The 72,089-nt window shown below is 39.0% G+C and overlaps 2 protein-coding genes across 7 annotated transcripts in view; both read left to right on the forward strand.

Moving 5' to 3' along the window:
* The window catches only part of LOC145037879 (Cyclophilin-like peptidyl-prolyl cis-trans isomerase family protein), a 2,667-nt gene extending 2,300 nt beyond the window's left edge, over positions 1-367 (forward strand). The window contains exon 5 of the mRNA XM_078986625.1: positions 134-367. Coding sequence (XP_078842751.1) covers positions 134-217 — 84 coding nt within the window. The 3' untranslated portion in view covers positions 218-367. The remainder of the gene's footprint in view (positions 1-133) is intronic.
* Positions 368-31,146: 30,779 nt separating this feature from the next.
* On the forward strand, positions 31,147-36,713 carry LOC145037880 (SMAD/FHA domain-containing protein). Of its 6 annotated transcripts, none has more exons than XM_078986626.1 (15): positions 31,147-31,583; positions 31,662-31,703; positions 32,048-32,232; positions 32,330-32,433; positions 32,507-32,590; positions 33,055-33,158; positions 33,254-33,340; positions 33,439-33,641; positions 33,927-34,128; positions 34,349-34,399; positions 34,488-34,586; positions 34,677-34,736; positions 34,919-35,043; positions 35,287-36,344; positions 36,424-36,713. In XM_078986626.1, the coding sequence occupies exons 1-14, from the start codon at positions 31,335-31,337 to the stop codon at positions 36,317-36,319; spliced, it is 2,628 nt and encodes an 875-aa protein (XP_078842752.1). In that variant the 5' UTR covers positions 31,147-31,334; the 3' UTR covers positions 36,320-36,344; positions 36,424-36,713. The 6 variants fall into 6 exon arrangements, with proteins under 6 accessions (XP_078842752.1, XP_078842754.1, XP_078842753.1 ...); XM_078986628.1 differs by having other exon boundaries at positions 34,922-35,043; XM_078986627.1 differs by having other exon boundaries at positions 32,510-32,590.
* Positions 36,714-72,089: the final 35,376 nt, after the last annotated feature.

Genomic DNA, 72,089 nt, shown 5'->3' on the forward strand with positions numbered 1-72,089 from the left:
GCAAAAGAATAGTGAAGTTGCTAAATTGATTTAGTAGTAAAAAGTATGTTGTGTTTTTCTGTATTATTATTATATCTAAAATCTAAATACACATAGATACATATACACAAATTTGATTTTTTATTTTGTGTAGACTCCAACAGGAGCTGGGGATAGACCTTTGGCAGAGATTAGGATCAACCGTATCACAATCCATGCTAACCCTCTTGCTGGTTAGCCTTCATATATATACATTATTCGAATTGGAATATTTTGTCTATTTCAAGTTTTCAACCACATTCTCATTTATCATCTAGAAATAGACATGTCTGTAACCTTACACACCCATAACACTCTTTTTCTTTTCCATCAAGTGTTGTTTGATAAATGATGTATGCAAAATATCCAAGTAAAAAGCTTTACATTAACAGAAAAAAAAAAAAAAACACATTTCCTCAAGTTTATCTGTTGATTTCTTTTATATGTAGTTAATGATAAAAGCTCATGTATTTGTATGTAAAAGAACAAACTTCTCAATTTTAGGAGTTGAAGTCTATTGCAACTGTGTAGCATATATGATTCAAAGTGGATCATAAGTTGTTAGTTTTGTTTGGTTTTAAGGCGATGGGGTTTATTTGGGTTTAACAGAAATCAAACTGATTGGTTTGGCTTGGCTTGGTTTGGTTTAGTCTTGAATATGTCTTTGATCCACCACATCATTATAATTGTAGTAAACTTGACAACTTTTTATTGCAAAAGAAAATAACTTTTTGAATGCTATGTTGCTCCAAGGGTTTTTAACTCTAGACTCATTTGTTATCCTTTGAAGTTAATTATATCCGGAAACATGAGAAAAAAATATGCCTAACGACTTTTTTTCTTAAAAAATAGAGAAAAGTATTTCCTCATAATGCTTGTGTTGTAAGTGGCTAGTCATGGTATTTATTTATAAACCTTTTTGAGTTGAGTTGGCTGATTTTGTAAGCTATGCTTGCATATAATATGATACATCCTGAACTAAATTATGTTGATGAACTGACTGGCAACTGTTATATCATCCACTTGATAGATGTTGTATGAGCTTCATTACCAAATAAGGTAATATTCTTTATTGTTTATGGTGTTGTTAAAGTTAGATATAATGTCCTTGTAAAGTGATCAGTTGTTGGAAATCAGTTAGTTGTCGGAAACAATCAACTAGATAATTTCTTCTATAGTTTAGTACCTCAAATGATGTGTATCGAACAACGGGTGCTTATATTTATGTTTCTATCGTAAGCTCACAAGTAGGTTGTGTTATGGTTATTCTTAGTCATGTGTATAAGACATTAGCAATAAGTAGTTATGATTATGTTCATACCGAAAGCAATCAAGTAGGTAATTTCTTGTTATAGTTACTTTAAATGATGTGTATAAACCACCAGGTGGTTGTGAATAAACGGAATGCTATTTATGTTGGTGATAATTAGGCCCAAATACCAGTCTATCAATCATTTAATCATGACATGCTTCCTTTTTAATTTTGTTGAAAAGGGTTATGAGATAAAAGCCTTAAGATGTTGGGAATATGAATTTAAGGTGGTATGTTGTTTTAAGAACTATAAATGGCGGATTGGAGTAGGGATAAGCAAGGGTCCAAACTCTCTGAACCAGGAATTGGGAATCGTTTGAAGGGTAAAAGTAAAACAGAGAACCGCCTGTAAAGTAAAAAATTCTACCTGGTCTGATGTTGGTTCCAGTTCGGTTCAATCCAAATGTTTATTTTTGTACTTAGTCATGAGTACGGTTCCAAAACCGTTTCGAACCGAGAGTCGGTTGAATGAAACCACAAGGACTAATTATGTAAGAAATCAAACCAATAAAGATCAAGTGGGTAGATGTTTTGATAGCTGTCACTACCGCATGATTTTTTAGTTCAATGTAACAACCGTTCATTGCAACTTATTTATTTCTCTTTTAGCAATGTTACTCGGCTCTTTTAAGTAAATAAATGTACCATGATATATATATAGAAAATAGGGTAAATTACAAAGATTGTCCATGTGGCTTAAGGTAATCTATGTGTTTGGTCCTTAACAATTTTTTTTTAATTCAAACCATCTCTATAGTGTCCTTTGTTAACTTGTCCTTTGTTAACTTGAAATGACAATATTACTTGTCCTTTGTTAACTTGAAATGACAATATTACTCTTTTTGATATCTTTAATTATTTTTAATGACTTATTATTATTATTATATTAAATTTAAAAAAAAAACATTAATGAAAAGAAGATGGTCTCATCAACCCAATAAAACCAAACTTTATCCCTATATATCATCACCGACCACCTACAACACCACAACCATTGCTGGTCTCCACCACCCAACCTATAGCAACCCTCACCAAAAAAATTGAAACCATAAATTTATGTTTTTCTTTCATCTCATCCAGAGCAACATGAAAATCCATATTATTTTGACCACCATAAATTTACTCATCGGTCCTTACTCTTATTTTGCGAGAACACCTCTCTCCCCCACCTCTTTCGTCTCACTTGGAACACATCGATCTTCATCTTATTAAAAGTTCGTGAATAGAAAACCAGAAAAAATAAGGAAACCAAAAATCAATGAACAATTTCTGAGAATTATGATAATCACAACTCAATCTTTACTTAAACATAGAAAAAACAAAAACTGAAAATTTGATGAAATTGAAATCGATTTTTACATAATATGAGATAGTTCCTATAAATCATAACCCCATGGATGATTTAAACCATAAAAACCCTAACCTAGCCGATTCTTAATTTTGTACACAATCTAATGAAACAAAAATGGATTTCGAATTGCACAAAAATCATAAAAACACCAACCTCCTTCTCCTTTTCCTTCAGGAGTAGATTCCAATAGGGACGGGGTTTCAGGGATCATCGGAGGATAGAGAGACGGAGTATATTCACAGGTCTTCGACGTGCTGGGAGTTTAGGGCTCATCGGAGGTCCATGGTAAGTCTTTTAGGCGTCGCTTTGTTTCAAACGAGATAGAGAGAGGCGGAATAGAAAGATAGATTACTCCTACGAGTGAAGAGGGGAAAGTGATGGAGGGTTTTCTCACCAGCCTTGTGTGACGTTGCTGCATTCGTTGGAGGCCATGTGTAGTTTTACTGGAACAGAGGCGATAGGAGTATGGTGGGGTATGAGCGGACATTGATGAGATTGTAGTTGAGGAAGGGGGACGAGAATGGCCTAGGCTGCGATGGTTCGATTTCCTTGTTCGGGTAGGGTGGCCGACAACGATACAGGTAACCGGTGATGCAAGTGACCGGTAATGCTGGTGGAATGGTGAGGGTGGAAGACGAGAGGTGAAGAAGAAGGGGTTGGGGGAGGATGCCTACGTGGTTTTAGGGATTCTTTTTTTCATTTATTTAATATATTATTAATATAAAAAGGAAAAATAATAAATAATAAATAAATGAATAAATTATTCAGGGTAAATCAGTTTTTTAGAACGGATGGATACCAAGTGTACAACAAAAATATAAATTAGAGACGGTTTGAGTTTTAAAAAAAAAAAAAAAGTTAGAGACCAAGCACGCAGATTACCCTAAACCACAGGGATCATACGTCTAATTTACCCTAGAAAAATGAATATTTCTCTTTTGCTCTCTCTCATAAACTAGAAATTATAACTAAATCATTAAGAATGAAGACATGCTCCGAGCCTGTGTGATTGACTTCGGCAAGTCATGGGATACCCACTTGCCCTTGGTTGGATTCTCATACAAGAACAGTTACCACACGAGCAAAAATGTTACTCCTTTCGAGGCTCTTTATGGTCGTAAATGCAAATCAGAGCTCGACTTCAAGCATCGCGGGACCGAAGGAAGATAATCCAAATCAGAGCTCGACTTCAAGCATCGCGGGACCGAAAGAAGAGTTATGCTGACAAACGGCGAAAGCCTTTAGAATTCCAAGTCGGGGATCGAGTGTTATTAAAGGTCTCTCCTTGGAAATGGATGATCCGTTTTGGGAAACAGGGGAAATTGAATCCACGATACATTGGACCATTCAAAGTTCTTGCTCGGATTGTCCCAGTGGCTTATAAGCTACAACTACTTACGGAGCTCAGCGGCGTACACCCCGTATTCCACGTTTCGAACATAAGAAAGTGCTTATTCGATGAAACTCTTTTCATTTCTTTAGAAGAGATCGAAATCAACGAGAATCTCATGTTCATCGAAGAACCAGTCGAAATTATGGACAGGGAAGTGAAGCGTACGAAGCAAAGTCGCATTCCGATTGTAAAGGCTCAATGGAACGCTACACGTGGCCCGGAATTCACATGGGAACGCGAAGACCAGATGAAGTAGAAGTACCCTCACCTATTCTCCCATTCATAATCCTACCTTTCAGAAGAATTTCGGGACGAAATTCCCTCTAACGGGGGGATGATGTCACAACTGGCATTTTGCTAAGAAATTTTATACTCATGTAGATATCATCTATTATGATACTTGTAGCCCTAATTGGGCTCTAATTGGACCCGCACTCATGAAATTTTTGCATGTTGGGCCAATTGGGCCTAGAACAATGCATCTTATCTCTAATGGTCCATGATGGGCCGTAAATGGTTTTAGTTTCCCTAATGGGCCGTGAACTCTTTCATTTAGGCTTCATTAGGTCGTGAACCTTCATAAGGGCCCAATGGGCCGAAAAATATTACTAGGCTTTATAAATTCGAGCAAGCCAAGAAAAATGGGCCCAAAACCATTTCCTTTCCATTCTTTTAGCCCAAAATTTTCGACCCAACCCAATTATTAAACAAAAAAAAAAGGAAAAATGAGAAATTTGTGCTTGTGACACCTCATGTTTGCATGGCGGGTATCCATGCAAACATCACCTCAATCTCTCTCTCTCTCTCTCTCTCTCTCTCTCTCTCTCTCTCTCTCTCTCTCTCTCTCTCTCTCTCCCCCCCCCCCTCTTCTTCTACCTCTCGGTCGAAACCCTCCCCTCACCTCTCTCATTCTCTGTAACGCCTGTGTTTCTGGGTTTGTCATTAATGTTGATATAATAGTCTAGGTTAACATTTGTAACCCGTTTTGAAATAATAAAGATGTATTATTTGAGTATTATGTGTTTTGTGCTTAATTACTTAATTATGTGATTTGATTTAATTAAGAATAAAATAAGCGTCAAAATTTAAGTGTAAAATAAACCCGATATTTTTACATAATGTTGTAGTAGTTGAAATGAGGTTTCCGAATATATAAAGAATGTCGAAATCTGAGTTATAACGAAGAAGTTATGATCTGTCGAAGTTTCGCGACAGAACCGGCAACGTTGAATGACGTAAGAAGTGAATTTACGTTAGAATGATATTTTGCCCTAGTGATCTAAACAAATGTTGTAGAGTTCGTTAAACCAATAGCGTGCATAAAAAGAACGCTCAAATCAGACTTCGTATGAGGAAGTTATGATTTTTCGAAGTTTCGACTTAGTAGTATGCAGCCCGAATACGCGATTCGAGATCAAGTTATTGTTGGTTGAAACAATCGAAACGAGAATCAAAGATCTCGTTGATAGTAGTGCATTGGTGAAAAGACAGACGAAAACGGACGTCAGATGAAGAAGTTATGAATTTATAACGGAGTTTTCCTGTCCCGGCCTACTAAAATAAATAATAAAAATCAAAATCAAAACTAGCCGACGGAGTGTTAACGAAAGTTGTAGAGCGTAGTCTCACCTACGCGTGGATATAAAGAACGTCGAAAACAGAGTTGGTATGAAGAAGATATGAATTTTCAAAGTTTATTAAATAATTAAAATATAAATTTAATTATTAAATCCGACATTATCCGAAGGGGAGTCACCGAACTTATCCGGGTTACACCCAGCGTAGGGTTGTACGCCCAACATACCCCGGTGCATGCACCGCCTCAGACTCAAGAGCTCCGATGACGTAAGCGATGACGATTTCTAAGGCGTACGCCCCACGTAGAGCATTACGCCCAGCGTAATGCGAGGCTGGCATGCGAGGGTAGTCGGCTTCTTTTGCCAAATTCTCTTTTCTCTCTCCCGTTTTGCATCGTTTTGCGTGTCAGAAATATCCCAAAGCCCCAGTATCAATCTCGAGCCCCGAAGCAAGTTCCAAAGCCCCGAAGATCACGAGAAGTGCAATTCCCGAGCCGAAGCTCTGTCTGCGAGGAGCCCAGTTTTTTTGTGAAGATCTTCCAAATCTACCGAAGAATTCTACTTCTACAAGTCGTAGTGTGATCATCTTCCGATCAAGTGAGTGTGTAGTTACCTTCTTCTAACGCATAATTTTGAAGTAATTTATATAAAATACGTGTTGTGTGTATATTTTGTTGTTATATGTGTGAATGTATATTCACTTTCTTCTATCTCATAGATCTGATTTATTCTCTATAAAATAAGTGTTATGTGTGTGTGCCTCATCTGTTATGTGGGATATGTATTGATTGAACATGTTATACATGTTTTAAACTATGTATAAATATATATATATATATATATATATATATATATATATATATATATATATATATATATATATATCTACTAATATGTTGGGTAGAACATTGGTAAATAGTTGATGTGTGATAAACAGATAAGAGACCTCGATGTTGTTGATGTTGACCTAGTCATCTAGTGGAGTATGGATAACGATCACGGACTCTTTGTAGACAGTCCAGTGGAACACTAGCAGGTTCATAACTTGTAGGTGTTGTGAACGATGTGTTCACCGGTGTACTCTATCCCCCTCATGGTTGCCTTTAGGATATCTATTATTGAGGAAACCCCTTAGCAGTTATGTCCGTCCCGATGAAAATCCTAGATTAGGTCCCTTGAGATAGATGTTGTTTTAGGGACATAAAGTGAGGTAACGAAGATGGGTAATCAGGTTATTGTTGGTTGGTGAAATTAGATATACTTATTTATTGTGGGTTGAAAACCCTATATGCTCAGCAGGCTCCAAGCCTGACCCACTCAGTTTATTTGTATTACAGAAAGTGGCGCAAGGGCATAAGATGGATGAATCATCAAGTTGTTTTGTTTACAAGTTTGTATATGTATATATTTGTTGAATTACTTGTAATGTTATCGTTTATGCTTTATGGTCTGTATCGAAACATGACATCCCGAGTTTTGATTATATAATGAAAATGCATGTCTTGATGAAATGATTTGATAAATATTATTTTATCATATTTTGTTTTTGGGAAAAAATTCTACAACTCTTTTAAATCAAAAGAATTTACTCTGAAATTATTTTAAAAAGCATAAATGAAATCGGTATTTTCTAGCCGAGATTTTGGGGATGTCACAGTTGGTATCAGAGCATTAGTTTAAGCGAAATAGGAATTTGTAGGATTTCTAGACTTAAACTTAGAATGCTAAGTGAAGGTTGTTAGATGTGTGCCTGTTATATTTCAGACACGAGCACTAGTTTGTTTTAGGAAAGTTGTCTAAAATGCTTTTATGTGCTAAATGTTATATATTGCCATATATGATATTATTTGTTCGGATCTATGGTCTGTTGTCGATCAGATCTGGAAACCTTATGTGTTTAGGATTCTAAGTGTACGTCTACGGTATTAGAACTAACATGTAAACGTTTCGGGGTGATAAGGATGATTAAATTATCTATCATGGATGAGGATCTAATTTCACCTTATTTGGTGTATAGATCAAAAATGGTGAGAACAAGTAGTGGCATTGGAAACGTGGATGAAAACAGGAATCAACCGCCAGTGATTGAGCACATACATGTTGTAGCAGCAGCACCAGAACCAATAACAATGGTTGGAGTGCAAGCCATGATTCGGGATATGTTAGCCGAACAAAGGGAGGAAATGCGACAGATGTTGCATGGAAATAGGGACGAACCTATCATACCTATTGAGGAACCCGAACTGATTCCCGAGCAATCGGAGGAAGGAAACAATAGTCGCATTATGAGTCAAGTTGGGACTCAAGGAGAACGAAGGAACGACCCGGAAAGGAGAAGCAACAAGGATGGGAGAATGTACAAAAATTTCTTGGGCGCCAAGCCGCCAAGTCTTTCTGAAAGCTCAAAGCCTGTTGAGATTATGGATTGGATCTCCGAAATGGAGATGGTATTTGAAAGTTGCGACTATAGCAACAAACAGAAGACTATCTTTGCAGTTAGACAACTGAAGACTGGAGTCTTGAGTTGGTGGAAGTTGTTGGCAGATACTATGCCACGAGGAGAAGCCCTGAAAATGTCATGGGAGGAGTTCTTGGAACAGTTAAGGGTGCAATATTATTCAGTGATAGATCTGATTGATCTGAACAATGAGTTCCAAAACTTGAAGAAGGTGAGGATGAGCATAGATGACTATGCTACAGTATTCACTGAGAAGATGAAGTTATTTCCGTACCTAGTGCCAACGGAACTCTCCAAGATTGAGAGGTTCGCTAATGGAGGCCCAGCAGAAGGAAAAAGGTATGGAGAGGTCAGAGGTTGGTGAAGAGAGGAAATTCGATGGACCTTCAGGGTCCAACAAGAAAAACAAGTTCTCAAAGTTTGGTTCGAGGGGAGGTGGAGGCGAAGCCAAGTGGTGCAAAAAATGTAAGAAGAAGCATCATGGAAAATGTGAGGTGGTGGTCACATGTTTTAAATGTGGAAAGCCAAGGCACTATGCCAATGAATGCACCCTCACTAAGAAAGTTTGCTATGGTTGTGGTGAGGAGGGTCACATCTTAAGGGATTGCCCGAAAAAGAAGGAGGCAACAAGACCCAATATTCAACCAAAGCCGAAGGCAAGAGCATTCCAGATGACACTGGAAGCTGCTAAAGATGAAGTTGATGTTGCTTCAGGTACCTTTCTCGTAAACAAATTGTCTGCCCAAATTTTATTTGATTCTGGATCCATCTACTCCTTTATTTCGCATTAATTTGGTAGAAAACTAGCTTTTCCTGTTTATAGACTAGATAATGCCTTATTAGTCGAAGTTGCTATTGGCAAGTTTGTACCTGTTAGCCATCGTATGAAAAACATCTTAATTGACTTGAACGGGAATAAATTCCATGAGGAATTATTTCCTATTGAACTAAACGGTTTCGACATCGTGCTTGGAATGGATTGGCTTAGCGCCAATGACGCCGAAATATTGTGCAAGAAGAAGATAGTCAAAGTAAACCTACTTGGGAAAGAGTCGTTTATGGCATATGGAGATAAACGCAGAGTAAATTCTGGAATCATTTCATTGATGAAAGCCAAAAAGTGTTTGGTCAAAGGATGTACATCGTATCTAGCATTCGTGATCGATGCTAAGAAGGAGAAAAAGGCGATGCAGAGCATTCCTGTCGTATGTGATTATCTGGAAGTATTTCCTGAAGATCTTCCTGGATTACCGCCTGATAGACAAGTGGAGTTTAGAATAGACTTGTTACCAGGGACGACGCCGATAGCAAAAGCACCTTACCGATTAGCACCGACAGAAATGAAGCTGATGATGCAACTTCAGGAGTTATTGGACAAAGGTTTCATTAGACCTAGTACATCACCCTGGGGAGCTCCGGTGTTATTCGTGAAGAAGAAAGATGGAAGTATGAGAATGTGCATCGATTACAGAGAGCTGAACAAGGCAACAATAAAGAATAGATATTCGTTGCCGAGGATTGATGACTTGTTCGATAAACTACAAGGTTCAAGTTATTTTTCGAAGATCGATCTAAGGTCAGGGTATCGTCATCTGAAGATAAGAGAACAGGATATCGAGAATACTGCATTCAGAACTAGATATGGACACTACGAGTTCTTGGTTATGTCGTTTGGACTAACCAATGCTCCAGCGGCATTCATGGATTTAATGAATAGGGTTTGTAATCCGTTCCTTAATAAATCTGTGATAGTGTTCATAGATGACATTCTGATTTACTCGAAAAGCCAAGAAGAGGATGGCAGACACTTGCGAGAAGTGTTAGAAGTATTGAAGAAGGAGAAGTTATATGCAAAGTTCTCCAAATGTGATTTTTGGATTCGAGAAGTCCAATTCTTGGGTCACATGGTCAACCAAGAAGGGATAATGGTTGATCCAGCAAAGATCGAAGTTGTGATGAAGTGGGAACAACCAAAAAGTCCCATGGAGATCCGAAGCTTTTTAGGATTAGTCGGATATTACCGAATATTTATCCAAGGCTTTTCTTCGATCGCTACTCCATTAACAGCTTTGACCCACAAACAAGCTACTTATGCTTGGAATGATAAGCATAAAGAAGCATTCGAGAAGCTAAAGAAGAAGCTATGCGTGGCACCAATACTTTCTCTACCTGATGGAGTTGAAGACTTCGATGTTTATAGCGATGTGTCTGGGGTTGGATTGGGTTGTGTTTTGACCCAAAGAGAAAGGTGATAGCATATGCGTCTCAACAATTGAAAGAGCATGAAAAGAACTATCTGACTCATGATTTGGAGTTGGCAGCGGTAGTTTTCGCTCTGAAAATATGGAGGCATTACCTCTATGGCACGAAGTGCAAACTTTTCACTGATCATAAGAGTCTCCAATATCTCTTTAGTCAGAAGGAATTGAATATGAGGAAACGACGCTGGCTAGAATTACTTAAAGATTATGACTGTGAGATACTTTATCATCCCAGTAAAGCTAATGTTGTTGCTGATGCTCTCAGTTGGAAAGTCAATCTTGAAAGAAAGAGGCCAAGAGCGGAGAATAGAAGTTGTCTCGACAATTGTGGGGAGTATAAAGAAAGCTCAAGAAGAAGCTTCTAAGAAGAATGACCGAAATGAGGAACGTTTGGGCAAAACGTTGGTGTTCGGTGTAAACAGTCATGGACTGAAGGTGTTCCAAGATCGGATTTGGATACCTAAGACAGGAGGAGTCAGAGATCTTCTGATGGAAGAAGCTCACAAGACCATCTACTCGATTCATCCCGGTAGCACTAAAGTGTATAGGGACCTGAAACCCTACTACTGGTGGCCGACGATGAAGCTTGTTGTTGCAAAGTATGTGGTTGAGTGTGTGACTTGTGCGAGAGTAAAGACACAACATTAGAAACCGTACAGGAGTTTAGAACTTTTGTCTGTGCCTATGGGTAAGTGGGAAGACATTGCTATGGATTTTATCACTAAACTGCCCAGAACAAAAAGTGGTTATGACATGATTTGGGTGGTCGTTGATCGATTCACTAAGACTGCGCATTTCATAGCAGCCAAGGAAAAATGGTCTATGGAAAAGCTTGCAAATTCTTATGTGAAGGAAATTGTGAGGCTTCACGGCGTTCCGTTAACGATTGTGTCAGATCGTGACAGCCGTTTCACCTCGCAATTTTGGAAAAGTCTACAAGAGGAATTGGGTACCAAGTTGTGTTTGAGTACATCTTACCATCCACAGACTAATGGTCAGAGCGAACGGACGATACAAACACTTGAAGATATGCTGAGAGCATGTACCATGGAATTCCAAGGTAACTGGGATGAACATTTACCTTTGGTAGAATTTTCCTACAATAATAGTTTCCACTCGAGCATAAAGATGACACCTTATCAAGCTTTGTACGGACAGAAGTGTCGTACGCCGTCTTGTTGGCTTGAGGCTGGGGAAAAGCAGTTTATGGGACCGGAGATAGTCCATCAAACTGCTGAAAAGTTGAAAGTAATCAGGGAAAGAATGTTAGCAGCTCAGGTGTCAAAAGAGCTATGCTGACAACAAGCGAAGACCGATGACTTTTGAAGTTGGAGATTCGGTTTTGCTTAAAGTCTCGCCGTGGAAGGGACTTATAAGATTTGGTAAAAGGGGAAAAATTAAGTCCAAGGTTTATTGGATCGTTTAAAGTTCTTCAGAGGATTGGGAACCAAGCTTACAAGCTCGAACTACCAGAAGAACTGAATGGAATTCATAACACTTTCCATATGTGTTATTTGAGGAAGTTCACGGAGAAGTTCCCGACATGATTCCACTTTCGGAGTTGAGAATCGATGAGAACAAAAGGTTGATTGAAGAACCAAAGGCACTTGTTGACCGAAAGACTAAGAAGTTGCGACGCAAGATGGTCGAGTTAGTGCTTGTCCGATGGGAACACATGAATGGGCCAAATCTCACCTGGGAGATGGAAAGTGACATGATGAGTCGCTGCCCGCATTTGTTTGTTGATATGTGATTCCGTGGACGGAATCATTCTAAGGTGGAGAGAATTGTAATGTCTGTATTTCTGGGCTTGTCATTAATGTTGATATAATAGTCTAGGTTAACCTTTGTAACTCGTTTTGAAACAATAAAGATGTATTATTTGAGTATTATGTGTTTTGTGCTTAATTGCTTAATTATGTGATTTGATTTAATTAAGAATAAAATAAGCGTCAAAATTTAAGTGTAAAATAAACCCGATATTTTTACATAATGTTGTAGTAGTTGAAATGAGGTTTCCGAATATATAAAGAATGCTGAAATCCGAGTTATAACAAAGAAGTTAGGATCTGTCGAAGTTTCGCGACAGAACCAGCAACGCTGAATGACGTAAAAAGTGAATTTATGTTAGAATGATATTTAGCCCTAGTGATCTAAACGAATGTTGTAGAGTTCGTAAAATCAAGAGTGTGCATAAAAAGAACGCCCAAATCTGACTTCGTATGAGGAAGTTATGATTTTTCGAAGTTTCGACTTAGTAGTATGCAGCCCGAATACCCGATTCGAGATCGAGTGATTGTTGGTTGAAATAATCTAAATGAGAATCAAAGATCTCGTTGATAGTAGTGCATTGGTGAAAAGACAGACAAAAACGGACGTCAGATGAAGAAGTTATGAATTTATAACGGAGTTTTTCTGTCCCAGCCTACTAAAAATAAATAATAAAAATAATAGTGAAAACTAGCCGACAGAGTGTAAACGAAAGTTGTAGAGCGTGGTCTCACCTACGCATGGATATAAAGAACGTCGAAAACGGAGTTCGTATGAAGAATATATGAATTTTTGAAGTTTATTAAATAATTAAAATATAAATTTAATTATTAAATCCGACATTATCCGAAAGGGAGTCACCGGACTTATCTGGGTTACGCCCAGTGTACCCCGATGCATGCACCGCCTCAGACTCAAGAGCTCCGATGACGTAAGTGATGACGATTTCTGAGGCGTACGCCCCGCGTAGAGCATTACGCCTAGCGTAATGCGAGGCCTCAGCCTCTATAAAAGGCATGCGAGGGCAGCTGGTTTCTTTTGCCAAATTCTCTTATCTCTTTCCTGTTTTACATCGTTTTGCGTGCCAGAAATATCTCAAAGCCCCGGTATCAATCTCGAGCCCGAAGTAAGTTCCGAAGCCCTGAAGATCCCGAGAAGTGCAATTCCTGAGCCGAAGCTCTGCCCGCGAGGAGCCCGGTTTTTGTGAAGATCTTCCAGATCTACCGAATAATACTACTTTTACAAGTCGTAGTGTTGTCCGATCATCTTCCGATCAAGTGAGTGTGTAGTTACCTTCTTCTAATGAATAATTTTAAAGTATTTTATATAAAATACGTGTTGTGTGTATATTTTGTTGTTATATGTGTGAATGTATATTCACTTTCTTTTATCTCATAGATCTGATTTATTCTCTATAAAATACGTGTTATGTGTGTGCGCCTCATCTGTTATGTGGGATATGTATTGATTGAACATATTATACAGGTTTTAAACTATGTATAAATATATATATATATATATATATATATATATATTTATCTACTAATATGTTGGGTAGAATGTAACATCCCGTTCTTAAAATGTTTATTTGTGAGTCCCTGAGATTTAAGAGGAAGGGTAATTCTGGTCCTTTTTCGGGAAACGGGTTTCATCCGAGGAGGTTTCGGGCTGGTGTATGTTGTTAGAAGCATTGGGCTTCTCGTCACCCTCGTATGAATGTAAAGTTATTTGGGAGCGGGTTTAGAGTAGAGGAGTTGTGGCGTTTTGAAGATGATTATTTTATAGCTCTTTGTGGAATAAGTGGAAAAGGTCCCATGCATGCATGTCATGCATGTATTTTTGAAGTTTGGATGGGTACGCCCAGCGTAAAGGGAGGAAAGATGCGGGTTGGCCGGGTGAGTACGCCCAGCGTACTCTCAGAAACTCCAAACCCTAATTTAGGGTCAGCTACTATATAAGGAACATGTTGGTTCATACCCTAGCCTCCTTAAGCTCGTCTTTAACCTCAGAAACCCTAGAAAATCGTATTCCCTCCATTATTGGGTGTGTTTGACCTTGGAAAGCTCATTTTGGCAAAAGAAAGGCTAGAAGGAGAAAGGAGAAGTTGTCAAAGAAGAAGAGGAACGATTGGAGCTTGTATATCTGAAGAGGTACCATCATTTGGAGCTTGTTTGAGGTATAAAGCTTTTTGCTTGCCAATTTGCATAAATCCAGGTGTTGTGAAGTTTTTAGCATCTTTTTTGTCCCAAATTTCTCATCTTGATTCATGCTTTGTGTTGGCCGAGATTATCTGTCCTTTTAGACCTTTGGAGAGGTCTTGAGTGAGAAAAATGAGGTCCCAAGGGTTGTAGTTGTTCCATGTGTGAGAAACATAGGTCTTAATGGATTAAGAGCTTTATGGACGTCCCAAGTGATAAAGTTTGAGACTTTATGAGTTCTAATCATATTTGGCCTAAGGATCTGAAGTTTGGGCTTAAGAGCTTAAACCATTAAGTCATTGTGTGGAATTGTTGAGCATCAGGGTTACGCCCCGCGTAACCTTCGAGTACGCCCCGCGTAGCGGGCCAGAGCCCCGATTCCCTTTGCGAATCAATGTTGTACGCCCAGCGTACCAGAGAGAGTACGCCCAACGTACCCCCTCTGATTGGATCTTAATATTGGGCCTTTGAGTTTGGGCCGTTTGTGGGTAGTTGGTTATTGAGCCAAGTCTGGGAATTTATGGATAGAGTATTTTGGGCCAAGTTATTGTTATGGACATTGGATCTAGGCCCATTTGGTGAGGTGGGCCCAATTTGGTAAATTGGGCCAATATTGGACCTTGTATAAGATTTGGACTTTGGTCTTGGCCCGATAAGTGAATGTATGCTTGGCCTAATGTTTATTTTGTTATGATGGTTAGTTCAGGATTGGCGGTGAGTTAGTGATTCGAGAGTCTGCTTCTTATGTTCAGAGTATCGGCATTCGCGAGGTGAGTTATCCTCACTATATCGACAGGGTCTAAGGCACCAAGGTCGTCCCTTTATCGGATTGAGATTTGGATATTTGTTGTTATGTTATTGCTTTGATATGTCTGCATCTTGGTAGCTAAAATGGTATATGTCAGAGACCTGATTAAGGTCGGTTTCCTGATATGTAGGGTGATGCTATGCTAGTGACCGGTTAGGTCGGTATCCTGGTGTGGGTAATGATATATTATGTGATCTGCTTAATCGGCTTGTTGACTATGAACTATTATATGATTGTATGTTATGTGCACATGGTTGTTTGGACTGGAGTTGGGTTGAGGCGGGTCCTGCTTTGTGTTGTAGGCCAAGATACCCATGGCGGATCGGTTGTTCTGAAGGCCCAGCGAGTGGTCCGGATAGGCTGTAGGCCCCACGAGGGCGGACCAGACGTGCCGAGGCTCGAAGAGTGGACCAGGTCGACTGAAGGTCCGATGCGGGTGGATCAGTCATACTGTAGACTCAGAGAGTAGACCAGGTGGGTTGAAGGCCCGGTGCGGGCGAACCAACCACACTGTAGACTCGAGGGACATGACTAGACTCGGAGGGTGGACCCGGTGGACTGAAGGCCGATACGGCGGACCAGTCACACAGTAGACCCGATATGCATGGTTGTTCTATGATCTATTATGTTATGTATGTTATTTATGTTATGGGCCGGAAGGCATTATGATTTGGACCGGAAGGTCGTAGCTTGGAAGGGCGTATGTGTGGTTGGTATTTTGGTGGTATCTCACTAAGCTTTCGGGCTTACAGTTGTGGTTTAAATGTTTTTCAAGTTCTTCAAGAGACCGTGGCAAGGCGAAGGCGTGATCGTACCGCTCCTCGTGTTTATGTTTATGACATGGTTATGGGAATACTCTGCTAATAAATGTATTGAAAACCTTTTTGTAATAACATTATTAAAATGGGTTGTTTTTGAAAAGTTTAAATTTTATTGAAATTTTTGGTCGTTACATAGAACATTGGTAGATAGTTGATGTGTGATAAACAGATGAGAGACCTCGATGTTGTTGATGTTGACCTAGTCATCTAGTGGAGTATGGATAACGATCACGGACTCTTTGTAGACAGTCCAGTGGAACACTAGCAGGTTCATAACTTGTAGGTGTTGTGAACGATGTGTTCACCGGTGTACTCTATCCCCCTCATGGTTGCCTTTAGGATATCTATTATTGAGGAAACCCCTTAGCAGTTATGTCCGTCCCGATGAAAATCCTAGATTAGGTCCCTTGAGATAGATGTTGTTTTAGGGACATAAAGTGAGGTAACGAAGATGGGTAATCAGGTTATTGTTGGTTGGTGAAATTAGATATACTTATTTATTGTGGGTTGAAAACCCTATATGCTCACCAGGCTCCCAAGCCTGACCCACTCAGTTTATTTGTATTATAGGAAGTGGCGCAAGGGCATAAGATGGATGAATCATCAAATTGTTTTGTTTACAAGTCTTTATATGTATATATTTGTTGAATGACTTGTAATGTTATCGTTTATGTTTTATGGTCTGTATCGAAACATGACATCCCGAGTTTTGATTATATAATGAAAATGCATCTCTTGATGAAATACTTTAATAAATATTATTTTATCATATTTTGTTTTTGGGAACAAATTCGGCAACTCTTTTAAATCAAAAGGATTTACTCTGAAATTATTTTAAAAAGCATAAATGAAATCGGTCTTTTCTAGCCGAGATTTTGGGGATGTCACATTCTCACTCACAAACTCGTCTAAAAATCCCTCAAGAACTCTTCCTTCTTCCACCAAATTTTTGAGATTTTGTGCATGTTTCCAAGAGGATTTTTCATCAAGATCATCATCCTTGGTAAGATCTTACAAACCTAAGTTGATTTACTACATCTTAAACTCAAATCACCCTTCTTACACCCATGTTTTTGTGAATCATGTTTCTTAGAACCATCTAAGTTCAAAAACCTCCTCAAGAGGCTTGCTAAAGCTGAGATCTTCTCACTTCTTCTTTAAAAACCGAATCCAACCCCCAAGGTGAGTTCATACCCCCTTGTTTTCAGGTTTTCATATGTTTTGGGGGAGGATACAAGTTGATATGTGCTAGATCTATGTATTTGTGTATGTTTATGTGTGTTTTCCCTGTTATGTGTTGTGATTTTGTGATGAAACCCCATGGATCTCAAAATCTATAACAAAAGTTTGTGATATTTGCAAACTATAACACTTATTACATCACACTATGAAAAGGAAAGTGTAAACATATGAAGATTGTTTGGATAACTTGAACAAAATCTTTAAATAAGGCCATTTTTTAAAAATAAACAAAAAGATGGGATTTTTATGGTGTATACGGTTTTACAATGACTAAAAGAGTCACTTTTATATAAAAATGGGTTTTTATGATATTATTAGTGACCAAAGGGCCAAAAATGTAAATTTTTGCATAATAGGCCTTAAAATGGGCTTTTCAGTTTTATTGGGCCTAAATTGTAAAAGTTCCAATTTTTATGGATAAAAATTGTCATTTTACACTAGTTTGATTCAAAAATGTAAATTTACGATTTTATGGGTTGAAAATGCCACATTATTTGGATTTGGGCTTAAAAATGCATAATTTCGAAAACTTGGGCCGAAAATGTCACTTTTAGGAAAAATAAGATAAAAATGTAAATTTTTATAATCATGAACCGAAGACATAAATTTATACTTACTTGGGCAAAAAATGTCAACTCACATACAATTGGTCTAAAGATGTAACATTACATGTTTATTGGGCCTCAGTGGGCCATCTACAAGCTTTTTGGACAAAAACTATACAATACATGTATAATGAGCCTTAGTGGCCAAGGTAAATGCTTATTGGGCCTAAACTATGCATTACATGTTTATTAGGCCTTAGCGGTCCTTCAACACGTCTGTTGGGCCTCGTTCATTCGTATACATACTCGTTGGATTATTCGAATATAAAACATACATGTGAACATTATATAACAATACAATACTCTCGTAAATTCAGTCAATGATACTAGTGAAACATGTCAGTTGACACCTTTAGAGTGTATGATCGTAGCCTGTAGTTATAACCAAAGTCTCCTGGAGGGAGAACGGGAGTTTGTGTATAGATCTATACGAGGTGACACCCCATGGCTGAGCTATTCACTACAGTTAGATCAGGTCATTCTAGGGTGACAAACCTTACATTAATCAAGTCGACACCTGAAAACGCCACGACAGGCGAACTCGTCATAATCAAGTATGGTTAAAACGGCTCACATAGAGATCCACCACAATATCATTTTATGGAACTCCTATAAAATACTTTTGATACGAAAACATACATGTACGGATATTCAGTCTTAGGGTTTGTAGCACCTGGTTTCCGGTATGTGAATTTTATTTGAGTATTGCCCTATTTTAGCCTTGGACTCGGCGAGTCACTAGGTCTGACTCGCCGAGTAGGGACGAGACGCAGGACACGTTTAAGTTGGCGACTCGGCGAGTCCATATCCTGGACTCGGCGAGTCACCGCTGTTGGATGAAACCCTAAGTTTCAGGGGTTTGCACCCTATTTAAACCCCATAACTGCCCCTTGCCAGCCCCCATTCACCCCCCAGAGCTCCCAACCCTCGTCCTAACTCGTCCTAAGCTTGTTCTTGTGAATTTGAGGCTCTTGTGTGCATTCTTGAAGGTTTTGAGGCAAGAAGGGAAAGGAGATCAAGAGGAAGGAGAGCCATCCAAGAATCATTGTGTTTTTCAGCTGTTTCATTGAGGTATATCTCGTTTTCCCCCTGTTTCTATGCTTAAGATTTCATTTAAGACACTCTTGAGACATTCCTCAAGCTTGTTTGTGCTTAATGTTTCGTAATAAGTGGATGGGCCTTTAGATCTAGGCAAGATTGAGCTCCAGGAGCTCAGATCTGTTAGCTTTATGGCCCCATGTGGCTTGTTCATCCTAGATCTACCCTTTTGAGGCATTTGGAACCCTAAAATCCATATTAGTGAGTATCCACACGTAAAGTTGGAAACTTTATGTATGATTGGTGTCCTAGAAGTCCAGATCTATGAATGGCATGAACTGAAATCAAGTAAATCGGTGTATTTGGTGGATGCATGGCGACGACTCGGCGAGTCGTATAGGTGACTCGGCGAGTCTGGTCGCGAGTCACCGAATTGGTCCCTTCATGATGTATCGAGTTGAGCCGTGAGTCACAGGGGGTGACTCGGTGAGTTGGGAGCTGGACTCACTCATGATAGGACTCGGCGAGTCAATGCCTGACTCGGCGAGTCCAAGGCAATCTTCATAGATCAGGAACAGACTCGGCGAGTTGTTCATACAACTCGACGAGTCTTAGCATATGTGTTCTTCGGATGAAGATGAACTCGACGAGTTGTTCATACAACTCGGCGAGTAGGATGAAGGAGTTGAATGACAGTTTAGAAGATGAACTCGTCGAGTCATAGCCCAACTCGACGAGTAGAATCAGGGACCCAGGACAATAGTTTGCTAGGGACTCGGCGAGTGGAGATCCACTCGGCGAGTCGGGTCAACTGAAAGTTGACTTCGATTTGACTTAGGGCTAGACCAGGGGTAAAATGGTCTTTTTTACCCAAAGGACAGTTAGCAGTGTATGATTAAGTATATTGTGGGAATTGCAGCCGGAGGACTCCCGGAGCAGCAGCAGTCAGTTAGTTCCCGATCAGTTGAGCAGCTACTTTGAGGTGAGTTACCTTCCAGTAGTGGTGGGCCTAAGGCCACAATGCCGGCCCACCAGTAGGGGACGTATGATAGATGATTGTCTTTGTGATATCATCTAGGTTTGCTATTACCTGTTATGTTATATGCTCTCATGATACGTTATATGCAATAGTAGTGGAGTTCGGTTGTTAGGACCGCAGGGTAGTCAGCACCCCAGAATGGCTTGACATGGGTAGTCAGCACCCCAGAATGGCTTGACACGGGTAGGACGGCACCCCAGAATGGCCGTATGGGTAGCTCGGCACCCCAGAATGGCCGTACCGGGTAGTCAGGCACCCCAGAATAGCCTGGCAGTATTTATGTTATGTGTTTGCATGGTATGTGGTACGTTGGGGGAGCTCACTAAGCTTTGTGCTTACGGTTTCAGTTTTGGTTTCAGGTACCTCCTCAGCTAGGGGAAAGGAGCCGGCACGGTAGCAGCATGTCACACACACACTCTTCGGTTTCCGCATTTACGAGATTCACTGGGATTGTACTCTGATATTTGATGGATTGTATGGTTTGAATATTAAAACATGGTTTGCGATGTGTTATGGCGTGATCAAACAATGTTTTTATTTATTAATGTTTTCTAAAAGTAATATTTTAAAAATGAAATTTTTGGACATGAAAATTGGGTCGTTACAAGTTGGTATCAGAGCCCTGGTTTGAGGGATTCGGACACGCCTTCGGGAGTGTCTGAACTCAAATCGAGGGATTGAAAGATTTTTCGAAAGAAAATGTTCTCTAAAACTTGGAAAAGAGTCATAAGAAAGAGCGAAGTGTGTGACGTGCGCGACCGGCCGAGCTCAAGTAAGTATTCCCCATAGTACCCATACAAGTTGATGTTATGTTTATCAGCTTACGTAGAACTGCATGCTAGAATAGGGCTAAGGATCTAGGAGTGATGCCTTATGTGCCTGCTTATGTGTTACAGCTTTATGAATATTGCATGCTAGAATTGAGTAGACAGCAGTAGGATAGCCTGTTTAGGTTATGCCTGATAGTATGAGCTTAGCATTCTATGTTAAGTGTCGTTTCTTGTTATAAGGATAGTTTTGGCTTGAGTCTGTTTCCCCTTATCCGAATGCTGCTTGCTTCGTGCTTGGTGGGGTTCAGAGTAATGGGAGTTAGCCACTAGGTAAACACGTCACACCACATATAATCAGGGTTGAATAATTCCAAAGTATTGGAACTGGCCCTATTGCGCAGATCTTGTTTGAGTCCAACCGTTGTAGGGACGGATCTTTTACTTGAAGGATTATCTAATCCTCGTCCCATGTGATGGTGTTTAGGTGGTGGCTAACTGGCACTATGAGGAGACCTACAGCAGCTGAGGACCCGTCGTGTTGAACTTGAATTTTCCCTAGGGCAAGCCTAGGATGAGAATAACAGAGAGTAGCAGTAGTAAAGGGGATCTGGTGGAGTCGAGGAATTCCTCGGAGAAGGCACGGATAGATGTGGAAGGTAGTATGGGCCCGTACTACTGAAAGCAGAGGATCCGTACCCGAGCCGAGGAAGGCCAAGACGAGACCAAGGAACCTGTAAGTAGTTGAGATCCCTCAGAAAGTAGCAGTATCACTAATGATTATTATGATGATTTGCAGAATGGTGGTACTTCGACCGAGAACGACAGATGGCGGGTCAGGAGAGGGGTCAGGAGAGGGATCAGGCACCGAGCCGATTGATGAAAGGCTACGTGAGTTCATCACGTCGGAGATCACCAGGGGCATCCTTGAGTCGACCCCCATCCTCTTTGGGTCGATCAAGGAAGGGATCATGGAGTTGATGGAGGATCGCCTACGGGTATTCAGGAGCGATTTGGCCTCTAGCCAGTCAGGATCTCGCACACTGTCCTTCAAGGACTTCAGGGGCAGTGGCGCGCCGGATTTCCATGGGGTGAAGGACCCCATTGTCGCCAGGCGGTGGATTGCAGATATCGAGTCTGCCCAGTTGACTAGCTTCTGCCCCGAGGGGTCGAAGGTGAGGTACGCAGTAGGGTGTTTACGGGACCGAGCCCGGGATTGGTGGGAGTCAGTGGGTGACTCGTTGGGAGCCTCGGCTATCGAGGCAATGACCTGGTCGGACTTTGTGACTAGGTTCAGAGCAGAGTTTGCACCGGCGGTCGAGCTTCAGCAGCTGGCCAGGGAGTTTCTAGACATGAGGCAGACGACAGAGACCGTGGCGGAGATCACCGCCAAGTTTCGGGAGAGGGCTTTATTGGTGCCCCAGTATGCCGGTGACGAGGATATGAGGAGGACTCGTTACCATGATATGCTACGAGCTGACATCCGGGAGCATGTTAGCTTTTCGGCTTGCCCCACCCTGGACTCCATGATTGCCAGGGCTAGGGAGAGAGAGATAGATTTGGAGCACATCCGGAAACGGAAACTTGAGGACGGTCAGGCAGCAGGGGCTTCGGGGAAGAAGCCCAAGGGATCAGATGGGAGGCCGAAAGGCCAGTCGGGACCGAGCCGCTGCAGGAGGTGCGGCAGGCCGCACGAGGGGGCGTGCAGGATGGGATCGTCAGGCTGCTACAAGTGCGGCAAGTTTGGGCATATCAGCAGGGATTGCACTGCTCCTACGACAGTTATTCAGACATCGGAGTTGCTGTGTTTCCATTGCAACCAGAGGGGCCACAAGAAGGCCAATTGCCCCATGTTGACAGTTTCAGTGCAAGTGAAGGCGCCAGCTCCAGCGACCCTGCGGATCACGGATGGCCGTCAGGGCAAGGCAGAGGCTCCGGTGGTGAGGAGCCGGGCATTCCAGCTGACTACAGAGGAGGCACACGCCGCGCCCGATGTGGTGACGGGTACGATTCTTTCCTTCTATCTTTTGTTTTATGTTGTTATGATATTGATATGTGCTCCGTGTGTATACATGTGTATTAGGATTGTTCCATGTGAACGGTATCCCCGTTCAGGTATTGTTCGACTCGGGTGCATCCCGATCGTTCGTTTCTCTTGCTCTTAGCAAGAGGTTTCATGAGGCTTCGGGCGAGTTAGATTACCCGTTAGAGGTAGAGATTGCTGACTATCGATCGGTGCGAGCATCGATGGTGTTTCGAGATTGTGTTCTGCGACTGTTTGAGGAGCGTTACCTGGTAGACTTGGTTCCCATCCCATTGCGTGGAAGCAAGGTGATTATTGGTATGGATTGGTTGAGCCCTAATGGGGCAGTGATAGATTGCGTGCAGCAGCTAATGCGAGTTAGGACCCCAAGCGGGGGAGAGTTAGTGATTCATGGCGAGCGGCCGCAGTGTGGACCCACTGTATGTTCTGCAGCGAGGGCTAGGCGCTATCTTCAGCAGGGATGCGCGGGATATGTCGCGTATGTGATGGATACCCGGGAGGCGGGTAAGGCGACCGTGAGCGAGGTCCCGGTGGTTCGAGATTTTGCAGATGTTTTCCCGGAGGAACTACCTGGGATACCTCCGGAGCGACAGGTGGAGTTCAGGATTGACCTTATTCCCGGTGCGGCTCCGATAGCCAAAGCACCGTATCGGTTGGCTCCTCCCGAGATGCAGGAGTTATCTACGTAGCTGCAGGAGCTGCTGGACAAGGGATTTATTCGTCCGAGCAGTTCACCCTGGGGAGCCCCGATTCTGTTTGTGAGGAAGAAGGACGGGTCGCATCGGATGTGTATAGATTATCGGGAGCTGAACTAGGTAACGGTGAAGAACCGATACCCGCTTCCGAGGATTGATGACCTATTTGACCAGCTTCAGGGAGCATCTTGGTTCTCCAAGATTGACTTGCGTTCGGGTTATCATCAGATGAGGGTCAGGGAGGAGGATATGCAGAAGACTGCGTTTCGGACGCGCTATGGTCATTACGAGTTCGTGGTGATGCCGTTTGGGCTCACCAATGCTCCTGCCGCGTTCATGGACCTCATGAACCGCATGTGTAGACCGATGCTGGATTGGTCTATGATAGTCTTTATCGATGATATCTTGGTCTATTCCAAGACTCGGGAGGAACACGAGGAGCATCTTAGGGAGGTATTGGAGACCCTGAGGAGGGAGAGCTTGTATGCCAAGTTCTCCAATTGTGAGTTTTGGTTGCGCGAGGTGCAATTCCTTGGGCACCTAGTCAACCAGAACGAGATTCTGGTTGATCCGGCCAAGGTCGAGGCCGTGATGAGATGGGAGGTCCCGAAGTCTCCATCTGAGATTCGGAGCTTCCTGGGTTTGGCAGGCTACTATCGGAGGTTTATCCAAGATTTCTCCAAGATAGCCGTACCCCTGACGCGATTGACGAAGAAAGTCGTGGTCTTTCAGTGGGGACCCGAGCAGCAGGCTGCGTTTGAGATGCTGAGACAGAAATTGTGTGAGGCGCCTATCCTAGCCCTGCCTGAGGGCGTTGAGGATTTTGTGGTTTACTGCGATGCGTCCATTTCAGGTTTGGGTGCAGTTCTGATGCAGAGAGGGCATGTCATTGCCTACGCTTCACGGCAGCTCAAGCCTCACGAGGCAAATTACCCGACGCACGATTTGGAGTTGGGGGCGGTGGTCTTTGCCCTCAAGATTTGGTGACATTACCTCTACGGGGTTCGGTGTACCATCTACACGGACCACAAGAGTTTGAGGTACCTCATGGACCAGCCGAATCTGAACATGAGGCAGCGTCGGTGGTTGGACGTGGTGAAGGATTATGATTGCGAGATCCTTTACCACCCGGGGAAGGCCAATGTGGTGGCCGATGCGCTTAGCCGCAAGACGGTGCCGATCAGGGACGTTTGTTTGAGGATGACCGTGGTGACTCCCCTATTGGAGCAGATTCGGGAGGCTCAACAGGAGGCTATCAAGGAGGAACATCGGAAGAGCGAGCGTGTGGTGGGTCAGGTTTCCTCCTTTGATTATGATGGCAGAGGACTTTTGACACTACACCGTAGGGTGTGGGTGCCGTATCGCGGTGGCGTGCGTCAGATTTTGATGGAGGAGGCGCACAAGTCCCGATTTTCTATTCATCCCGGGGCGACGAAGATGTATAGGGATCTTCGTCCGGATTACTGGTGGCCCTGCATGAAGCGGGATGTGGCATGGTACGTCGAGCGGTGTTTGACCTGCAGGAAGGTCAAGGCCGAACATCAGAGACCGCATGGCAAGATGCAGCCGTTGGACATCCCATTGTGGAAATGGGAAGATATCACGATGGATTTTATCACAAAGCTTCCCAGGACCGCACGTGGAGTGTATTCGATTTGGGTCATCGTGGATAGATTGACCAAGAGTGCTCACTTTATTCCAATCCAGGAGAGCATATCGGCCGAGAAATTGGCCGACATCTATATCAGGGAGATTGTGGCACGGCATGGAGTGCCAGTATCGGTAGTCTCGGACAGGGATGTACGTTTTACTTCCAGATTCTGGAAGAAATTCCATGACGAGTTGGGCACTCGTCTGCATTTCAGCACCGCCTTTCACCCGCAGACAGATGGTCAGAGTGAGCGGACCATCCAGACTTTGGAGGACATGTTGCGGGTGTGTGTGTTGGATTTCGGTGGTAGCTGGGATACCTATCTTCCTTTGGCTGAGTTCTCCTACAACAACAGCTATCACGCGAGTATTGACCGACCACCGTTCGAGATGTTGTATGAGCGGAAGTGCAGAACCCCGATATGTTGGGGTGAGGTTGGCCAGAGAGTCATGGGAAGAACCGAGGTGGTGCTAGAGACGACCGAGAGGATCCAGCAGGTTCGGAGCAGACTTCAGACTGCACAAAGTCGGCAGAAAAGCTACGCCGATAGACGACGATCCGACTTGGAAAGGTGTCATTCGATTCAGGAAGCGGGGCAAGTTGGGCCCAAGGTTCATCGGGCCGTTCAGGGTTGCAGCCCGGGTGGGCAAGGTGGCGTATAGGCTGGACCTGCCAGCCGAGCTCAGTCAGATCCACAGCACCTTTCATGTTTCACAGCTGCGGAAGTGCCTGGTGGACGATTCAGCAGTAGTACCATTGGAGGATATTCAGGTTGACGACAGCTTGAATTACATTGAGCGCCCAGTTGCAATACTTGACAGGAAGACAAAGACGTTGAGAAACAAGAGGGTAGAACTAGTAAAGGTGCAATGGCAGCACCGCAAGGGTTCGGAATGGACTTGGGAACCGATGGACGAGATGATGGAGCATTACCCCGAGTTGTTTCAGGACCGGGCAACAGACTTCGAGGACGAAGTCTAAAATAAGTGGGGGAGATTTGTAGCACCTGGTTTCCGGTATGTGAATTTTATTAGAGTATTGCCCTATTTTAGCCTTGGACTCGGCGAGTCACTAGGTTTGACTCGCCGAGTAGGGACGAGACGCAGGACACGTTTAAGTTGGCGACTCGGCGAGTCCATATCCTGGACTCGGCGAGTCACCGCTGTTGGATGAAACCCTAAGTTTCAGGGGTTTGCACCCTATTTAAACCCCATAACTGCCCCTTGCCAGCCCCCATTCACCCCCCAGAGCTCCCAGCCCTCGTCCTAACTCGTCTTAAGCTTGTTCTTGTGAATTTGAGGCTCTTGTGTGCATTCTTGAAGGTTTTGAGGCAAGAAGGGAAAGGAGATCAAGAGGAAGGAGAGCCATCCAAGCATCATTGTGTTTTTCAGCTGTTTCATTGAGGTATATCTCGTTTTCCCCCTGTTTCTATGCTTAAGATTTCATTTAAGACACTCTTGAGCCATTCCTCAAGCTTGTTTGTGCTTAATGTTTCGTAATAAGTGGATGGGCCTTTAGATCTAGGCAAGATTGAGCTCCAGGAGCTCAGATCTGTTAGCTTTATGGCCCCATGTGGCTTGTTCATCCTAGATCTACCCTTTTGAGGCATTTGGAACCCTAAAATCCATATTAGTGAGTATCCACACGTAAAGTTGGAAACTTTACGTATGATTGGTGTCCTAGAAGTCCAGATCTATGAATGGCATGAACTGAAATCGAGTAAATCGGTGTATTTGGTGGATGCATGGCGACGACTCGACGAGTCGTATAGGTGACTCGGCGAGTCTGGTCGCGAGTCACCGAATTGGTCCCTTCATGATGTATCGAGTTGAGCCGTGAGTCACAGGGGGTGACTCGGTGAGTTGGGAGTTGGACTCACTCATGATAGGACTCGGCGAGTCAATGCCTGACTCGGCGAGTCCAAGGCAATCTTCATAGATCAGGAACAGACTCGGCGAGTTGTTCATACAACTCGACGAGTCTTAGCATATGTGTTCTTCGGATGAAGATGAACTCGACGAGTTGTTCATACAACTCGGCGAGTAGGATGAAGGAGTTGAATGACAGTTTAGAAGATGAACTCGTCGAGTCATAGCCCAACTCGACGAGTAGAATCAGGGACCCAGGACAATAGTTTGCTAGGGACTCGGCGAGTGGAGATCCACTCGGCGAGTCGGGTCAACTGAAAGTTGACTTCGATTTGACTTAGGGCTAGACCAGGGGTAAAATGGTCTTTTTTACCCAAAGGACAGTTAGCAGTGTATGATTAAGTATATTGTGGGAATTGCAGCCGGAGGACTCCCGGAGCAGCAGCAGTCAGTTAGTTCCCGATCAGTTGAGCAGCTACTTTGAGGTGAGTTACCTTCCAGTAGTGGTGGGCCTAAGGCCACAATGCCGGCCCACCAGTAGGGGACGTATGATAGATGATTGTCTTTGTGATATCATCTAGGTTTGCTATTACCTGTTATGTTATATGCTCTCATGATACGTTATATGCAATAGTAGTGGAGTTCGGTTGTTAGGACCGCAGGGTAGTCAGCACCCCAGAATGGCTTGACATGGGTAGTCAGCACCCCAGAATGGCTTGACACGGGTAGGACGGCACCCCAGAATGGCCGTATGGGTAGCTCGGCACCCCAGAATGGCCGTACCGGGTAGTCAGGCACCCCAGAATAGCCTGGCAGTATTTATGTTATGTGTTTGCATGGTATGTGGTACGTTGGGGGAGCTCACTAAGCTTTGTGCTTACGGTTTCAGTTTTGGTTTCAGGTACCTCCTCAGCTAGGGGAAAGGAGCCGGCACGGTAGCAGCATGTCACACACACACTCTTCGGTTTCCGCATTTACGAGATTCACTGGGATTGTACTATGATATTTGATGGATTGTATGGTTTGAATATTAAAACATGGTTTGCGATGTGTTATGGCGTGATCAAACAATGTTTTTATTTATTAATGTTTTCTAAAAGTGATATTTTAAAAATGAAATTTTTGGACATGAAAATTGGGTCGTTACAGGGTTGAGACCACAACATTTTGTTTAAATAGAAATATAGGATTTTCAGGGGAAAATACACTGCTAAACAATACATTCTATTTACAATGGAAAATACAAGTTTTTTTTTAACCAGGTTACATTTTTATATACATTCCAGAAAATAGAAACACACATGCATTAATACTTGATTTTGTTACATCACATTCAAACCCTTTGTCAGAAAATATCGGATTTTCTGGTGTTTTACTAACCATGCAAAACTTTTGTTCAAACGTGCTTGTGAACTCACCAACATTATATATGTTGACATTTTCAAAATAACTTGTATTCTCAGGGACTCGTTAAGCGGAAAGGTCAGCAAGGAATGTGGAATTTATTGTTTTTTTGTTATCATCATACATTGAATTTCTTTTTAGCATGTAACTTATGATATTATACTTGATGTAAACAATGGTGGTTGTATTTTGATATGTATGATGATGGTGTTGTCTTGTTTCAATTATATACATTGTGATGATATTACAAGATGAAGTCACGCACAAGCCTCAGACGTTTCCGTCGTCTGGTTCGGGGGTGTGACACATAAAGATCTAGATTTTGGGGCAAAAGGAGTATCAATATAAGCTTAAATAAGATATAAAGAAATATGCATCAAGGTTGGAGCTTTATACCTCCAAAAGGTGCACAAGGATGAGAAATTATTGGATCCAAAGATTTGAGAGCAAAACCACTTATTTGATGATCTTCCTTCACAAACAAGAATACACAAAACTCGCTTCAAATCTCACTCCAAAGGCTAGGATTTTTGATATTAGGGTTTAGAGGAATGGAGGCTGTAGGTAAGGATAGGTTTGAGGTCATAATGATCTTTGAATAGGGTCCAAACCCTAAAAATTAGGGTTTGTCCCCTACCTGCGTACGCCTAGTGTACATGCACGTACGCCCAACGCATGCGAGAGGCTCTCGATCACATGTAAGGTTCCTATGTTCGACGTACCTGAAAATTACCTGGAACATTGGCGTTACAGTATTAATGGTGACAAAGAAGTTGAAAATGAAGGTGTAGAAGTTCATTCCATTTTCAATCCTGATTTGTAGTGGAAGAGGCAAGTACATATTATTAGGATGAAATTTGAAAGTCCAAAGTAGCTGAAAACTATGTTATGTAATTATGTTGTGGCAAATAGATACTAATTATGCTTCAAGATGAATGGCAATAAAGACTATTAGTGATGTGTTGCAAAGGAGCTTGCCCATTTAGATTATGGTCTTCGATGATGAGTCAGGAGTTGTTATTTCAAATCAAGACATTGAAGATTGACCATAATTGTGTAAAAACTACAAGTTATGTTCAATTGTCACATACTCATAATTGTGATAGAATGTCTAATTATGGAGTAATGCTTATATTTCAGAGTTTTTTTTTCTTATTTATTTATTTCTAAATATTTTTTATTTTATTTTTGGATTTCAAATGCTATATTTCAAAATATTTAATGTCATAATTTCTCAATAAAATGTTTGATTTCATGCCCTAATATCGTATATACTTCGCATTAATATGTTTTAAAAATGTCTTTTTTTGGTCTGAAATACGTTAATTTCGAACAAAATGATTATTTAAAAAAAAGTTATTTTTTTTTTCCAAATACAAATTAAAAGTGGTTACATTATTTAATTTCCCAAATTATAATCAATATTATTTGATTTGATAAAGGGAAAATGACTTAAAAAGGTAATGAAGTTTCAAAAATGTACAAAAAATATCATTGTTTTATTTTTAGTACTTAAAATACCATTAAAGTATATTTTTTTATACACAAAATACCAATGAAGTATACATGTGTTCAAATAAAACATTGTGGGTAACCTACAATAGTCGATAAAATGGTATTTTGTGTACAAAAAGAAAACAATGGTCTTTTTTGTACATTTTTGAAACTTCGTTACCTTTTTAAGTCATTTTCCCTTCTTTGAATGTCATGGAAATTTAGCTACTTTTAAAAAAAAACCATCCACTTCACTTCGGCCACTATTGTTCTTCATCGCCACCCTCCACCACCATGGCAAAACCCTTTTTCTTAATCTTCCTCCTAATCACCTGCCTACTTTCATCAACGCCGTAATCTCGCCGTCTCAGCAAATCCCCACAGCTTCTCAAAACCCAAAACATTCTTGTTCGGCCGAAGTACACTTACGAGACACGATACTTTGATCAGACTCTTGATCATTTCATCTTCAATGATCTTCCCAAGTTCCAACAATGTTATCTCATCAACTTCGATCACTAGGTGGGCCCAGACCCTAATCATTTGGGCCCAATCTTCCTTTATTACGGTAACGAAGGCGACATTGAATGGTTCGCTGCTAACACCGGTTTCGTTTGGGAACTCGCCCCTCGTTTTGGTGCCATGGTCATCTTCCTCGAAGTAAAAGCCTTAATCACTCTACTCTACATTTATTCTTTACTTGCAAAACTTTAATAATACAATTTTATCAAAATCTGTGTGATTTGATCTAGCATCGATATTATGGTGAATCGATGCCATATGGAAGCCAGAAATAGGTATACAAGAACGCTTATACTTTAGTCTATCTAACAGCCGAACAAACACTTGCTGATTACGCTCTTCTCATCGCCGATTTGAAGAGAAATTTGTCAGCCGAAGCGTCACCTGTAATCTTGTTCGGCGGATCATACGGTGGAAGTAAGATATTTTCCAACAATTTCAACAAAAATTAAACAATCTCATCAAACAAGCACTTGCTGATTACGCTCTTCTCATCCTATTTACCTGAAGTACCTGGTTACCACAATGTTTTAGTTGAACACATGTGTATTTTTTTGGTATTATGTACAAATAGTAATATTAATGATATTTTTTGTACTAAAAAACAACAATGATATTTTTTGAACATTTGAAAACCGGATAACCTACAATAACCGGTAAAATGGTATTTTGTGTAAAAAAAAAAAACCAATGAACTTTTTTTTGTACATTTTTTAAACTTTTTGATAAATTGATTAGAATCATAATAGCTACATAAACATTTAACAATTAACAATTAACATTCATAATGAGTACTTTAACATGACCCAAACTAGACGACGGCCACGACCTGAATTCACGTGAGAGTCAGTCCAGTGCTCCCAATTCCCAAATTACAAACAGTAGCTTCTCCCTCACACTTCTAATTATGGCGCTAAAATCACACTGATCAAGTAGGGTTTTCAGTTTTCTAGAAATCCTCCCCGCCATTTCCAACAAAAATTATTCTCATTCAATCCATGGCTAACATTGGAGATGATAACAACAATGTCCAAGTGACGCCTTCAAACCCTAGCCCTAACCCTAAACCTGACAACAACAACATCACCCCCGTCGCCGGTGGCGATTTATCTGCTTCATCGCCGAGCCCTGTAGATTTTATACGATCAGTGGCTTCAAAACTCGCATCTCAGCCTTTACAGTACTCCGAGCCTGATGTATGGGGGGTACTCACTGCCATCTCTGAAAAAGCCCGCCGTCGCCATCAGGTTTTTAATTTTCTGTTAACTTGATTTATTGTTTTGACTTGATGTTTTCGCTTTGATTTCTTTGCTTAATCATGTTAGGAAATGCTCCATACTGAGAAACGTTTTGACTTCGAAACTGAGGTGAATTGTTTAAATTCTGTGAAATGCGACACCTATTTGCCAGTAGAGTAACAAGTTGTTGAGTTTGGTGCACTTTGCATATCGTTTTTTGATTAGAGAAGTAGATTTGACACCAAATCTAACATGCATTTCGTTTTATGGGAACATTTTCTGTGATGAACTGATGTTTATGGGCCAAAAGAATAAGAATGTTGAATTTTTAATAAATACGTGTTTACTTTTGTTTAGGCCATGATGTGTCAGTAATGGGTAGGAATATTGCATTGAACTTGGTTGAAAGTTATTTTCTAGCAATTACATTTGATGAAAGTTACCCTACCCTGATAATAGTATTGATAAACCAGGGACTAAATATGCTTTTGACTGGTGATGAGCATCTCATTGGCCGAATTGTAGCAGATAAACGGTTTGAGATTTTGTCAAATCAAATTAGTTCACGTCATTGCAAAATATATAGGAAGAAGGTTGCTACAGAAGATGCAGAAGGTCAATCCAAACTCTTAAACTGCGGCTTCTTGAAAGATACTAGGTTGTTTGCCTCTTTAAGTAACTGGAGCTTATTGCTTATATCAATGGTAAACTTTGGAGGATGAAATCTTTACACTTTTTTTTTAAACCTTCTACAGCACAAATGGGACATATCACAACTGGCAAAAGTTACATAAGAACAGCCCTGAGTGTAAACTAACTCATGGGGATATCATTTCATTTGTAGCACCTCCTCAACATGGTAAATTTTTTTTGCTTTTTTTTTTTTTTTTTTTGTTGATTCTTTATCTGAATAAATAATTGTGTTGTAATAGCAGAACTTGCTTATGCATATGTGTTTCGAGAAGTTCTCAATCCCCCTACAGTGTCTGATAGCTCACCTTTAAAAAGAAAAGCTGGTATGTGCTTCTTTTATGTCTTGTTCTATGATTCTTTAGGGCATCTTCTACCCAATACCAAATCCCATTTTTATACCAATTTGATGTAAAATTGCTCTAACCCAACATCATTTTATACACCATTTTGGTGTAGGTGAATGGTGTAACACCAAATATGGTGTTATCTTGTTTGTTTACACTAAATTTGATCTTAAACTTTCTTTTTTACACTTTGTTCCTTCTCCTTCAACTTGGAAATTTATGTATTTTTAGTTTATTGTTTGCATGATGATATTTTATGCATAAAATATGTTCCCTGTAATATTATATTGTAAAGTAAATTGATATTAATTCATGATATACTTATATAGTACAATAGTACACTGAAACCATTTGTTCTCAATTGCTATATGAAAGTATGTTGTCATTCTAGAGAATATCTTTTGTACATATAAACTTAACTATTTTTTCTTTATGATACAAAGATGAGCTTGGATCTGAAACGAAAAGGCAAAGAGGAATTGGTATTGGTGCTTCAGAAGGTCCCATTTCTCTTGATGATTTCAGAAGCCTTCAACGTTCAAACACGGTATTATTTTGTTTTTACTTTTTATTTTTAACTCCAATTTTCATATAAATTATGATTGATCAAATAGATCCTTTGTCATTTTAATTTATACACAGGAATTAAGGAAGCAATTGGAAGATCAAGTTGCAACTATTGACCAATTGCGAAGTGAAAATCGTGCAGCTATTGACCTTCATGAAGCTGTATGTTCCACATAGTCATTGGGCCTTTATGAGTGTATTTTTTGTAGTTTGTGTATTTGGGGAAAGGCTTTGACTTTTCTTTTAAAAATGTTTTTTAGGAAAAGAAAAACTTGAAAGAGTCAATTTCGAATGGTTTCCAAGATGAGCTCAAGGAGATGCGAAATGTAATTGAAGAAAAACAGAAGGAATTAAATGAAGTGAATAAAATAACTTCTGAACAAAAAAGTGCTATGGTGGATCTTAATGAAAGGCTTAATGCATCTATGCAGTCATGTACAGAAGCAAATGAAATAATGCGTAGGTGAGTAGTCAATTATACCCCTTGCTTTAGCACTCTCTTGAATTTATATCTACAAATAACATTTTTTTTTTGTTTATCCATTTATTTTCATTTAGTTATTCAGTTATACATAACAAAAAACATGTTTGAATGACTCCTTCCACACCCTAGTTTTTGGTAGAATCCCAATGATTATTATACCCTTGAATGTGTAGTAGCTGAATTATACTCTACACAAACTTTGCAAATGCTACAAAGATTGAGAAATGACATTAAATATATATGTTTTTTAATCTTTCTCTTCAGCCAAAATGCAACCATATCTGAGCTCAAGATTCTTCTAGATGAAGAGAGAGATCAAAGAAAAGAGGATAGAGAAAAAGCTGATGCAAACTTAACAGCTTCAATACAAAGAGTTAAAACAGAAGCCCAAGAGGAATTGAAACGTCTCTCAGATGCTTCTCTTAGACGTGAAAACGAGCAACAAGAAATTATAAATAAACTTCAGGTTTGCAAATGCTTTTCTTCATAACATAATAATTCTACAAAAATAAAATTCACCACCTTTTTGACCTTCAAATTTGCGTTATGACTTCTTTTTCTCTCATAATAATTCTGTTATAAGGGTAAAAGAAAAGGTGGTCGATTTTGTTGAAGTTCTTGTGATTACCCTTTTTGTATATATATAATAATATAAATAAGTAAACATTAATGGTTTATGTTTTAAGGAATCGGAGAAAGAAAGGTGTTCATTGGTGGAGACATTGAGATCCAAATTGGTAAAACTTTTACCTCCCTTATTAATTGGTTTATTTAAATTTCCAACACTATATTTTTCATCATTTCTTGATTTTATTTTTCCAACAGGAAGACACTAGGGAGAAATTAGTTGGCTCTGATAATAAGGTTCGCCAGCTGGAATCACAGCTTCTTCAGGAGCAATTGGTTTCTTCTGTTGGTAGAAAAGTAAGAAAAATCTCTTTGAGTTTTTGTGTATAACTATCAAGTGGTTTATGATTATTATTATACATTCGTTTTGTGATTTTTTATTTGCAGAAAATACAAGAACTTGAAAATGAAACTAGCAGATTGAGAAAAGAACTTGAAAGCGAAAAGGTAAGGATCAGTGTACATTTTTCCCTCATACTTTGATAATAAAACTGCAACTTTGTGTTTTACAAAATACCATTTATTTTAATGGTTAGAAAATAAAAATTAGAAGAAAGAAATGAAAGTAGGATGCTATATATAATAAATAACAGGTTGAACTGAGTCTGAGGTTTCTTGTTTGTGTTTAGCAGGCAGCTAGGGAAGAAGCCTGGGCTAAAGTTTCTGCCCTTGAACTTGAGATCAATTCTGCAATGCGCGACCTTGAATATGAAAAACGAAAATTAAAAGCCGCTCGTGAACGTATAATGCTTCGGTATATATATAAATCCCAAACTTTTTCTCTCTCTCTCTCTCTCTCTCAAAAAAGACATAAATGCCCTCCTTATCCATATCCATACAGTGTGGTAAACATAAACGTAAACATAGCTTTAAGAAATCGAGAACGAGTCCTTATCCCAAAAACTAGTCCAAGTCAAAGGAACGTAAAAGTAATATTGTTATGTACCGAGGGCATAATCGGAATTTCAGTTGTTCATATTACGTGGTTAGTTTTCAGGGAAACTCAACTCCGGGCTTTCTATTCAACAACAGAGGAAATCTCTTTATTATTCGCAAAGCAACAAGAACAGTTGAAATCAATGCAAAGAACACTAGAAGATGAAGAAAATTACGAAAACATATCACTTGATATTAACCCTAATATCAACAACCATAATCATACAAATTCTCTCCACCAAAACAAACTACCAGTAAACTCCCAATGCAGTGGCGGCAGTAAGGCGGCAGACTCCACCACCTCCACCAAAAAACCCGACCACCACCACCCGGAAACATCAACCGATGAAGATGACGCCAGCATGACCGAAAAACACGAATGCGGTGCCCGAAATCAAGAAACCTGTGAAGAAACACAAGAAGCAGAATTCGGGCAGTCTGACCCACCGGGCACCAAGGGCGGGTTTGGATCCGATATTGATGGTTTTAACACCGCCCCTATAGGAACCGAAACTCAAGGACTCGATCAGAATATTGATTTGAATAAGTTGGTGGATGATAATACGATGGTGATCGATGATGAAACCGAGAGGGTTAAAATCGACAATTCACATTTGCACCACCGTGTGGTGGTGGAGGAGGATACGGAGGCCGGAGACACCATTAAAACCGGCGACCTTTTGGCTTCGGAGGTGGCCGGAAGTTGGGCGTGTAGTACCGCTCCTTCGTGTCACGGCGAGAATGAGTCTCCGGGAAGTGGCGGAGATGGCGGCGGCGGTGGCGGTGGCGGTGGTGGTTTGAATGATTCGGTTGTGGCGGAGAGTCAGACGGGAGTTGGGAGGAATCATGAACATGAGGCGATTACTAAGATGATTGGGATTGTTGCCCCTGAAATGAAGGGTGAATTTGGAGGTGTTATTGAGAGTGATAGTGAAAAAGCCGTTGTATCCAATTCAGATACGGAGGATTGTACTGAAGATGAAGGCAGTGAATCTGAGCCGTTGGATCATGATCAAAAAATGGTAGATAAAATGGACGGTGATGATGATGATGACGATGACGACGATGAGGCAACACAGCAAGATTCGGGCTAAATTGCATCGAATGGATTATTTTAAGGTAAGTTTAAATATGAACATTAATTTAAACCTAAAATGAAAAAAAATAAAATTTCATGGCTTACTATGTGGCGTAACAGATCTGATGAACTAACCGAAAAAAAAGCAAGGGAAGAGAAGTTCATGGGGGGGTTATTGTAGTTTTCTAGATTTTTAAATGCGTACCCTTTGAAAATTGAGATATTCATTTTTATACCCTTATTTTGTGTGATTAACTGATTATTCTTTGTATGCTTTGTAAATGTGAGAGATAGGGACATTTGATTTTAGATGTATGATGTATCCTATTCATTTTTTTGTTGATTGCGTATGAAAATTTGTATGCTTAAATTAATAAAAATTTGAATGACGTATCCATTGAAAATGACTCCATTAGTTGTATTTTTGTTTTTGTATTTGACAAGTTAGATATGCATACGTCTATTCATTATCTCACCCGTTAATATCAATCCGTAGAATAATAATATGGTGGCTATTATTTATAGTTTAATTTGTGATTTACGAAAACGATTTGTCATGTCGATGAAGCTGTGGGGGTGTTTCAATGTCCTAAACTGTATTTTGAAGTTGTACTGATCAGTTTATCTTTAACATAAAATATTAATTATAATTTTGATTTTTTGTTGGGTCAAATTTTATATAAAGCACTATCCTTTGGATTGCTTTTTTTTTTGGTTTAATCAGTTTGACTATGATTATTTTTTATATAGATACATAATACTTTAAAGAAATGAATAAGGAAACAGTCTTCTTGTTGAGAGTGTATATATATATATATATATATATATATATATATATATATATATATATATATATATATATATATATAGAGAGAGAGAGAGAGAGAGAGAGAGAGAGAGAGAGAGACACACTAGCGGTGCACCAGTGTAAAGCGGTGGCGGCGAATAGTTTCTTTCAGTAATTACTTCAATTTGGAAACATGTATTTTTCTATGAACACTCATGTTACTCGGTTTTGCAATTGTTATCGGTTGGTAATTAACTCATTTCGTTGAATAGTTTTTTTGTGGCAATTTGATCAAACCATAAAAACAGTTAAGTATTAAACAAGCTACAAAATATTGATAATTCTTTCATTTCTACAATTAAACTTTCGTAAATAAATTTATGTGTTACTTTGTTATAAATATCAATCTACAATTATGCATGTTTGTTCTTTTAAATCATGAATAGATAAAAGACGATGCATAAATATAATGACATGTTTTGCAATAAACATCAAATTATTATACACGATACATATTGTAACAATTGTAAAATAATGAGTTCTTAATTGTACCTTATTAATCACATAAGACTTCTTTGTATACTACGTTTGATGTGTAGATAGCATCATGATCGAACGTTTTTATGGCTTTACTAATACATTTGTATTAACATGTGATATTCCCTTGGATAAGGCCACATAAAGTTGACCATATGAGAATACCGATTCTGGTAGATAAACTCCCATGTTTGGAATTGTTTGTCTTTGAGCTTTATTGATCGTCATCGAGAAACTAAGGCGAAGTGGAAGTTGCTTTCTCTTCAATTTGAACGGGAGCATCTCATCATTAGATGAACATAGATGAATTCTTAGCAAAAACACTCTTTTTCCAGCACGTTGATCAATAACTATTTCTGCATCAATGATATTTTGCTGGAAAGCTCACATATCAATCTGGTCCCAGTACATAATCCATTTGATGGATCGATATTTCATAATAGTATTATTGGGCAACCAAATTTTAACCGAAGATAATGAGGGGGAAGACCACTAACATTCAGCAAGTTCAAGAACTCCGTCGGATATAAGTTATTACTATCGTCTTTCGCTTCATCAAAACTGTAGTTAACTTTTTACTCTCTTGAAAACCGCTCGATCATTTGGTCATTTATCTCATCAGCACTTTCATTTTTAGTTGTCAATATCACCCTAGAAATGATAAATTATGAATCAGCTTCGTTGGATTGCAAACAAAGAAAGATTGCATCAATAAGAGCATCCACCGAGTTAGCTTTATTAGTGTATCTAATAGCCATGTCATCAGGTATGCGAATAAAGTTCTCTTCCACTGTTTCCTCATTTCCATAACCGACACGTAATAAAAAATCTGAAAACCATGGGTCAGTTACTGCTCTCATGTTGATAGTTAACCAAAGCCTTTTAATCGATGGCCAAAAAGGTGACATTCGTAAGCTAGAGTCTACAATTTGTGCTCGCGTGCCACACTTTACAACCGACAACACCTGTCTAAAGTCACCTCCCATAATCATTATCTTTCCACCGAACGGGAGTTTCTCACCAGTGATGTCTTGCATTGTTCGATCAACTACCTCCATTTCTTGCCTCTTAACCATTGATGCTTCATCCCATATGATTACCTTTGCAAATCGAAGTAGATGAGTTGCCCACTTTGTTTATTTATTTTGCACATCGAGTTATTTTCAAGATTGAGAGGAATTTTAAATCGTGAGTGGGTTGTTCTCCATCCTGGCATGTTATTAGCCGCAACACCTGATGTAGCTGCCTCAAGTGCAATGAGACCACAGGCACAAATATTGGCTAATAAAGCTATGAACAGGAACGTCTTCCAGTTCCACCAGGACCATCTATGAAGAACACATCAATAATGTTTTCTTCCACGTGCCTCATTATCTCATCATATGCGAATTTATGGTTAGGATTGATAGTCTTTTGCATGTAAGTCTTTTTTTCCCACAAGTATAGAGTATTCTTCTTGCATCTCATGACAACCTCTTGCTTGTAAATTAATGTATTCATTCACATCTGGAAGACCGTAATCACTATGTTTCTTTCCCAAAGATTGTAGGAAGACTCTGATATCGATGAGGACCATATTCTGGACTCGTTCAGAACACACATATTGTTTCCTACAATCTTCAAAAAGAGAATCATAGTGGTTACACCATAACTTACGAACATCGCCCGATTCACAAAAAATCAATATTGTAGCAAATAGCCTTCTAAGTGCATCGGGGAATTGAAATAAGGAAGCCTCTGCAAAACATTGGGACAAGTTATCATTAGTCTCTATTAATCCTCTCTCAAGAGCCGCTTTTCGGAATATAGGATGTAATACACCATTGGTTGTGTATATATTTTCAAAGCAAGTAGGCCCAATAATATGATATAAAAGCAAGCATAGGTAGTACCTCTCTCTTTTAGTTGGACTAGCATAAACTAGTCTTCCTATCATTAATTTTAGTTTCCGGGGACTCCAATGATGTGTGCTCGAATTCCAAGTGAAATGTGTGGGGAAATCCTTGTACATATATTTTCTAGCATTGGAGTCTTCTTTATTCTTCTCGAAAAATGCTGTTAACATTGAATTCTTACCTTTCTCCCTTTCAACAAGTATCTTCCATTCTATCACCATCTTTGAACCTAACCAATTATTGATTCAGTAGATGTATTTGCAAAGCCATCACATAAGGGTGAATCTGAGAAAGTGGTAAGCTAAAAATCCACCACATCGCCTCAGGAGGGCATACATAACACGCATCTTGAAAACTGTGTATTTCATTAATCGTGTCATTTTCTCTATCTTGATCAATATGGATAACTTATTTATCATCACCCTTATAAACATACTTGAAGATTTACTTCACAAATTCTATACTCGAACAAACCTTAACGTTGATATGACAATTGTAACATCCCATTTAAATAAAATAATTAAATAATAAATCCGAAAACCTGCAAATGTAATTTTACTATTATTTTATATTATTATCGTCCAAAAGTTAAATAATAATAAGCGGGGTGTTGGTTTCGGGAAGCCAAATGGCAAGATTTGAATCTCCAGGGGCTAAAAGTGTATTTCTAGGACTTAATTTGTGAGGATTTTCAGGAGTCAGGGACTGGTTGGTAAGATTGAGACTTAAATGGAAATGATATTGAAATGATGGGGACTAAATTGTAAAATTCGGATTTAATTTAAAAGGGATGTCATGGGGAGGGGGCTGATATGTAAACTGTGTATAAAATTTCTTTGAAGCGGGACTTGAACCCGACTCCCTTCCCCATCGCCCCGTTAACCCATGTATGTATATATTCTTATTAATCGCATGAAACACCAAAAACCCTAAACCTAATTCTTCAGTCGCCATGCTCGGCTCCTACTGCCACCTCCCTCCATGGACGCCGACGAAGCTGATGCCCAGATGATGAAGACGGAGATGCCGATGAGGACCACCAGCAGGTCAGCTCCCCGGTTGTTGTTGCTGTCATTTGAGTAAGCTTCAACGAGATGGAGTTCCACCGCCAATAGCCGTTGCTATTTCCTTGCTGCCATCGTCGTAACCCCACGACATTGGGCTTATTTTCCGGATAAGATGTGTGTGTCGCCGTTGAAGACAAGACCGTCGACGGATGCTGTGGTTGCAAACGATTGGAAGAGGAAAGCGTGAGGCTGTCGTTGTTGTTATTCCCGGCAACGAACTGTTCGTCTCCCTTGTCTGTCGCACCGCCACTCACCACCACTGCTAAGAGTGTTTGTGTATATGTTTCAATCATGTATCAGGATTAGCGGTGCTTTGAGGGTTTTTGATTTCCATATGGATGCTTGAAGGATAGAAAGACCCGAAGATAAACCACCATGGTCGTCGGCCATGGTGGCTGCCACCTCTAGTAAGTTGTTATCGCTGTTATTGCCGCTAGGTGGGTGGCTGGAGTATATTTTAATATCGGATGTGGGTGTGTGTGTTTTGAGAGGCTGAAAAGCTAGGGCTTCCATCCTTTACCACCACCGGCCGCCACAGTACGGTTGTGTGTGTGCGTGTAATTAGTATGTGCTTTAGTGGTTGTGTGTGTTAAGAGGATAATATTGTAATTTGTAACCAAAGTGAAATAATGAAAAGAACCAAACCACCACCGTGAAGTGGTGGCTGCCGCCACCGGCCTCCATGTCGGGTGGCGGTGTGCCTCGTTGCATTTTTGGACTCGTTTGGATGTTTGGACAAGAGGCTACTAAGCCCTAATTGTCCTTGAAACCCTAATGGGCCCAATAAGGCCCAAAGTGACCTAAAAGGCCAAGCAAGGCACTAATGGGCTAGTATTGGGTTGGAAAAACCCTAAGGGTATAAAACCTTAATTGTGGAAATTGTTTGGGACACACACTCGAGAATTATTTAATAACGTGAAATATTAAATAATAATAATTGGCAGAAATTAATATAAGCAATATTGGACTCAATGGATTAAGTCCTTAGTAGTGTAAGTCCTTAATGGGTTAAGTGGGAAACTTAACCTTAATCGGTATTTTATGTGAAACCCTAACTTCACTTGGGTTTATTGTTGGGCCTTTCTATTGGGCCTTGATGATTGGATTATTAATGGGCCATCCAAGAATAATCACATGGACTAAAATAATTTAATGGGCCTAGGGTAAGACCCATGTAAGGGGTTGGGCCTAATTTGGAAAATTTGGCCATAGATGGGTCATAGTTGGGCCTTAATGATTATATGATGTTGGGCCTTAGAATAAAACCATGTATAGGATTGGGCCCAATTTGGAAAATTGGGCCATATGTTGGGCTTTGATTCCTAATTGACTTTTGGGTCTTTGGTTTGGGCCTTCGGCTTGAATCAAGCCAAGATGGGGTAATGTAGCCTGTTACTCCAAGAATGTGTGGTTATGTGTTTGGACCCAATTATTAATTGGGTGATGTTTTGATATTGACAGTTCGGGAATCTGTCATCTAGCAACTGGGATTGTGTCTACGGGACTTCAACATTTCGAGGTGAGTTATCCTCACTATACTAAAGAGGTCTAAGGCACCAAGGCCGACCCATTGGATATGTTATCCTAGTAGTGTTAAATATTAAGTATGAGTTAGTGTTGCATGCTAGTGGTTATGCCTGTAGGACTATCTGTAATGTTATATGATTATTGCATACCTAGTAGTTATGATTATAGGTTATGTGGGTTGGGTTGAGGTTGTACTGCTCCATGCGGTAGCCAACAAACCCTAGAGTATTATAGATATGAGTTGAGGGCCGGTAGGCATTCCAGACTCGTACTGAGGACTCGGGAATATGCCCGATATGAGCTGAGGGCCCGGTAGGCATTCCAGACTCATACTGAGGACTCGAGAGCATTCTAGATATGAGCTGAGGGTCCGAAAGGCATTCCAGACTCGCACTGAGGGCTTGGTGGCAATCCAGATGTGGGCTGAGGGCTCGGCAAGCATTCCAGACACACACTGTGGGCCTAAGGGTATTCCAGTTTGTAGAGCTGAGGATCCGTTATGTGCTGTTCTGTTTTATTGATATGATATGCTAATGTTGGTATTGCTATGTGAATTGTATGTGTATCAGTATTTTGGGGGTAACTCACTAAGCTTTCGGGCTTACAGTTCAGTGTTTTGTTTCAGGTACTTCAGGAGATCGTGGCAAGGCGAAGGCGTGATCGTACCGTTCCTCATGTTCTATGATTTATGTGATATGGTTCTGGGGAATACTCTGATGCTTAAACTATTTTGAAAAAAAATGGTAATAACTTAATGGTTTTAAATGTTTTAAAAAAGTTTTAAATTGGATTGAATTTTACGGGTGTTACAAGTTGGTATCAGAGCCTTGGTTTGAGTGAATTGGAGGAACATTCATGTGAATCTAGTCTCAAATCAAGGAAAGGTTTTCAAAAATGTTTTATGAAATTGGTTTTCAAAATAAATAAAGAAGGATGCAGGGTGTACGATCAGTCGGAGCCAGTAAGTAAACCCCAAAATACCATACAGTTATTGGATTATGTGATATGCTAGAACAACATGTTAGTAGGGATCTTCAGGAATCGCATGATAGAATTGCCTGATTACACGAGGCCTGCTAGCCTAGGGTTTCCTTTATATGAGATTGACATCATTACTGTAGTTGCTTAGTGTATGCGTCACGGTTATGCATAATCAAGATCTTATAGCGTGAGAATGTTTGATTTGGCCTTAGGTTCTGTTCTTGTTTGATTGGGAGCTTATAGTAGGATTGGATATTCGAAAGTCTATGGGGTCCAGCGTTATGTATGGCTAGCATACCCTAGTGCTGCAGGGTTGGTGGAAGTTTCATGGATGGGTGGATTGTGTGAGACCAGTACATCAGTTGTGAGACAGTTAGCCTTCCTCTAGGAGTGAGGATTGAGCACGTGCCAGGTTATGTATACGGTTAGGGTGTTGTGGTGATCCTTGAGAAAAATATGGTGTAGCGCCCCGATTCCAGGTATGGATTTAAATAAAGAATAATTGGCCTTATGTCCTACTCGACGAGTTGGTTGCCCTACTCATCGAGTAGCAGCGGGAATAGAACGTGTGTTTAGTGACCTACTCGGCGAGTAGGAGCTGGAAAATGAAACCCTAAATTCTAGGGGTTTTGCACCCTATTTAAAGGATCATTGGCCTCCACCAGCCTCCCTTTACTGCTTCTTGTCCCTCTCAAACCTTAAATTGTGTGTGTGTGTTCCTTGGTGTGTTAAAGCTTGGAGGAGTAACCTTGGAGAAGGAAGCACTTGAGGTAGCAAGGAAAAGTAAGGCCAAGAACTCATGGGAAGCTAAGGGATTTCCTCAGTTATCACTCTCTGGAAGGTATTCGGTTGTTCCTTAAGCTCATTTCTCTTTTAACCTCTCTTGGATGGGTGTTATGAAGGGCTCTCCATGTTTAAGCTAAGATCTGAAGTTGTAACTTCAGATCTGGACTTCCCTTGACCTCTAGGTCCATAAAGTTCCCAGCTTGTACAAGGATGAGACTCTCCCAAGGTGTAAAACTCCATTAAGAGCTTAGATTGATCATTTAGGGCCTTTAGAGCCTTGCATGTGCGTAAAGCTTGCAACTTTACGTGATAAACATGCCTTAGTAGCTTGGATCTATAATCTAGGACCTTGCCATGGCTTAAAAAGAATTTGCATGGATTAAGAACTGCAAGGACTCGGCGAGTTGAATGAGAAACTCGGCGAGTCCGTTGAAGATAGCCATGAACTCGGCGACTTGGATGAACAACTCGGCGAGTTCATTGAAGATTGCCTTCAACTCGGCGAGTTGTTAAAAGACTCGGCGAGTTGGCTAGGGTTTCTTTCAAATCTTGGCCATGTATGAACTCGACGAGTTAAAAAGGGAAACTCGATGAGCCAATCAAGGATTTCACGACTTCTCGAATTCAGGAAGGACTCATCGGTGATCTGTACTCGACGAGTCGAGTCAACATAGACTATTGACTCTGACTGTGGACTTTGACTTGGACCAAGGGTTGACCAGTTGAATTATGTTGGTTTCTGGTAATTAGGAGATTTATGAAAAAGGTTGAATGGTACATATAGGTGGTTGAGTTCGTGTTGGACCCGGGAGTTGAGCTTTCTTATTTTCAACGATAGTTGCGAGGTGAGTTATCCTCACTATACTAAGGGGACTAAGGCACCAAGGCCAACCCATTGGATATGATATCCTAGTAGTTGTATTATGTTGTGTATGAGTTAGTTATTCATGCTAGTTTGATATGCTAGAGGGTAGGTCTGTAGGACTACCTGTGATACTGATTGATTGCCTGTATGTGCATTATCTGTTACATGTTGATATGTTATGTAGGCTGGGTTGTGGTTGTACTGCTCCGTGCGGTAGCCAACAAACCCTAGAGTATTCCAGATATGAGCTGACGGCCTGGTAGGCATTCCAGACTCATACTGAGGACTTGGGAGCATTCCAGATACGAGTTGAGGGCCTGGTAGGCATTCCAGACTCGTGCTGAGGGATCGGTGGCAATCCAGATGTAAGATGAGGGCCCGATAGGCATTCCAGATTCACATTATGGACCCAGGGGTATTCCAGTCTGTAAAGCTGTGGACCCGTTATGTGCTGTTATGCTCAGTTTGTTATGATATGTTATGGTGTGACGTGGTTATGTGGACTGTATGTGTATCGGTATTTTGGGGGTAACTCACTAAGCTCTCGGGCTTACAGTTTCAGTTTTTTGTTTCAGGTACATCAGGAGATCGCAGCAAGGCGAAGGCATGATCGTACAGCTCCTCCTATTATGTTATGTTTCTGGGAAAACTCTGATATAAATGTATTTTGAAAACAAAGTTGTAATGTTGTGATGAATTCGATATGTTTTGAAAGTTTAAATTTGGCTTAAATTTTTGGGTGTTACAAGTTGGTATCAGAGCCTTGGTTTGAGTAAATTGGAGGAACACTCGTGTGACTCCAATCTCAAATCAAGGAAAGGATTTTCAAAATGATTTTTTCAAAATAAATAAAGGAGGATGCAGGGCGTACGATCAGCCGGAGCCAGTAAGTAGACCCCAAAATACCATGCAAGTTAATTGATTATATGATATGATAAAACATCATGTTAGTGCTAGGCTAGGGATCTTCAGGAATTGCATGATAGAATTGTCTGAATACATGATGCGTGCTAGCCTAGGGTTTTTCTTATGTGAGATTGACATCATTATTGTAGTTGTCTAATGTATGCATCACAGTTGTACATAATTAAGATCTTATAGCCTGAGAATGTTTGATTTGGCCTTATGTTCTGTTCTTGTTTGATTGGGAGCTTGGGGTAGGATTGGATATTCGAAAGTCTATAGGGTCCAACATTATGTATGGCTAGCATACATTAGTGCTGCAGGGTTGGTGGAAGTTTCATGGATAGGAGGGATTGAGTGAGACCGGGAGGTCAGTTATGAGATATTTAGCATTTCTCTAGGAGTGAGGATTGAGCGCTTGCCATGTTGTGCATATTGTTAGGGTGTTGTGGGGATACTTGGTACAAATATGGGTAGGTGTGGAAGGTAGTAGGGGCTCATGATACTGAAAGCAAAGAACCTATACGCGTGTCAAGTAAGTCGTAATCCCTAGGGTTAGTGGGGAGTTGGCTCCCAATGATTTATATGAATTAGCTGATATCTTGTGATATTTTTCAGAATGGTGATGATGAGGTGCTTCGTGGCTGGATTCGATTTGGGATCAGGATCAGGGGACGGAGGCCAGGAGGGGCCGACAGCACCTGAGCCAGTGGTGCAGATGGGTACAGAGGAGTTGGATGTCAGGATTCGAGAGATCCTGCATGATGAGGTTGCTGCTGCATTCCGGGCTCAGTTACTGGAGATGTTCGGATCGATCAAGACCGCCATGGTGGAGTATTTTTATGAGCGTTATGCAGCCCTTGCAGAGACAGCCGCCGCAGTAGCTGCATCAGCTATATCAGCAACAGGAGGAGGAGTTGGTAGAGGTTTTCACTACAGGGACTTCGATAACACGAAGCCCCCTACTTTTGATGGGACGCAGGATCCCATCAAGGCTATGAGGTGGATTTTAGATGTGGAGGGGTGTTTCTTCACCTTCTCGTGTCCTGTTGACCAGAAGGTCAGGTGTGCTCTGAACCTGCTTAGGTATTGGGCCAAGGACTGGTGGAGACTTGTGACTGGGTCATACTCTGATGATCAGACAGCTACTGTTACTTGGGAGCAGTTCAGGGATATGTTCCTTGCCCGTTGCATTCCATGGGTTGAGCGGGAGCGATTGGCACATGAGTTTTTGAGTTTGAGACAGGATGGGGAGTCGGTGACGGAGATCAACCGGATGTTCACTGAGAGGGTGATGTTTTTCCCAGAGTTTGCTTCAGAGCAGGCTCAGATGACCCGTTATCTGAGCATGCTCAAGACGGATATTCGTCAGTTTATGTCTACCCAACGATGTGATACTCTTCAAGAGTTGCAGGAGGCCGCTAGACGGTGTGAGTTGGAGATTGAGCAGCAGTTGAGAGAACAGCGACAGGCCCCGATACATTCTCAGCCAGCACCGAAGCGGTCTAAGATCGCTGATACTAGGACTAGGGGTCAGCAGAGCCGCACATGTGGGAAGCCTGACAAGGGTCATTCTGGTGTGTGTCGAGCTGGTAGTGGATGCCACAAGTGTGGCAAGGAGGGGCATTATGCAAAGGACTATCGCCAGGCCGCTCCAGTTCAGAGTATGAGTTTATGTTACTATTGTGATCAGGTTGGCCATTTGAAGGCCAACTGCCTATTACTCGCTGCCAAGCCGGCGCAGGCTCCAGCACCGACTACTTTGAGGATCACGAATGGGAGACCAGTCAAGACAGAGCCTCCAAAGGCTCAGGTTCATGCCTTTCAGCTTACAGCGGAGGAGGCCAGAGTAGCACTAGATGTGGTTGCTGGTATGTTTCTATCCTTATCTCGTTTTTGTATATCTATTGCATTCTTATGTGTTGCACCTGTGGTTAGGTACATTTTTAGTGAACTCCTTGCCTGCTTTGGTCTAATATGACTCGGGGGCGAGTCGGTCCTTCGTATCTCAGACATTTAGTAGAGAGTTCAGTGCGCCAGTGGGCGAGTTAGAGTGTCCATTGCGAGTGTCTATCGCCAACGAACACGGGTTTTCTGCTGCTTCAGTTTATCGAGGGTGTGACTTGGAGATTTTCGGGGTGTCATTTCCGATAGATTTGATTCCGATTCCCATGGGGGAGGTATGCGTGATTGTAGGCATGGATTGGCTTAGTCGATTCGGTGCCATGATCGACTGTAAGGGGCAACGTGTAGTAGTTCGAACCCCAAGTGGGGGAGAACTGATTGTATATGGCGAGGGCAAAAGAGTGGGATCAGGGTTTTGTTCAATTGCCAGGGCACGACAGTACATTTAGCGTGGGTGTGCAGGTTATCTAGCGTATGTGGTAGACACGCGAGCCAGGGATCAGATTTCGGTTTCCGACGTACCGGTGGTCAGGGAGTTCGCAAATGTATTCCCGGAGGAGTTACCAGGGATACCTCCGGAAAGGCAGGCCGAGTTCAAGATCAACCTGGTGCCAGGTGCGGCCCCTATTGCTAAGGATTGACTTGTCCTTAGATAAGTGATCAAATATTCCTCCATTCTACAAGATATCATATGGACATGAGACACATATTATAATAAATCTTTGTCCAAGAGTTGTTTCTCGATTTCCATTTCATGACGATTGACTCAGACTACAATTGAACACATCAACTTAGTCTAGGCTTAACCAAGCGCTTAAGATTTCATCACTAAATCATCGAGGGGCCCACAAATAATTCTTTTATCCCATTTAGGGTAAAAGGAACAGATAAACTTTAACTCATATGCTTGTACTATTTACTCATAAAATTACACACATCAATACGTTTTATAACATCAAGTTATTGATGCGTTTACGTATTGTCACTGCACAATCAACTCGTAAACAACAACTCGTATGTCTCTGTTTAAAGAATATAAGATATTATTGTCTCAAAATTACTCGTGATAAAATCCATGAAGTAATTCACTAAGTGTAGATTGATCCAATACTCAAATTCATATTTCACGAGTACTCATGAACACTGCAGCAAACTTGTGTCATGTCTAAGCTCTTAGACAATCTATAGTCAGATTCATGATAGTCTTAATTCACTACTTACTTCAAAAAGTATGATCGACTGTGCATGTTTGAATAACCTAGTTATTCTGGAAGTAAAACATGCAAAGTGAAACACAAGAATAATCTAATTAACTATGGTCTCAAAACTTTTGAATATAAATAAAACACTTATTATTTAATCACCGTATTAATTAGACTTTATTCATTGTATAAAGTTTCGAGTAATCAACTCAATACTTGAATTAAAAAAATAGTCGTGCCATGCTCCAAGTATACACTCTATATTTATCTATGGTCCTTCCTTTGTGAAATAGATCAATTGAACACATTTCCAATGATGCTTCTTTCACAATTCCAAATCCTTATCACAAGTGTAAGAATACCAAATTCTTGCCACTACTAGTATCTGTTAGAATCTAAACTTACATGCAATGATCCTTTTGTAATGTCTAGGCACCAAAGTGATAGACAATTGGCCAATGATATTACAAAACATTCCATTGGAGATTGGTTACAAAACAATTCCATGGAAATGAAGTCTCATATTTAAAGTGCATTCCTTGAACATCCTTCTTGCATTAAAGTTTTCAACTCACACATAGATCTCAACATCCAACTCCCATTATGGAAACATTTCCATATTTCCATATGACTCTTAATTCTGAACAATAGTTACCACTATTTAGAACATGTCAATATGGTCCATCCAAATTAACACTATACTTCCAACTGTCCACAAGCAACCAATCTTTGATAAACTTCAGATTGTCCTTGATAGTTGTTTAACAACTTTAGTCATATCTGGTTCCAACCTTTTTCCCTCTTAATGCCATAGGCATTTAGAAAACTAGAACGAGTAGATATTATAGCATATGCAATCGATCCTATATCTGAAGCATATGGGATCCGATACATAATGTATTACATAAAGACATGATACTTGATCAGTCTATTCCTACAATATTTCCATATATTGAATTTCCTATGTTGAATCATTTCAACGTGATATTCATATATGTCCATGACTAAGTTTGATTAAAATTTCAATCTAAAATTTTATATTTGAAATGAAGTATTAATGTTGTAGTGTTCATAAAAATCTTGCAAAATTTAAACCTTTTAAAATATTTTCAAAACCAACGATTATTACGAAACATGTTTCCAAAAGAGTATAATGCCAGAGTATCCAAGAATCAAATCATAAAAATCATGAAATATGAGGAGTTGTACGATCACGCCTTCGCCTTCCCACGATCATCAGAGGTACCTGAAACAATAATCGATAAATGTAAGCTCGAAGGCTTAGTGAGTTACCCCCAAAATACCAACTCCCTAAAACATATCAATAACATATAAGCAAACAACATGCATAATGAGCTTTCAGCCTGACTGGACCACCTCGCAGACCTTCAGTCTATCTGGACCGCTCTTTGAGCCTTCGACACGTATGGACCGCCTCGCAGGGCCTACAGCCTATCCGAACCACTCGCCGGGACTTCGGCATGACTGAACAGTAACGCCCATAGATCTGGGCTAGTCAATTTAGAGATAATAGGGGTCGGAAATGACTATTCGACAAAAGATTATTTAGAATAAATAATATTAACCAAGTTTTAGAATATGTCTGAAGGGATCCGCACCAGGTTGTGGCTGGTTGTAGCTAGCCTGGCTCATGACGTGAACCTTCCTCAACCTCCTATAAATAGAAACATCCCCTTCCTTCATTCCTCACACCTTAACCCTTCATTCTTCTCTCTCTATACTCTCTCTCTCTCTATAATCCCTAAAGCCCCCAAAAAGCCTAGGGAACCTCCCTAGCACGAGGCGGAAGCCCCAGAGTGCCCGACGGCTCTGAGAAAAAGAGTCTTTCGGCTCGGGAACGCTCGCTCGGTTTTGAGAAAAACCCGCTGTAAGTGAGCTATGCCTAACTTATCTTTAGTATAGCTTATGATTCAATATAGTAATGTTATTAGGACCTTATAATAAATATTTGGGCTATTATTATGGGTTATATAAGTATTTTTTAACGCTTATATAATAGTAATAATAGCTAGACTATTAATTAGTCTCGATGAATAATAGACTAAACTCTAGTGGTAATGATACTAGGTTTTTTCAAAGGAAAATTGCATTTTAAGATAACGAAGCGTTGTCCGAGTATAGAGTCACCACCTAACCAGGTGAGTGCATAGTCCCTTTCATCTTACAGATAGATACGAAGTATTTTAATATAAATTATGTGCTATGTGTGCATATTGTCTAAATACTTGCTGTACATGTTGGGTGAAAGATTTTTATACATGTTTTAAATGATTTAAACTGTATATGTATATTATATCTACAAAATGTGTTGGGTAAAAGATGGGTAGATGAAATAGTTGTTGTGATAACACGATGAAAGGCATCAATGTTGATAGTGATCCAGTCATCTAGTGGAGCGTAGATGACGACCACAGACTATACTAGACAGTCCAGTGGAACGCTAGCAGACTCGTAACCTGTAGGTGTTTTTTTTGAACTAGGTGCTCATTAGGTATTTTTAAACTGAGTGTTCACTAGGTATTTTGAATTGAGTGTCTTCACTAGGTATTTTTAAACTAAGTGTGTTCACTAATTATTTTTGAACTAAGTGTTTACCAGATGTTTTGAACTACGTGTTCACCAGTTATAATCTATAAACCTTGGTAACGATGGACTTTGTACCTATTCCTTAGGATAATCCTTAGGAATAAATGAACGAGGAATAGCTGATTCTCAGGGTAGATCCTTAAGAGTAAACAAGATAATGGGGATGGATAATTGGGTTGATTGTTTGATGTTTATGATGGGTTTTGAGCAAAACATCATTCCTATGGTGTACATGCAAACCCTAAAAGCTTTTGGATCTAGTTTGTCTAATGAACATGCAATTGAATATCCAAAACTATAAACCCTAGATCTAGCATACAATTAATCATATTAACATAAGATTGGGGTTTAGATTTTACCTTGATTGTTATGTAACAATAACAATCTCAAATCCTCCTTTGTAATGGCTTTAGAAAGCTTAGAGTCACAAGTGTCACTCCTCTAATGGCTCACAAACACCAAGAGAAAGAGGATGAAGAATGAGAAGAGAGGAAACACCCAAAAACGGCTAGAAATCATAATCAATTAGTTCACCACGTTTTTGAGTCTCAAGGGTCCTTTAAATAGTGAGACTATTAGGGTTATCTAACAAGGAAACCTTAATTTGACTGCTTAGGCCCTAAGCAACCCATGGACTCCCTCCTTAGAGGCTTAGGACGGTTTCTAATCGGTTTCCCCATAGAACTCGTCCACCCTTTTAATATGGAGTCCATTAGCCAAATATTCAACTATCATACAATTGACAGTTCTAGTCCCTTAAGTTTAATTAATATCTTTTAGCCACAAAATTAATTCTTAATTAATTATTGACTAATACTAATTAAACAATATGATTTCTCCTTTAATATATTATTCTCATAATATATTAATAAATCATAATTAATTATCTTTCTCCATAATTCATCCTATCAAGTTGCTTTGGTGAAGGCAACCCAAAAGGACCATGCGCCATCGGGTCAAGTACATACCAAAATAGTTATGGACTTAGACACTAATCCAACAGTCTCTCACTTGGATAAGTCTAATAACTATTCTATGTATGACTTCAGATCCTGATCTGCAATCGTAGCTTTCAAAAGCCGTTGTCAACTCTGATCTTATCAGAAGCGTGTCCTTTAGATAAGGGATCATATATTCCTCCATTCTAGATATCGCATAGACGTGAGACATGGATTGAAATCATTCTCTCTATACTGTTTTCCCGATTTCCGATTTATGACGACTGACAACAGACTACAACTGAACACATCAAATTAGTCCCGGCTTGGCCAAGCGCTTATGTGTCATCACTAAATTATCGAGGGGCCCACATATATCGCTTTCATCCCACTTTGGATAAAAGGAACGGATAAACTTTGATTCAATGCTTGGTTGCACTCATTTACCGAATCACACACAACAATATGTTTTATGACACCAAGTTACTAGTGCGTTTACATATTATCAATGTGTAACCAACTCGCAAGATACAACTCACACATCCCGGTTTCAAGAATATAAGATATTATCGTCTCACCTATCACTTGTGATAAAATCCATGAAGTGATCCAAGTGAGTGTGGGTTTAATCCAATGCTCAAATCATATTCATAAGCACTCATGAACGTTGCAACAAATATTTGCTTATGTCTAACACACTTTAAACAATCCACACACCAATTCACGACAGTCTTCATTCATACCTACTTCCAACATATGAACGACTGTGGTCCGGTCGAATAATTATGATTGTTCTGAACCAATTTAATTATTCAGGAAGTCAAAACATGCAAAGTGAAACACAAGAATAATAGTAATCTCATATGGCCCCAAACTCTGGGTATAAATAAAACATTTTATTTAATCACCATATTGATTACTCATTATTTGTTGTTCTGGGTAATCAACTTCTTCTTAGAATTATTACTACACTTGTCCCATGATCTCAGCATGCACACAATGTTTACCTACGGTCCTTTCTTTTTGAAATAGATCAGATGAACACATTTCCAATCATACTCATTTCACAACTCCCAATCCTTATCATAAGTATAAGAATATCAAATTCTTGTTACTTATGCTAGATTCTAAGATTTTATGCAATAATTCTTTCGTAAAGTCATAGCTCGAAATCATAAACACTTGGCCAATCTCTATCAGAAACAATTCTATAGATATGATGTCTCTCACTCAAAGTACATTCTTTTGAACATCCTTCTTGCATAAAAGTTTCTAATATAGACATAGATTCTCAATATCCAACTCCCAATATGGAAACATTTTCATATTTGTCAATTAATTCTTAATAGAATCTTATCTATTCATAATAATGTCATCCAATACCATACTTCCAACTACTCACAAGCGACCAATCCTCAGCGAGCTTTGGATCGTCCTTTGATAGTTGTTTAATTATTTTAGTCAAAACCAATTCTAGTCCTTTTTCCCTCTAAATGCGCTAGACATTTGGAAAATTTTAGAATGGTCAAATATAATAGCATTGGCAATCAATCTTATACCCAAAGCGTATAGGACACGATGCATAATGTCTTACATAAAGATATGATACTTTATCAATCTTCTGCCATAATATTTTATGTGTCTCGTTCTTACATTTCGAACTATGAAGAGGCATACCGTAATCATAATCAAAATTTAAGAAGACACTATGTATCCTTTGACTAAATTTATTAAAATTTCTCAATCTAAGCTTTAGACTTTGAAACAAAGTACAATATTCTCTCCCTTAACTATAGCAAAACAACTTTTTCAACCCTTACGACTTTGCAAAGTATAACTCTTGTTTTCTATAATTAATATTGCTAACTTGCAATACTTGCCTTAATAATCATACAAGCACAACATTTATGCTCCCACTATCATGATGATTATTATCATATAAGCATAACATTTATGCTCCCACTAGCTTTGACATGTTTTAGAAAACAACTGAACTTCCAGAAAACAATATTATTGAATTTCTGAAGTTCATATTTCTAATACCTAATGCTTTGATAATCCTAATCTTCTTAAACTCATACACCTTTGCCTTATATAGCTCATATGTGAGTCTAAACAATTCAGACTAATTGCCAAATCTCACAATTCGAATTATGGAAAGGGATACCGTAACCATAATGGAATTCGAGAATACAATTTCACAATCACTATCTTCTTAAAATCTCTCTTAGTGAAAGCATTTCCTCACAGTCATTTTCATGAAGGAGGTAATCTTATGACACTTAGATTTTAATGGTGTATGTGTTCCTATCCATGCGAATTTGTCAAAACCAAAGTTTGCGACAAATCCAAACTCATATGGACCGAACTTTCTCAATCTTGATTTCTTGCCTTATGGTAATACGAGTGCCCACCATGTATTCCAAGTATTTAAGCAAATCATCCTTTCCTATCAATGTAGTTTTCATTGATCAAGGTGCCTGCCTTTTATGCGTTCAAATGAGAACTCATAGAACTCACATGCATAATTAACTCAATTGGAACTGCACAGAAACAAGATAGTGTCAACACGATTGGTTGTAAACCTCAAGTCGTGTGCTAGTGATGATCGATAAGGTTTATTCTTGATTAGTTCTTGCAACTTTTCAAGACCATTAAGACTCCCACATGCTCCTTGACATATAAGATTCTTTTGTCAATAAACATTTCTCGACAAACAAATATTCAAGAGTTAGTGCAGCTTTTATCAAGACAAAACACTTCACAAAATTGGTCCTAGTTGGTCTTTGTCTTATCCAAAACATCACAACTTTCCAATTTCAAATGTGCAAGAATAAGAAAAGTTTTTTTCAAATTCCACATTTGATGAATGTTATAAACCTTCTTAACTCTAAGACTTGATATTGGAACGAAGTATGATTGACTTCTTGATTTAACCATTTCTTCAATTCTTGATTCCTCTTCTCAGACATACAATTGCACTAAGACTCACTTATAGGATCAATTGAGATATGGCTCTTAATCATTAAGACCTATCATAAAACATAATAAAAGGTCCTCTCCCTTCTTCTTAGAATAGAGAAACTTTTATCTTTCTGCCTACTTATTCTTCTGATTCGTTTTGTTGTTGATTTAAACTCTTTCAATCAACTCGGAATTACACTTAATCTTATAAGTATAATCATATTTACTAAACCTTTAGTAAATCATGATGAATATCTTTGTCACTCTTGTGGTGGACTTGATCAACACACAACCTTGTGTACTCAATCTTCTAGTCCTTCACTTGACACTTTGTCAATGAATTAGTCTAATTTCCAAATATGAAATTTCCCATTCATCATGCAACCAAGTTGTATGATTCAAAGTTTCTATCCAATTGAAACTTGGGTGATGAGAAACTCTCCCTATTTGGTAAATTCTTGACATTTCCACAAATAACATAATCCATTATTGCTAATAACTGAAACATTCAAACATCAATTTTTCATACACACCATTGAAAGGATAAATAAATAATATAAAATCAAAATTTATTTTATTGCAGAAAAATTTGTCCTTACAATGCAATTCAATTGGAAACTATGTTAATACATATTTCATAACAATCTATTCTAACTCCAAGTAGTAGCTCAAAATTCTAATCTTCAAGCAATGCGATCGAAATCCATTTCTTCACGATTAGATTCAGCTCACTTCTTCCCTTAAGCTTCCTCTCTTTTCTTCGATCCTATAAAACATCAAAATGTAATCTTATTACATCATGTATTAAGAATCTGGAATAAGAACTTAAAAGAGTTAGTTAATGAATTTTACCTGAAGTAGAGCCTTGCATCTTGACTCTCCCATCTCTTAGATTTCTCAGGTAGTTAGGGCAGCTTCGTGTCCAATGCCCCTTCTTCTTGGCAATAAAATAAAATGGACTCCTTTGGCACAACACATCGGACAATCATAGACTTAGTTCTTTCTAGACTTCCGATGTTGCCAGTGCCCATTGCAGTTTGGGAGTTTGACTCACCAGACAAATTTGCGTGACCAGCACGCCAAATCATTGCTGATTCAACAGCTATAAGAAAATAGGTGGGATCAATGAGGGTCACGTCGTGATGCATCATATAGTATTCTCTAACGAAGTCACTATATGATTCAGGAAGTGACTGAAGAACCCAATCAACATCCAACTCACCTGAAATCTCGACACCCAACATCCTTAACCTATCGATGTGTGACTTCATCTCTAAGACGTGTGCACACACAGGTTTCCCATCTTCATGTTTACTTGCTAAAAGGGCTTGAGAGAGTTTGAACTTTTCAAGGCTTCGAACTTGTGGATTAGGGAGAATAATTGGAGGAGGTGGAGGAAGTGAAGCATGATCTCTTGTTCCTCGGTCATATCGCGGAATATCATCTTCATGTCGAAAGCTTGTTCCACGGGATTTGGGAAGACCATAGCTGTCATACTTTGACATCTACAAAATGGGAGAAAATTCAAGTTAAGTTGATTCGAATCCTTTATGTGACACCCAAATGAAACATCAAGGCTAGGATCCAACACAATACTTTACAACCTAGAAGAGGGATGCCGTAATCTAGTTGCAAAATATTTGAAGGTAGGAAAATGATGATTTACCAATTTTCACCATGAAAAAACTAAAAGGAAACTTAAGTTTTAAATGTATTGAAAACTCCTAGATCTTTTGAGATTCATTGAACTTTTCAATGACATGTTTAAATCTCGACATGCCCCTCGATTTGTGACTGGGATGCCGAGGATCACAAAACAGGGTGTGAATAACCATGCAAACTTACATGGTGCCCCCAATGTTACAGTCACCTATTCGATGTGACGGTTAACCACACACGCTCCACCGAACTATGACAAACAATGAGTCACCCCTTGATACCTTTGCTTAGAACCATTTAGTGTGCCGGTTAACCACACACGCTCCACTAACGTCTTCGCAAGGGCACAAAGTGTAATTTCATGGAATTGCATCAATTCACTTTTGCCTAAAGTAACTAAGATTGGGAATTTTGTAAAAGCATTTAGTTACTTTTGTACTTCATTATACTTATAATGGAAGGTTTCTGTCTTATCCTACCCGTTTGGCTAACGACCCTCCACTAGTCAAGAGTGCGGTGGGTAAGAGTGGATACCCATTCAATCGCCATTTTATAGGCAATTTCCTTAAACACCCCTTATAGACCAACTTCGTGAATGAGGACTACTAACGGTAAGACTGACTGTTTACTCATACATATATAATACTAGACTTTTAATGTTATATATAATATAGGGTGTATTTTACACTTTTAAAATACTAGGTGGTCTAATTTAATAAATTATACTTTTAATTTAACTAAATGTGAACCAAAACATTATGGATTTATTAAATCTCTTTTAATTATACACCTTAATTAATTAATAAAACCATAAGGGTGTGATTTGAACTTTTCAAAACAATACTAGGGTTTTAGAATTTAACATTTCTAAATTAAACTTTTAATCAACTTTTAAATTCCAAAACTTGAGGGAAAGTTTTGAAACATTTCAAAACATTAGGGTTTAACTTATTTAAATTTCAAAAAAAAAACTTTTAAGTTTAAATTTAAACTATAAAACCTAAAGGGAGTAACTTGAAACTTTTCCAAACTTTATCAATAATATTCTAGATCACAAAATTCAAATAAGACAATTAACAATTAATTGGTGGTTATCTAATTTGACCTAGTCCAAATTCTTGCAAGATAATTCATCAAATAACTCAAATAATTAAACATTGTCTTATAGGGCAACAAATATTTGATTAATTGGTAATTATCTTCTATTTCGGTAAGGATATTCACCCAAAATCAATAAAAACCGGATTTTATTCATCAAAAACGTTTTTGGTAATAATCCTAAGCCAAAATAGCACAAAATCCCGATTTTCCCTCTTTCTGACCAGCTAACTCGTTGAGTCAGGCATGAACTCGGCGAGTTCACCATGAACTCGGTGAGTTCATCTATGGACTCGGCGAGTTCAGCCCCCAGAAACCCTAAATTTCGAATTTTAAGCAAGGATAATTCACAATAGCATCAAATACATCTAACAAATAGCCATGGCTCTGATACCACAGATGGGTTTTGAGCAAAACATCATTCCTATGGTGTACATGCAAACCCTAAAAGCTTTTGGATCTAGTTTGTCTAATGAACATGCAATTGAATATCCAAAACTATAAACCCTATATATAGCATACAATTAATCATATTAACATAAGATTGGGGTTTAGATTTTACCTTGATTGTTATGTAGCAATAACAATCTCAAATCCTCCTTTGTAATGGCTTTAGAAAGCTTAGAGTCACAAGTGTCACTCCTCTAATGGCTCACAAACACCAAGAGCAAGAGGATGAAGAATGAGAAGAGAGGAGACACCCAAAAACGGCTAGAAATCATAATCAATTAGTTCAACACGTTTTTGAGTCTCAAGGGTCCTTTAAATAGTGAGGCTATTAGGGTTATCTAACAAGGAAACCCTAATTTGACTGCTTAGGCCCTAAGCAACCCATGGACTCCCTCCTTAGAGGCTTAGGACGATTTCTAATCGGTTTCCCCATAGAATTCATCCACCCTTTTAATATGGAGTCCATTAGCCAAATATTCAACTATCATACAATTGACAGTTCTAGTCCCTTAAGTTTAATTAGTGTCTTTTAGCCACAAAATTAATTCTTAATTAATTATTGACTAATATTAATTAAACAATATGATTTCTCCTTTAATATATTATTCTCATAATATATTAATAAATCATAATTAATTCTCTCTCTCTTCATAATTCATCCTATCAAATTGCTTTGGTGAAGGCAACCCAAAAGGACCATGCCCCATCAGGTCAAGTACATACCGAAATAGTTATGGACTTAAACAGTAATCCAACAGTTTAAACATAATAATTATATTATTGTGGGTTGAAAACCCTATGTACTCACTAGGTTTCCCAACCTGACCCACTCAGTTTATTTATATCACATGTGTTGATATGAAGTCACATTACATTGGGAGAATAAAGAGATATAAATCACTAGTGATAATGAATGTAAGTTCTGTTTATGCTTATGTTTCTGTATTGACGATGACATCCAAATTTTTTTAAAATGATTAAAAATACTTTTCTTTGGAAATTATTTGATAACTTATTTTTCATGTTTTATTAGGAACAAATTCCACAACATTTTTATTAAAAGAGGTACTCTTATTTTTATAAAGCATAAACAAAATTGGTCTTTTATAGCTGTGAAAAAGAGGATGTCACATGAACCCCCTTGTAGGGCCTTCAGTATATCCGGACCGCCTTGGATATGTTGGCCTTTAGCACAAAGCAGGACCACCTCAAACCAACCCCAATCAAACAAACATGTGCACATAAATTGATGGGTTTTGGTCATAAGACATCCTATGTGCTCATACAAACCCTAATGCTTGGATCTAGGTTTCTCTATTGTACATGCTTTGAATCCAAGACTATAAACCCTAATTCTAGCATACATATAATCATATTAACATGAGAATAAGTTTATGGTGTTACCTTGATTGTTATGTAGCAATAAGAATCCCAAATCTCCTTGTATTGACTTTGGAAGGCTTAGAGTCACAAGTGTCACTCCTATAATGGCTTACAAACACCATAAGCAAATGGATAAGGTATAAAGAGAGAGGAGAGAGGTTAGAATTCGTCTCTAGGACCTCTTGGGAAGGGATACACGAATTCATGAGCCTTAGGGTCTTTATATAGGTGTAGAGATAGGGTTTTAGTCATTATCCTTATCTAGTTGCTTATCCACAAAGCAACCCATAAGATAATCCTTGAATCCTTATCATAGTCAAATTCTAAGGCCTTATCACCTTAAATTCGTCCAACCTAATAATAAGATAATTCTTACCTTATTTTGTAACTATCACATAATTACAAATTAACCCCTCTAGTTTAATTAATTACACTTGATCACAAAATTAATTCCTAATTAATTATTGACCAATATTAATTAAAAAAATATGATTTCTCCTTTAATATATTATTCTTATAACATATTAATAAATCATAATAACCTCTCTCTCTCTTTATTTATTTCTCCAATCAAGTTGCTTTGGTGAAGGTAACCCAAAAGGACCATGCACCATCGGGTCAAGTACATACCAAAATAGTTATGGAATTAGACACTAATCCAACAGTCTCCCACTTGGATAAGTCTAATAACTATTCTGCGTATGACTTCAGACCCTGATCTGCAATCGTAGCTTTCCAAAGCCGCTGTCAACTCTGATCCTATCAGATACGCGTGTCCTTAGATAAGGGATCATATATTCCTCCATTCTAGATATCATATGAGATATGATTTTTAATCATTCTCTTTGTACTACTTCTCAATTTCTGATTTATGACGACAGACTAATTGAACAAATCAAATTAGCCCTAGCCCGGCCGAGCATTTACGTTTGTCATCACTAAACCATCGAGGGGCCCAAAAGATATCGCTTTTATTCTTTGAATAAAAGGAACGGATAAACTTTGATACAATGCTTGCTTGCACTCACTAACCAAATCACACACAATAATATGTTTTATAACACCAAGTTACTAGTGCGTTTTCATATTATCAATGTGCAACCGATTAGCAAGATACAACTCACACATCTCAGTTTCAAGAATATAAGATGTTATCGTCTCACCAATCACTCGTAATACAATTCATGGAGTGATCCAAGTGAGCGTGGGTTTAATCCAATGCTCAAATCATATTCATAAGCACTCATGAACGTTGCAGCAAACATTTGCTTATGTATAATACTTTTCTAGACAATCCACACACCAATTCACGACAATCTTCATTCATATCTACTTCCAACATATGAATGACTGTGGCCCGTTCGAATAATTCGATTATTCTTAATAAACTCAATTATTCTGGAAGTCAAAACATGCAAGGTGAATCACAAGAATAATACTAATCCCATATGGCCTCAACTCTTTGAGCATAAATAAAACTCCTTTTATTTATCACCATACCGATTACTCATTATTTGTCGTTTCGGGTAATCAACTTCTTACTTGAATTCCAACACTTGTCCCATGCTCCTAGCATGCACACAATGTTTACCTATGGTTCTTACTTTTGTGAAATAGACAAATTGAACACATTTCCAATCATTCTCATTTTACAACTCCAAATCCTTTTTCATAAGTGTAAGAATATCAAATTCTTGCTACTTATAGAATATGCTAGATTCTAACACTTTATGCAACGATCCTTTCGTAATGTCACTTCACCAAAGTCACAAAGACTATTGCTAATGATGTTACAAAATCTTCTATCGGAGATTGTTACAAGACAATTCCTTAGATATTATGTCTCTCACTTAAAGTACATTCCTTTGAACATCCTTTTGCATAAAAGTTTCTAATCTAGTCATAGATTTACTTCCCAATATGGACACGCTTCCATATTTTCCATATGACAACTTATTTTTAATAGAATCTTATCTATTCATAATAATGTCAATATGGTCCATCCAATACCATGCTTCCAACTACTCACAAGCAACCAATCCTCGTCGAACTTTGGATTGTTCTTTGATAGTTGTTTAATTATTTTAGTCAAAACTGATTCTAGTCCCTTTTCCCTCTAAATGTGCTAGACATTTGGAAAATTTAAGAATGGTCAAACATTAAAGCATTTGCAATCGATCCTATACCCGGAGCGTATGGGACACGATGCACAATGTTTTATTTGCTATGTTCTCAAAATTCGAATTGTGAAGAGGAATGCCGTAATCATAATCAAAATTTTAAGAACACACTATGTACCTTTGACTAAATCTATTAACATTTCACAACCTAATCCTTTAGATTTGAAATGAAGCATAATATTCTCTCCCTTAATTATAGCAAAACAACTTTACAACCCTTACGACTTTGCAAGGTATAACTCTTGTTTTTCTATAATTAATATTGCCAACTTGCAATACTTTCCATAATAATCATACAATCATAACTTTTATGCTCCCACTATCATTATGATTACTATAAAACATAACACTTATGCTCCCACTAGCTTCGACATGTATTCATAAATATCTTAACTTTCAGAAAGACAATACCTATTGAATTTCTTAAGTCCATGTTTCTAATACTTAGTGCTTTGATAATCTTTTATCAAGGCTTCTTGAACTTATACACCTTTGCCTTAGATAGTTCATATGTGTGTCTTAACAATTAAGACTAATTGCCAAACCTCACAATTTAAATCATAGAAAGGGATACCGTAACCATGATCGAATTCGAGAATGCAATTTTACAATCACTATCTTCTTAAAATCTTTCTTAGTGAAATCATTTCCTCACAATCATTTTCATGAAGGAGGAAATCTTATGACACTTAGGTTTAAATGGTGTATTTGTTCCTATCCATGTGAATTTGTTAAAACCAAAGTTTAGGACAAATTCAAACTCATATGGACCGAGCCTTTTTTTAATCTTGATTTCTTGCCTTATGGTAGTACAGCTACCCACCACGTCTTCCAAGTAGTTAAGCAGCTCACCTTTTCCTATCAATGTACCTTTCATTGATTAAGGTGCCTTGGCTTTTATGCGTTCAAGATGAGAACTCATAGGACTCAAATGCATAATTAACTCAATTGGAACAGCACAAAATCAAAATATTGTCAACACGATATGTTGTAAACCTCAACTCGTGTGCTAGTGATGATCGATAAGGTTTATTTGATTTGTTCTTGAAACCTTTCCAGACCAATAAGACTCCCACTGACTCCTTGACATATAAGATTCTTTTGTCAATAAACATTTCTTGACAAACAAATATTCAAGAGTTAGTGCAGTTTTTATCAAAACACTTCATAAATTGGTCCTAGTCGATCTTTGTCTTATTCAAGACATCACAACTTTTCACATTTAATGAATGTTATAAACCTTTGATACTTTTCACTCATTGTCACAATCTTAACTTTAAGACTTGTTATTGGAAAGAAGTATGATAGACTTCTTGATTTAACCATTTCTTCAATCCTTGATTCCTCTTCGTAAACATACAATTGTACTAAGACTCACTTAGAGGATCAATTGAGATATGGTTCTTAATCATTAAGACCTATCATAAAGCATAAAAGCTACTCTCCCTTCTTCTTAGAATGGAGAAACTCTTATCTTTCTGCCTACTTGATTCTTCTTATTCATTCTACTATTGATCTATACCCTTAAATTAATTCAGAATCACACTTAATCTTGTAAGTGTAATCATATTTACTAAGCCTTTAGTAAATCATGATGAATATCTTTGTTACTCTTATGGTGAACTTGATCAACACACAACTTTGTGTACTCGATCTCCTAGTCCTTCACTTGACGCTTTGTCAACGAATTTGTCTAATTTCCAAATATGAAATTTCTCATTCATCATGCAACCAAGTTGCGTGATTCCAAATTTCAGTCCAATTGAAACTTTGGGCGATGAGAAACTCTCCCTATTTGGTAAATTCTCGACATTCCCATAAATAACATAACTAAGAATCATATCCATTCGTTGTAGAAATATGCAAACATCAATTTTTATAAGGATTTCATTGCAAGGAAGTAAACAAATAAATAAATAAGTCAAAATTTATTTTATTTATAAAAGCAGCGGAAAAACATTTGTCCTTACAATGCAAAATCTATTGAAAACTGTGTAAAAGGAAAATTTCTAACAACTCTATCATAACTATCTAAGCTCAAAATCCAATCTTCAAGTCCATGCGATCAAGATCCATCTCTTGTGATTAGATTCATCTTGCTCTCTTATCAAGCTTCCTTTCTTTTCACCGATCCTTCAAAACATTCAAATGCAATCTTATCTCATCATGTATTAAGAATCAATGAATAGGAACTTAACGGAGTTAGATAGTGGATTTTACCTGAAGCGTGGTCATACTTTTGACTCTCCCATCTCTTAGATCTCTTAGGTAAATAGGGTAACTTCGTCTCCAATGCCCCTTCTCTTGGCGATAAAAGCAAATTGACTCTTTTGGAACAACACATGGAACTACTTCAGACATCGCCTTTATCTTATGATCAAACTTTTCGATCATTGTATGTCTTTCATTGCCATTGTCTATATCCATAGAGGTCTTGAAGGCAGATTCACCAATCAACTTTGCTTTTCTATTGCGCCAAACCATTGCTGATTCAGCAGCAATAAGCATATAGGTGATATCAATAAGGGTTACATCGTGGTTTATCATATAGTACTCTCTTACGAACTCACTATACGAGTTAGGAAGTGACTGAAGAACCCAATCAACAGCCATCTCTTCACCGACAACGGATCCCATCATTCTTAATCTATCAATGTGTGACTTCATCCCTAAGACGTGTGCACACACAGACTTTCCTTCTTTACGTTTACTTGCCAAAAGGGCTTGAGTGACATTGAACCTTTCAATTTTACAATCTTGTGGGTTAGGGAGAATAATTGGAGGAGGAGGAGGAAGTGAAGCATGATTTCTTGTTCCTCGATCGAATCGCGGAATATCATCTTCATGTGGAATGCTTGTTCCACGGGATTTGGGAAGACCATAGTTGTCAAACTTTGACATCTACAAAACGGGAGAAAACAAATTCAAGTTAGTTGATCGATTGAGTCCTTAGTAAATCACCCAAATGAGATACTAAGGCTAGGACCCAACACAATATTCTACAACTCGGGAGAGGGATGTCGTAACCCTAATTGCAGAATATTTGAAGGTAAGTGAATGACGATTCACTAATTTCCACCACGAAAAACAAAAAAGAAATGTAAGTTTTAAATCTATAAAAACTCCTAGATCCTTTGAGATTCATTGAACTTTCAATAGCATGTTTAAATCTCGATATGCCCCTCTTGTTTGTGACTGGGATGCCGAGGATCACAAAGCGGGTGTGAATAACCATGCAAACTACATGGTGCCCTCACATGTTACAATCACCTATTCGATGTGCCGGTAAACCACACACGCTCCACCGAACTATGACAAACATTGAGTCACCCTTTGCTACCTTTGCGTAGAACCATTTAGTGTGCCGGTAAACCACACACGCTCCACTAACGTCTTCGCAAGGGCACAAAGTGTAATTTCATGGAATTGCATCAATTCACTTTTGCCTAAGTAACTAAGATTGGGAATTTGAAAAACATTTAGTTACTTTGTATTTCATTATACTTATAATGGAAGGTTTCGTCCTATCCTACCCGTTCGGCTAACAACCCTCCACTAGTCAAGAGTGCGGTGGGTAAGAGTGGATACCCATTCAATCGCCATATTATAGGCAATTTCCTTAAACACCCCTTATAGACCAGCTTCGTGAATGAGGCCTACTAACGATAAGACTGACTTTTACTCATATATATATATATATATATATATATATATATATATATATATATATATAATGTTAGACTTTTAATGTTATATATAGTATAGGGTGCATTTTACACTTTTAAAATATTAGGTGATCAAATTTAACAATTATACTTTTAATTCAATTAAATTGTAAACCTAAACTTTTATGGATTTATTAAACTTCTTTTAATTATACACCTTAATTGATTAATAAAACCATAAGGGTGTGATTTGAACTTTTCAAAACATTACTAGGGTTTTAGAATTTAACATTCCTAATTAAACTTTTAATCAACTTTTAAATTCCAAAACTTGAGGGAAAGTTTTGAAACATTTCAAAACAATTTAGTTTTAATCTATCTTAAAATTTCGAAATTATGACATTTAAATTAAAATTTTAAATATTAAACTCTTGATTTAATAATTATCTTGAATTAGACTATTAATTTAATTATTAAATCATAAGGGATTATCTAAATAATGAGGATAATTATCATTTAGACATTTAAGTTATCCTAATCCCTTAAATATCTATATAGATTTCGAAAATATGGATGGATAATGCAAGATCTTGAATTACCATATATAACAATTAGAGGATAATTACAAGATATGGGATAATCCAAATCCCTAAAAATTAGGACCTTATCTTGGGGAGGAGGTAAATTTCAAAAACCAAGGGATTATAACAAACCCTAGATTTCGAAATTTAAGGGTTTAAGGAAAGGATTTGAAGATCTTATTCAAACTCTTGCAAATTAGGGTTTGCAAACCCTAATCTCGAAAAACCCTAGCCTCTTAGGGTTTATTGGCAATAAACCCTGATATATTAAGTTCATACAATTGAAACCAAACCAATGGCTCTGATACCACTGATGGGTTTTGGTCATAAGACATCCTGTGTGCTCATACAAACCCTAATGCTTGGATCTAGGTTTCTCTATTGTACATGCTTTGAATCCAAGACTATAAACCCTAATTCTAGCATACATATAATCATATTAACATGAGAATAAGTTTATGGTGTTACCTTGATTGTTATGTAGCAATAAGAATCCCAAATCTCCTTGTATTGACTTTGGAAGGCTTAGAGTCACAAGTGTCACTCCTATAATGGCTTACAAACACCATAAGCAAATGGATAAGGTATAAAGAGAGAGGAGAGAGGTTAGAATTCGTCTCTAGGACCTCTTGGGAAGGGATACACGAATTCATGAGCCTTAGGGTCTTTATATAGGTGTAGAGATAGGGTTTTAGTCATTATCCTTATCTAGTTGCTTATCCACAAAGCAACCCATAAGATAATCCTTGAATCCTTATCATAGTCAAATTCTAAGGCCTTATCACCTTAAATTCGTCCAACCTAATAATAAGATAATTCTTACCTTATTTTGTAACTATCACATAATTACAAATCAACCCCTCTAGTTTAATTAATTACACTTGATCACAAAATTAATTCCTAATTAATTATTGACCAATATTAATTAAACAAATATGATTTCTCCTTTAATATATTATTCTTATAACATATTAATAAATCATAATAACCTCTCTCTCTTTATTTATTTCTCCAATCAAGTTGCTTTGGTGAAGGCAACCCAAAAGGACCATGCACCATCGGGTCAAGTACATACCAAAATAGTTATGGAATTAGACACTAATCCAACATAAATATCGTATGCTAGCATATATCAGTCAAACCGATCTAACAAATCAGTAATCATAGTAACATCCTATAAATAGGATACCGACCAAACCATGTCACTAAGCATATCACCATTCTAACTACCAGTATGCAAATCAATAAGCATATCATGCAATAACCCAAATACAAATCCGTAAAGGGTTGACATTGGTTCCTTCGACTCTGTTAGTATAGTGAGGAGAACTCAATTTTTCGAATAGCTCGGAAATGATACTATCTACCTCCTCCTAATACAACTCCAACACCCGTACTTACACCCATCAGTGATCCAATTCCATAATTCCCTAGATTACCAAAATAACCCCAGAAGTCAAACAGGTCAATCCCTGGTCAAATGCAAAGTCAACGGTCAAGTTCAACAGTCCATGTTGACCCAACTCGTCGAGTACACCTCACTAAATCGTCGAGTACTTCCAGAACTCGAAAGAATCATGAAGATCCTAGTTGACTCATTGAGTTACCAGGAAACTCTTCGGGTTCATGCATGTCTAATTGTCGGGAAAACCCTAATTGAATCATCGAGTTCATGCAGAAACTCTCAAGGCTATTCTTCATCAGACTCGCCGAGTTAGCCATGCAACTTGTCGAGTCTCTTCATTCCTTTCTCCATTCAGATGCTTATAAGCCACCCCAAAGCTCCATATTGTAGATTTGATTTCCTAGGGCATATTTCCTATGTAAAGTTGCAACCTTTACATACACACAAGGTGTTAATGGCCAAAATCAAGCTAAAGAAGAGGTTCTAAGTGAGGAAAAGGCATTATCTTGCTAAAGGCTGAAGCTTTATGACTATAAGAACCAAGATGAGCCTAGATCTGAAGTTGCAACTTCAGATCATGCCCAATACTCGAAATGAATCACCATTCATGCTAAAATGGCCTTAATCTCAAGCATGAAGAGATCTTGATAGAAGGAAGTTCAAGGTAACGACTTGTTACCTTCAAGTAATGCTAAAATGGAGTAGAGTTCAGATCCACAACTTTTCCTTGCTCCAAGCTCCTTGGTCTTCAAGGTTTTCTCACCAAGATCCACTTTCCAAGCTTAATAACACACAAATATGGAGAGAAAACAAGATTTAGGGTTTTTGAGCTCACAGGGGGTTGTAAGGGAGGCTAAGGGATGCTAATAACCCTTTAAATAGGGTGCAAAACCCCAGAATTTAGGGTTTCATCCTCAAAATCTAACTCGTCGAGTCGTGTCCTCTAACTCGTCGAGTTGGTCACTTAAGACACGTGGACAAATCCGTTCCTACTTGACGAGTCAGGGCATCCAAGTCATCGATTCGAACTTTCAATGTGGAAATATAAGACTAAAAGTTTATACCTGAGAGTCGGGGTGTTACAGTTCTCCCCTACTTAAACTAGACTTCATCCTCGAAGTCTGCTGCGGTGAACAACTCCGGGTAATGCTCCCGCATCTCCGCCTCTAGCTCCCAAGTCCACTTAGATCCCCTAGGGTGCTCCCATTGTAACTTTACCAACGGTACCCCTTGCTCCGTAGAACATTCACTTTCCTCTCTAGTATTGTCATTGGCCTCTCTATGTAATTCTGGCACTCGTCGACCTGTATGTCATCCAAGGACACTACTGCCTCCTCATCTAATACGCACTTTCACAACTGTGACACATGGAAAGTGTTGTGGATCTGACTAAGCTCCTCTGGTAGCTCTAGTCTACATGCCACCTTGCGAACCCTGGCAATAATCCTAAATGAACCAATGTATCAGGGACCCAATTCCCACCTTTTTCTGAAGCGGATCACACCCTTCCAGGGAGAGACCTTCATGAGTACCATGTTACTGACCTAAAACTCCAACTCAGTGCGGTGTCGGTCAGCCTAACTCTTCTGCCAACTCCGTGCAATCTGCAATCACTTTCTGATCTACTGAATCCTCTCGGTAGTCTGTAGGACCACCTCGGTCTGATCCATCACCCTGTGGCCGACCTCCCCCTAACAGAATGGGGGCTGATATCTCCGTCCATACAACAGCTCATAAGGCGGAGCGCCAATGCTGGAATGAAAGTTGTTGTTATAGGAGAAGTCTTCAAGAGGTAGGTAGGAGTCCCAGCTCCCACTAAAATCAATAACACAGGCTCTCAACATATCCTCGAGAGTCTGTATGTTCCGCTCACTCTAGCCATCAGTCTACGGATGGTAAGCTGTAATGAAGTGCAGTCGAGTGTCCAGTTCCTCATGGAACTTCTGTTAGAAACAGGAGGTGAACTGAACATCACAATCTGAAACAATAGAGACCGGTACCCCATGGCGGGAAACGATCTCGTAGATATATAAGTCGGCCAGCTTCTCGGTCGATGAACTCTTTCGTATCGCTAAAAAATGGGAGTTGTTGGTCAATCGATCCACGATGACCCAAATAGCATCGAAGCCCTTCGCTGTCCTCGGAAGCATGGTGATGAAATCCATCATTTTGTTCCGACTTCCACATGGGAATCTTCAGGGCCTGTTGCTGACCATGCAACCTCTGATGCTTGGCCTTGACCATCTGTGTGGCAACCCGATATTTCAACTCTATGTAATGACCTAAAAAGTCAAGTATTGTAACCACTTTTGTTATAATGAAATTAAATTCGAAAATAAAATGTCCAAAAGTCTCTAATTAATTACCTACTGTGTTAGATGTCATTAAACCGTGATCATATGTAAAAAGAACGCCCAAATCTGACTTCGTATAAGGAAGTTATGAATTTTCCAAGTTCGGCTTAGCGACAAATAGCTAAAAACTCGAAACGGAGATCGAGCGACTTTTGGCCAGAATGACCTAAATAAGAATCGAAGGTATCGACAATGGTTTTTCACCGGTAAAAAGTCTGGCAAAAACAGACGTCGGATAATGAAGTTATGAATTTCTAACGAAATTTTCTCACCGCGACCTTTTAAAAATAAATAATAAAAATAATTTCAAAATTTGCCGACGGAATCTAACCGAAAGTTGTAGAGCGTAGTCTCACCTACGTGTGGGTATAAAGAACATCGAAAATAGAGTTCGTATGAAGAAGATATGAATTTTTGAAGTTTATTAAATAATAAAAATATAAATTTTATATTTAATTTCGGTATTATCCGAAGGATGAGTCACCAGGCCGATCCGAGTTACGCCCAGCGTACTCGAGGCCTAGGCCTCGGATCGTCCACGTCGCCCCTATGCGAGGCTATTCCCCGTCCCATCAGAAGCTCCGAGGTAGTCGAGGAGGCGGTCACGCATGACGCACGCATACGCCCAACATACCCGCGTACTCCCAGCGTACGGAGGCGGTTCCCACCCCCTATAAAAGGGATGCGAGGGTTCCGAAGAAAAGGCCCAATTCCTCTCATCTTTCTTGCCTTTTTGCCTCGTTTTCCGTGCACGTGCTATCCCGAAGCCCCGGTTTCCTTGCTCAAGTCCTGAAGGTCGTTTGTGCTCCCGAGATTCCTGAGAAAATCCGCTTTCTCGAGTCGAAATTCTGCTCGGTTTTCATCTCGCCTTGTTCGATCTTTCAAGTGAGTTCATACCCCTATAATCCACATTTTTAAATGTTTTATAATTACTTTTATATGCTTTTAAGGGGGGGGGGGGAATATTATACACTTTTTATCAATGAAATCATATGTGATTTATAACTATTATAAGGAGACTTTCGTATGCAAAATATACCACGATAACATCTTATCTTTGAAATAAGAAATGATTTATGTAAATATCTAAATCAAACACTCTGCTTATACTGTATGTATATGTGTCTATCTTTTGCACTACAAAAATTATAGTTTTCATAACAAGTGAGCATTTCACTAGGGATTTTTATACAAACGAAACATACTTTTAGAAAACTATAATAGGTATAGTTTTATGAGAACACTACGAACTTTTACATACTAGAAATACTATTTCAAGAAGTTACTTTCATATACAAGAACAAACGAACATTTTCACACGTAAATCTGTTTTATACTAAGTTTTGTGAGACATTAAACTTCACGTACGCTCGAGTACTATCAAACCCCCGAACCAGACGGCGAAAACATCCGAGGGCTGTTGTGACTCAATTGAATACCATCACAGTGAATATACATGAAACATAACATCATTCATCACCATGCATTGAAATAGTACAACTGGTAGTGTTTACATTTAGTACATTGTTTCAAAACATTACATTCCCAAAAAGTAGATTGTTCAATACTAGTTATTCGAACAACAAGACATCACTGCGTACATTTTTCCCTTCGATTTACCTGTTACCTGAGAATACAAGTATTTTGAAAAACATCAACATATGAAATGTTGGTGAGTTCATAAGTAATTTTTGGAACATAATGTTTTGTATTATTTTGAAAAACCACCAGAAAATCCGATATTTTCTGAAAAGATTATTGTAAGTAAGAAAAAGTGTGAAGATCCGAAAGTATGCTTACTTGTTTCTATAAATGTGAAAAATTGTTAGAATTAGTATGCATCTCGTAGGTGTAAGTGTTGAAATCCCTAGGAAAACCCGATGTTTTCCTAATACTTTTTAATTACGAGTTTTATATTTTGTTATACCGTTGCGACGTGTGTATTCGATGATTCCAGGTGACATTGGATTAAGTATGGGTGGTGAGTTGTTATAATCACACATTAATGAAAATAACTAGCTTACAACTATACAAACGAACCCTTAGG

The sequence above is a fragment of the Lactuca saligna genome, chromosome 3 (assembly GCF_052625555.1).
Source record: "Lactuca saligna cultivar CGN05327 chromosome 3, ASM5262555v1, whole genome shotgun sequence".
Lineage (NCBI taxonomy): Eukaryota > Viridiplantae > Streptophyta > Magnoliopsida > Asterales > Asteraceae > Lactuca > Lactuca saligna.

What these genes read in the sequence shown, in the direction of transcription:
- LOC145037880 (XM_078986626.1), top strand. Translation starts at nt 31,335, where the DNA reads ATGGCTAACATTGGAGATGATAACAACAATGTCCAAGTGACGCCTTCA. An exon ending in GTTTTGACTTCGAAACTGAG is followed by an intron (nt 31,704 to 32,047) that starts GTGAATTGTTTA and finishes TTGATAAACCAG; the next exon opens with GGACTAAATATGCTTTTGAC. An exon ending in ACCTTTAAAAAGAAAAGCTG is followed by an intron (nt 32,591 to 33,054) that starts GTATGTGCTTCT and finishes TATGATACAAAG; the next exon opens with ATGAGCTTGGATCTGAAACG.